We start from the raw sequence: 62135 nt of genomic DNA, 5'->3' as shown, positions 1-62135 counted from the left end.
AAGGCATGAACAAAAATGACACAAGATGAAAAGTCATGAAAAATGCAATTTGTACTAGTGGAAGAAGCAGCCCCACCAATAAAATCAAGGATCCATTAAAGTATCCAAGCATCCCTAAAAGGCCAACCAAACTTTCTCCTGGGGGTTCAGTGTGCATGCTATTTACCTGGTCTCTAACCTGAGTTTGACTATGGAAAAGTTTTTCTGCTTAAAATAATGTCTAGTCCAGGATGAGAATCAGGCAACTAAAGAACACTTAGAGATCTGTACACATTAGCACAAACTGTAATATTTTGTCTAAACTGTTTTGAGATAATTGCAAGAGTCAAATTCCAGGGAAGCTATTAACAATTTATCATTTGCACTTTGCTGTGAGAATGTGGATTCCACTTACTGAAAAACAATATGGGAATGCTTGCTATAAACTCAAAGTACTGAATCAGAGGGGTTGGGCTGTTCAGCTGTATTTCCCTCGACTCTGTTAGATACCAAACTTAAATATAGATATGAGAGGGCAAGCATGATTCTCAATATGCTTCCTGTGCAGATGGTGGCCATTTTGAGTCATTAACAGCATAAAAGGTATTGGGAGAAAACAGAGGTGGTATGGGGAAAAGACAAGAGCATCCCAAACTAACCCTAGTTCACACAGGAAATTTTATTCTATGCTTTTGGAAATCTTGAATACCTTAGAGCAGTTGTATTTGGAAGAATGATCTTATACCTCCCCACTCCCATTTTCTCACCACTTATTTTTAACTCCTTGAAATCTTATTTGCATCTCTTCCTTTACCAGTGATCTCCTAATTACCAAATCCAATTATTGTTTATCTGAGTCCCAAATCTATATTCCTAGACCTGACTTTACTCCTGAGCTCCAGTCCCAAATTTACAACCACCTGCTGGACTTTTCCACTTAATTGTTCCACTTACACCTCAAACTCAATATGTCAAAATTGAAATCATCCCCAAAAAGCTGTTTCCTCTTCCTATTTCTGTTCATCCCCCCTCCATAAGCACAGTTTAAAGCCTGTGATCTCAGTCTTATTCTGTTTACTTATTCTAGCCCTGTCCTTTCATCATGAGATCCTCCAAATTCATCCTCCTATTAATGTGTCTCATAGACATCCTAGCTGCACTAACTATCATCCTAATGAAAATTCTTACTACCACATGCTTAGATTTTCAAATTCCTCCTAAATTTCACTGATGGCTAGATGAGGTCTCAATTTTCTCCTATCCATTCTTCATACCTCCACCTAATTAATGCTCAAGTATTACTTCCCTGACACTCCCACTACATTCCCCGCTCCCTATACAAAAACTTTTAGTGGCTCCCCATTGTCTTCCAATAAATTCCAAACTCATTAGCCTGAAATTAAAGGAGCCTAAATAACATTGCTCCAACCTTCCTTTCCAGCATTATTCCCTATCAGAACACTAAACTCAAGCAAAGCAATTATTCACCATTCTACGATTCAAATCAATTCAACAAACCTTTATTAAGCATCAGTTATGTGCAAAACATTCTAGAGATAGGGTCTAGAGATTTGAAAATTAAATATTCCCAGCCCTCAAAGGCACAGTACTTTCCTGACTCTGTGCTCGAGCTATTCCTTCCAACTAAATGTCTTCTCCACCCCCAATCCCTCTTATTATCATCTGAACTACCCAACTTTAATCCCACCTCTTCCATGAAGCATTCCCTATCACTCCAATGACCTCACCTATACCTTAACTCCCACAGCACTTTGGCTGTGACATTTGCCATGTGGAGCCTTTTATTATTTTAGCTAGTTGTATTCATTTTCTAATATAAGCTTCTATAGGGCAGGGACTAAACTTTTCATATTTGTGTATTCCCCACAAAGCTGAGCAGGAGCTAAATAAATATTTGTTTAATAAACGTGTTGAACAAATGATTGAACAGATAATTAGGTGATAGCTAAAGTCCCTTCTAGTTACAGGATTCTAATTCTTGAATTGAGTTTCTAGAAGTAACTAGAGATCTCAAAGAGATCTGACCCTATGAGAGACTTCCTTTCAGTAGTGCAGGATCACCATCTAGTGGTTACTGAGCAGCTTGACCTGTTGGTCTCTGCCTCCCTCTTAGCCCCCCGCCCAAAAAGAAAAAGCTACTGATGGGGGACCATGTTCGTCAGAACCGTTCACAAAATCTTTACAACTTTTTCCCTGACCTTACCAAGACTGAAGGGTTGATTCCGTAGGGCTTTCTAGGACCTGTGTGTTCATCCCCTGAAAACAAACTGAACAAGGTCTGGTGCCTGAAAGTGAAAACTTCCTGTCGATTCTTTCCCAGATTCTTTGTGACTTCATAGAGCCTTGCACGCCTCAATTAGTTCCATCACAAAGTCATAAAGTATTTTAGCACAGGTTGGGCTGGAACAACTTCAGAATCATTTAGCCAAATCATCTGATTTTTGAAACACAAGCTTTTTTTCCACTAAGAACAAGGCAACTCCCAAGAGAAACAAATTTAAGTGCAGACACCCTTCCCACAGGACTCTCCACTGATCAAACCCTACTTCAAATGTTAATGCTACCTCAAAACTAAAGATGAGGTGAAGAATGTCTGGACACATTCCCAATCTTCATCTATACTGTAGGACCAATTAGATTTCCAATACTGGGAAACAAGGTCAGTAAACTAGAGTTCAAACAAAGTAATCGATTCGTTGCAGATATCCTTGAGCAGCAAAAGTCATACAGGGGACTGGGGTTCAGGTAGATAGTGACTACAATCACACTGAGTCACCCAAGCTTCTTGGCTACTTGAGTACTTAGAGAGAGCTGAGACCATTTGACAGACCTCTTGTAATCCTGGTCTTTAAGGCTTTATTTTCCTGGTCCTAAGGCAGCCTACTTGTCTCGCTGGTTCTTAACTCTTTGTGGTGAGGACACGGCAGTTAGTGACAGTTACCTTGTCCCTTTTCTCAGAACACTGGGGGCATATTCCCCATCCAGAAGGTTGGGGGAGGGGCATGCTGAGGTCTTCAGTAAATCCTCCTCCTCCTGTCCTCCTAAATCACCTAAGTTCCAGTACCAGAAGGGCAGCCTTGGGAGTATATCAGGAAAATTGCCCACATAGAACTTCATTTTCCCAATCCATGAATATTCAATTAAATGCAGTTGATTCTTTAATAGAGTTGAAAAGTGGCACAAATAATGAAAAATCCTTTTGGTATGGCTTTGGAATGTAGTGACAAGTGCAGGCAGGGAGAAAAGAAGCCATAGAAGTAACTTCCTATTTCCTATTTGTTTTAGGCTGAAGAATTATCATTCCAATTAGGACATATACCAGTTAATGGCAGGGAAGGCCACTCATAAGTAGAGATGGGATAAGAAGAGCAGCCCAGTTGGAAGGAAGCCAAGCTGAGATAAAAACATCACTGAGTAGAAATACCGCTGGCATAGATAGTCAGGCAGACCTGGGCCCTGTGGTACAGCAGAAAGGGCACTGAACTTGGAGGACAGGCCATGAGTTCAATTACTGGCTCAGCCACTTACTACCTGTGTAACTCTGAACAAGCCCCTCCTCTGAGGATCAGTCTTCTCATCTGCAACCTAGAAAGTGGAGTCCCAAAAGCTATAACTAGGATCTTAGGGTCCCTAGCTGTGCCATCAACCTCTATGGGCCTGATAGATCATCTCACAGATAAGGGGTCAAGGAGCAGAGAGCCTAGATGATCTCTCAAACTCTGACTTCATGCTTTTGGAGAAGAATACAGGGAAGTGCATCTTCTCCACCCTCCAGCTTTGAAACAAAATTCATCCTGAATGTTATAGTAGAGTCTCTAACATTCCCCCGAAACTCAATTTGAAACTCAATTTTTTCCTGTAAGTTCAAGCATACCAGAAACTAGAGTTCTTTCAATCATTATCACTAATACCATTTGTCTTAATTGCCCTTCTGAAGCTTGCAAAGTGCTTTATACATACCATCTCATCTGGGCCTCACAATAATCCTGTGAAGTAGCTACTACCTGTGTTATTATCCCCATTTTACAGAATAAAAAAATAAGGCTCAGACAGGTTAAATAAATGACTTGCCCACAATCACACAGCTAGTGTCAAAAGTAAGATTTGAACTCCTGTCTTCCCAACTCTAGTTCAATGCTCTTTCTATTCTATCATGATACTATCTAGTATCAAGAAATAGGGACCTTTAGTATTACTTGACAATGATCCCACTCCCACTAGGGAGCATGTCCAGAAGATTAGTGGGGAAGTTACCCTGGTGGACAAGCTCAAAAATCAAATCCCCACTCTGTGCTCCCTACTTGTGAAACATTCTAAATCTCCAACAAGGAAAGCAGGAGTGACTTTACTCAACTCCGAAGGATTTATGTGGAAGAGAAAAAAAGAAATAAAATGGTATTTCTACAGGAAACATTTTACTTATACTCCTATTTGTCTCCCACTCCCACGCCAAACTGCTCCACCACCAGGACACGTGAATCTTCTGACCAAAAGATGGCTATTTTAATCATTTAAGTCAGAACCACTGGAGAACAACAATCCAGATTTGATTTACACAACCTTCCTAGGCTTAGAGAAGCCTATTCTCAATTCCCTGTCCTTTTCTTAACATTCGGCCACCTACCAGAAACAAGTGGAAGGAAAAGAAGGTAAGTAGTCACAGCACAGGACCGCATAAGGGCTCCAGAGAAAAGAGAAACTAACTCCTTTCCCCACAGGAAAGTGGAGGAGTCAATGTGATCCCAAGAGGTCTGGCTACTCCTTTGGATGGAGCTGACAAGCATGACTGACATCTTCAATATCCTAGTCTCACTCTCGGCTAGATGGTGGGGCAGGTGGCACCTCCTCTTGCTCAGGAGAAGCCTGAGGCATCTGTAAGAGCTCTGGAGGTTCCTCCTTCAACTTCTTTTCTTCAACAGCCATGGGGCCCTCAGTAGTTTCCTCTGGCTCCACTTTCTGAGCTTCAAGCTCCGGCAGCTGTGTCTTATCCATAATGGCTGACACAGTACCTGAAAGAAAGATCAAGCCTCCACTGGCACTTTTTGTCTTTTCCTAAATCCCCATAAGCAGGAGAGGGGCAGGAAAGGAAGGGCAGCGCACAGGGTTCAGGGAAATTCCACCTGCAGGAGGGAGGCCCCATGCTAGTACCCCACCCTCTGCCACTTACAGTCTCATCCCAACCAGCCACTTACTGTCTTTTTGAGGCAGGAAGTTGCCATTGATGGAAACATGATTTAAGTCCAAAAGCTCCCTGCTTTTCTTTGATTCCTCTTTGAGCTCCTGAAATCCATATGATTCAATGAGTCGATAATGTGTGTGATTGTGTGTCTGTATGTGATATGAAAATGAGAGAGAAAAGAAACCTAAAAGACTCCTGGATACTAAAATGACTTCTCAAATCAACTCAGCATCTAAGATGACAGGAGACGCTTAGAGACTGGAGCATCTTATCATGCTGTGCTCACTCCATGATTCAATATCCTGAGTACTTAAGAATATCCACCTTCACTTGATACTCTGGCTGTCTGGAACAAGGACAGAAGCTTGGTAGAGACACCTAGGAACCATCCTTGTCCCTAGGACACCTTCCCTGGCACTCACCTTCTCTGAAGTCTGTTGTATCTCGCTCTTTGGAGGGCTTGGCTTTCTCTCAGCTTTGTCAATTTTCTGCTCTGGCATCTTGACACCTAAAGAGAAGAAAGTCAAACTACTCTTCTTCTGTCAGCTTTTGTTTCATCCCTAAGCCCCCATTTTGCCCCTGGGCTTCCCTCCCCTCAGTGCAGAACATAACCAAGATGGCAGCCTGATAGAGGGTAGCAGGGAGTCCTATTCAAAACTCATCATGACTATTCATGGAAGACTATTAACCTTCCCTGCCCAGCCCCCCTCCCCCCATCTATACTACAGGACAGGGACCAGGACAATGTATGGGAAGTGACTCCGGACAATTCTGCAGGGCCAAAGTGACCCATCCCTACATCTGAGGGCAGCCCCTCTAGCTCTACCTTTTCTCTTCAGTCTTGGAGTTGTTTTGACCACTCTGGAATGTAATTCTGTTATATTTGCTGGATATCTCAATACTGGACTCTGAAGAAACGTAAGAAAAGCTCCAATTTGAATGAGAATTTTGGCTTCAATCCTTATACCTTATACTTATAATTCAATCCTTACATCCTCTTCCCAAATCATTTCCTTTAAGAAACATGTACTGAGGGGCAGCTAGGTAGTACAATGAATAGAGCACAGCCCTGGACTCAGGATCTGGCCTGGAGTTCAAATCTGGCCTCAGACACTTGACACACTTACTAGCTGTGTGACCTTGGGCAAATCACTTAACCCCAAATGCCTTGCATTCCCCCCTCCAAAATTAAAAAAAAAAAGGAAATGAAAAGAAACATGTACTGAGGCTCTAGGACCCATACTTCAATACCATATGGTGCTCCCCTGTACAAACACAGAATTTAATCCTGCTGTGCCATAGGAAACAAGTTTTAGGGAAATGTCCAATCTGATGATGAGTAAGCCTCTCCAAACTTCACCAGGACCAACCATATTGGTCCTCAGTAAAAAAGACATCCAGCTGTCATATAGCCCAAAGCCAAAACCTTTCTAGCCTGGTAGTACCTGCCAGAATTTGACTAGATTCTAGAACCCAGAGTCACCTCCTCACCAGTATGAGACCTCAGAGGAGAACTGTGCACTGCACTGTACTACTGGTGTTATTATGGAAGAGTGGCAGAAAATATGCAGAAGAAATACAAGACATTGTCCCTACTGTGAAGGAATACAATCATAGAGTAAGAACTTTTTAGTTGCTTTTCTCAAGACTCCCACCTAGAATTTTGTTGATTCACTTTTCCTTCTTCTTCTATATCATTCCACCATGGAGAAGTTAAACTTTGGAGGAGGGGAAAGGGTGCTAGTTATACCTTTTCCTTATCTGAGATCAGTGACATTTAAATATCACTCACCTTACAGGTCATTCCTCTTACCCCCTCTCAGAAGTCCTTAGTTACTATTGGTGCCTTGGACTGAAAGTGCATAGCCTAAAATTATAGCAGCTTAGGTGAGGGCCATCTCCCACATACTCCTTGAGTTTTCTTAATGACCCTGGCTAAACAAGTGTTCAGGATACATTCCCTGCTATTAGTAACTAGGCTACTCCAGACAGAACAGGTCCCACTCACTGCCATGAGTAAGAGAACTTAAGGAGCTTCCCAGTCTCAGGAGTAAGATGCCCCCTTGCTAGTCAGAATGGTACAACACAAAAGAGCTGGGCTGGGAGTTATGGCTCTAGTCTAAGTTAAGGCACTAACTAGCTGTGTGCCTCTAACCAAATAACTTCTCTCTGGGCTGTAGTTCCCTTCCCTTTAAATGAAGAATTTGTGATATGTAATCTATAAAGTCTCTTTGAGCTCAAAGAGTCTAAATCTTTAGTAGTAGTAAGTGTTAAATGCTGTAAGAAAGGCAGGAAACTGTGTAACAATGAACACTTGAAAAACTTCAGGCAAAAAAAAAAGGAAAATTCTATTAAAATTCTAATGTCAGAGAATGAGGGCAGCTACAACATTATAGATTTTCCATGCTACAATGACAAGAAAAACTGCTATCTGCTCTCAAGTTATATACAAGGCACATGACATGCAACCAAGAGCATGACTCCTAAACTTCTAAGTCATTTTATGTGCGTGTTTTGTCTACAAAACTGGATTCCAAGCTTCTTCAGGACAAACACCTTACAAGGACTCTGAACACTGCAGATCATCAACAAACACTTACAGCCTGTTTAAAAAGCATATAGCCGTCCTCCTCTGTTAGCACTCCCCCAAGTAGATAGCTCCCAAGACCAGCCCTGACAATAAGGTTGGCAGTCTTTGCTCTTACCTGAAGGCTTATTCTGTGCACAGCCAGAATCATCTTGGTCTTAGATGATGTAAATAGATGCCCCTTCTGGAAAAGGGTCTCTTCACTTATTCTGTCCAGTTGGTCCATTCTTGAAATTGTTTTCTCTTCATCAGACAAAGGACTAAGGGGAAAACAGATAACAGAGAGTAAACAGTAGTTCTATTCTGAAAGAATATGAATAAGGGGTCGAAAATGGCTAAAGGGTCAGTGAAATTTCCCTATCTAGACCATGAAAGAGGTCTGCACAAATTAGTGCTCTGTCTGCAAAACCATCTAGAGATACTTATCTAGAGATACAACTGCCCATCTGTGCCCAGTTGAGAACCTAAGGCAAAAGTAGAAACAGATTAGGAGGGGATGTGCATTATATTTATCCTTCTTGACTCAGAAAGAAGTAGGTTCATCTTTTGGTCTTAACAGAGAAGAGGAAGGAGGAGGAGGAGAAAAGAAGGAAGATGGGTTGGGGGAGGAGGAAGGAAGGAAGAAGAGGAAGGTAAGAAGGAGTGGGAGGGAAGAGGAAAGAGGAAGAGGAGAATAACTCAACATTTATGTCATGCTTTAGGGCTTGCAAAGTGCTTTACATACATTATCTCATTCAATTCTGCCAATAATCACATGAGGTAGGTGCAATTGTTATGCTCATTTTACAGAGAAAAAACAAAGGCCAGACAGAGGCTGTGATCCTATGGTCAAACCGCTAATAACTGTCAGAAGGAGGATTCAAACCCAAGTCTTGACTGCAAGTGCATCATTACACCATGCTATGCTCTAAGGAATGCTCACCTCATTAATGAACGCTTGGGGAATGTGCAGCCCCAGGAAGACAAGGATTCCAGATATGAAAGTGGGGTGACTGGAGATGGTGGAGGCACCCTTAGCCATCGATGCTTCAACTGGGTAGAACAGGGCTGCCCACCAGTAGGGACTTCTGTTGATTTCTTTTTCTTGAAGAGAAACAAATAGTGAAAACAACCTCATTTTCCTATCACCTAGGGTTCATACTTCTTCCAATCAACATACTAGCTTTATAACACTAATCCTAACTTGTCCCTTACTTCCTTCCAAGCACAATTCCTTCTTTATTTTGCACAACTTCTCACTTCCCATACAACATCGTTCTTGTCCCATTTGCCTTTCAAAAGGTCCCTGATACCACTCTGGTAGCCAGCTAACCCTATGTCATCTCCCCTGGCACTCAGTTAAGGGTGTCTCCTCTAGAAAGATCTATCAAGAAAGCTTTTCTACCCAAATGGATAAACGTAAGTACATAAGGGAAGAGACTTTTGGAATGGAGAGAAGTTTGGAGACTACAACTAGAGGATGTCTCCTGGATGCTTTCCTTAACTAGGAGCTGAGGAAAACTGGCAGGAAAAAAAAAATCTGAACTAATAGAGCAAAAGCATCAACACTTTGATCAGTGAGACTAAACAAAGAGTTTACAACCTTCTGAGCTGCTCTCTTGCTGCTCCACTCCTGGCATGGCGTAATTTTGCTGATCTTCAAGGGTACAAACGATTTTTTATCTGGGCTCAGACTAAGTAAATGAAAGCATGAAGAGGCCTATGAATTAGAAGCTGTCCAGGGACTTCTCTACTACCCACTCCCAGACACCTTCAATACAAGAAACAATGATTAGTCAGAAAATGATGAGGCCTCCTCCATAATGCTAGTTGAGAATGGTGTCAATTTCTTTCTCTCACATCAGCTATCCAAGTGAGCTGAATTCAATACTAAGGTCTTCAAAAAAGCTGCTAAGTAAAAGTATGTGTCAAAGTAACAGGGTCTGGTCTGTTGGGTCACTTCTTCACTGTTTAGCTTGATCAGAGCTTGAGATCCCCAACAGACACCAGAGTTATCATTTTCCTGTTTCAGGTGTGGAGGTCAACAAGTCCTTTTACTCTCTGCTACATGGAACTCTTGCACACTTTGTATGGTACAAAAGTACTATTCAGGAGTTGTTCTATGCAAGTACAATTAGGTTTTAGGGTTGAGGTGAAAAGCCTAAGAAAGGATATGCCTAAAGGAAGTAGAGCTTTGATTATTCCTGACAAGTGTGGGGGGGAAGGGGAAAGGGAGAGGGCAATTCTAATTTCTGTTCTAAAAAAATCTTAACCAGAGAGAAATCTAGAGGTAGAAATTCTCTAAGAGTTTCATACAAGTATAAGATCTAAGGAATCCCAAGGCTAGGAACAGTGCTTACTCTGTCCTATGTTTCTGGTCAGGTTTCTTAGGTATCACTTGTTTATTTGGGATCCATACCATAACCAAATTCCTACCATCCAAACATTTTGGAAGATGTGTTGCATTCAAATTCAGCACTGGGAGCTATAACAAAAAAAAGAAAAGATATGAGCAATTTGCCCTCTGGTCTTATAAGGCCCAGGTACTCAGCTGCAAATATGTATCCAAATGGCGCAGGAGTAAGTTAGGGAGCAGCTGACATTTATAAAGTGTTTTATGGTTTATAGAGCAACATATATGTATATATGCACATATCATAAATAAATATATATTCATTAGAACCTTATAACATATGCATATGTATGTATGTGTGTGTGTGTGTGTATATATATCTGATTAGAACCTCACAACAAATCTATGATGTAGACAAAGCATTATCATTTTTATAGATTAGAAAACTGAGGTTACATAACTCGATATAGGTTACATCCAAATTAAGTGATGGATCCAGGATTTAAAATGAGGTCTAAATCTCATGGTCCATTAAGTGAATAATACTTCTCCCTTACAGTGTCTAACACCAAATACTGTTTTGTTCAACATACTTACACATCTGAGTCAGTTTCTGTGGACAAGATTATCTGCTCCCTTCCATGAACACCAATTATAGTGCCCATCCTTCCCAGGAGCAGGGATTGAGACAGCTCTAGAGCTGGGCAGACAATTAGGAAAGCAAATGCGATGTACCTTTCTATGTTCTCTTTGTAGCCTGTCCACCACTCCTGGGATCTGACACCCTATTTCACTTCACCATATGCCCCTATGTTGTGTGTGTGTATGTGTGTGTCTAATGCACGTATATGTGTGTGCATGTATGGGTATATATGTGTGTATACATACATATGTATACACACATATATATGTACTATAGTATCCTATTGGATACTATCCTAAAGAAGCTATAAGTCCTTTTGTTTGACTATACAATTGGAGAGGCATTTCCATTTTCTTGCTCCCAAACCATCAAGTCCTCTATCAGCACATGGCAACTGCCCTGGGACTTATTTAACAATAATTTAACAATTTCTATATATATAGGTCTTCTTATCAATGATCTCCCCAAATTGATTCTGTATACTTCAGGGGTTAGGGCTTTCTCTCGTCATAAAACAAGAGACATTACCCACAAATGTTGTTCAGTTGTTTCAGTCATAATTAACTCTTCATGAACCCATTTGGAGTTTTCTTGGCAAAGATACTGGAGTAATTTGCCATTTCTTTCTCCAGCTCATTTCACAGATGAGGAAACTGAGGCAAACAGGGTTAAGCGACTTGCCCTGGATCCCACAGCTAGTTAAGTATACAAATTTGAACTCAGGAAAATGAGTTTTCCTGACTTCTGGTCCAACACTCTATGCACTATGGCGCCACCTAGCAACCCACACAAGAATATAGGATGTTAAATAAAGGCAACACATTTTATTCCGTGCTATGCAGCTCAGCTGGAGGGACATACTATATATACTACATCTGTGGATTATTTTTCTTTGTGACTTACTTTGGCAGGTTTTTGAGGCTTCTGGTAAAAACCCTGATCACGAAAACCTCTCAGAGATCTGAGCCCTAATAAATGTGGTTCTTCCAAACTGAAACAGAGACATAAAAGTTATTAAAGAAAGTGAGGAAGATAAAGGCTAGATAAAGGAAGATCTTGGAAGAACCCTTCCTCGTGCTTATAGCAGTAACACTTCTACATAAAACCTCACTGTTTCCCTTTTTAATCTCTGCTTCCTAATCCAGTGACAAAGAAATGCAATGTGATCAACAGACAGGTGTGGGTGTGGAATATTTAAAATACCTCCCTCATAGGTTTGACATAAAGGGCTTTGTAAGTCTCAAAGCAATAAATAAATATAATTTTTAATTGTAGCTGTTAAAAAGGATAGGAAACAAGATGAGAAGTCTAGAAGGACATGCCAAGTGGTATAAACATTATAATTGAAGGCACCAAGGTGAAAATCAGAATTGAGTGATCAGAGAACAATAGGTAGACTAGCTGAGTTAAAGGATAAGGTTCAGGCAGGAAAAGAGTGGAAGATAAAATGTAGATGGAGGGAAGAGCCTGGAATAACAAACCTAAGTCTTGGTTTTATTCTATAAGCAATAAAAAGGCTGTGAATATTTTTGAGTTGGGGGGAAGACAAGCTAATTAGTGTTTTAAGAAAATCAATCTGATCTAGGTGTACAAGATGGACTACAAAAAAGAGGCAGAGACCAGTTAAGAAGTTATTGCCAGGGGCTGCTAGGTGGTGCAATGAATAGAGCACCGGCCCTGGAGTCAGGAGGACCTGAATTCAAATCCAGCCTCAGAAACTTAACACAAAACTAGTCATGTGACCTTGGGCAAATCACTTAACCCCAATTGCCCTGCCTTCCCTCTTCCAAAAAGCAAAAAAAGAAAGGAAGGAAAAAAGGAAGGAAGGAAGGAAGGAAGGAAGGAAGGAAGGAAGGAAGGAAGGAAGGAAGGAAGGAAGGAAGGAAGGAAGGAAGGAAAGAGGGAAGGAAGGAGGGAACGAAGGAAGGAGGGAACGAAGGAAGGGAGGAAGGAAGGAGGGAGAGAGGGAGGGAAGGAAGGAAGGAAAGGAAGGAAGGAAGGAAGGAAGGAAGGAAGGAAGGAAGGAAGGAAGGAAGGAAGGAAGGAAGGAGAGAGGGAGGGAAGGAAGGAAGGAAGGAAGGAAGGAAGGAAGGAAGGAAGGAAGAAAAGGGATTAACTCACAAAAAAAAAAAAGTTATTGCCACAGTCTAGGCATGAGTTGGTACCCTGTAGGGCTGAACTAATATAGCAGCTACAGAAATGGAAAGCAAGGGATAGATAAGACATACATTAATATAGTTGAACTGACAAGATTGGCTTAATGTAGCATTTCCCTGTCAACTCTGCACTATAGCTTCAGTCCAAGAGAAAAGTGTGAATGAATGCTAACCACATGTCTACCTTCACACAGTGGGAGAAGCAGTGTCCCATTCTTTTCTCCAAAGCTCAAGTCTTAGAGAACCTGAAACTGCCCTTATCCTTTCCTCAATGTTACCCTATCCACCAGGCACCACTGTACAGGAAAAACTAATCACTATAAAGTATATTAAAGGGCCCAACACACCTGTACTTTGACTCCAAAGAGATCTACTTTCAAGTATTTATTGTGCACCTACTTAACTATGTGCCAGTTACTAAGATACAAACAAGAAAGCAAAAACTACCTGTCTCCCAGAGCTTACAATATAGTTTCAAGCATAACATGATTAATCCAAGAAATTAACATCTTGAAAATTCTTAATCTATTTGCAGCAATTGTCCAGATACACTTCAGTTAAGCATTTCTACTGGAACCCGAAAAGGGAATATTTCTTTCCCTTGTCTCAATATCAACTCACCACTTTATTTCAATAGTGAGAAATAACTCTTTCTTCCCATGGCAGGCCCACTGTGACAAGGCAATTGTTCCTTAACCTAGCATATCAAATTCTGGGGCATAGCTCTAAAAAATAACCACCTGGATACATGGTTTCTGGTGTTTTGATGATGATTCACCTGCATGGTAAATCCGAATCAAATTTAGAGTCTCCAGTCAAAGAAGAAGGATGCTTGAAGAGTGGGACTGAATCAGTGATTCTCTTGGCCAAAATGGAAGAATCAGGTAAAGATATGTCTATTACCTTTAGAGTTGGCAGTTCATCTAGAAATGCAGAGCAGAATAAAAACCAGTCATAAAGGAGTCAAACATACCAAGTATATGAGTCTTAGGACAAATATGAAAGGGCCTTGTCAGTTCACCTTCACTTTTCTTAGGAGCTCTGGAAATTGGTTGAAGAATTCGAGGATGGCCCCTCTGAAGCCTTCGGACTGTTTCCCAACATTGTGGGTGCTGGCACACAAGTTGTGGGCAGGTGGTCTCATCCAGTTGACTGACATCTGGCAAGCTGGTACTTATCACAGATTTATAACAGAAACCAACCTCAAGATCATTAGCCATCTAGGGAAACAAGAATTAAATAAACTAGGGAATATTACAGTATCGATAGTTATATCTGCATGGCAACATGTAGCATATATCTTGATTTGATAGTGAATACCTGCCACCTCAAAAAAGATGCATTAGAATGGAGACCAAAGGGGTTGATAATTTAGAAAACTTTAGTGGAAATTAAAGAGAAGTGTCAACTCCCTACTGTAAACAGCCACTAAACTAATACAATACTGATACAGTAGCAAATAAGCAAGGTGTAGTGAAAAGCACACTGATTTTGAGTCAGAAGACTCAAAGTTTGAAAGATTCTGCTATTTATTAATTCTGTGACCTTGGACAAATAATTTCTCCTCTTTCCACCTCCTTTCCTCACATGTAAAATGAAGGGGTCAAAGGGTGATCTATAAATTCCCTTCTGATTCTAAATCCTAATATATCATTATTTTGCATTTATATGGTGTTCTATTTTTCAACATACATGTATGTTGAATAAAATATGTATTATTTTATTTTTCCTCACAACATGAGTTTGTTAGTATACTATCTAATAAATAAAAGTGGGTGCTACTAATAACTGTGTATTACTCAAAACATCTAAAAAAGTAAATGTCTCCAATGGAAAGTTTCTGAAGCCAAAGAAAGCAGAAGCCTCGTCCTGAGATTCTTATAAGAAAGGAGCAAAATCTGGAAGTCAAACAAAGATAAAACGGATTCAAGAATTTTGGGAAGATCAGAGAAAAGGAGAGCAGCAAAGAAGGGCAAGGAACAAATAGAAAGGAGGCTTAAGAGTCACTACCACCAGGATTCAAATCCTGCCTCCAACACACGGAGGCTGCAGGGCAGAAATCACAGTTCTGCACTGGGAGAGGAGGTTCCTCACCGGGAGCTCCCTACACCAATGAAATCACAGGTATGGTCCCGAAAAGGCCAGTGGGACAGGTCACAGTGAAACGCACAGAAGACAGACTGGAGTAAGAAGTGCAGGGCATGAGGGGCATGGGGTGCTATGGAGGGGTGGGGATGAAAGCAGAGGAGAGGATGAGGGAGTTCAGGGCAGGCTTCAAAGGAGCACGGGGCGCGGGCAGGGCACAGGAGAGGGGGGATGGCACAGGGCTGGGACAGGGCTGCGGGGGGAGTGAGCAGAGCGCGGTAAGGATCACGCGCGGCATAGGGAGGAACAGAACCGCGGGGAGGCAGGTCGGGGCAGGTCACGAAGGCAGAGACCGGGAATCGGGACTTGAGGGTCAGGATGAAGCAACACCCTAGGGTCAGCGAGCACCGCCAAGAGCGAAGGTTGGCGGGGAGACGTGGAGGACGCCCCGCAAGGGGGCACGCGGCAGCGCGTCTCAGAGGGGATCCCTGCCCCCGCCCGACTGAGACATACATGTTAACTCAGACTACACTACGTCTGCGCGACACTGAGGATTAAAGGAGTCTCTAGGCAACCGCGCGCTGCACCCTGGGGGACCACCGGGAAGGGCGGGGCTTTTAGGTTTCCCGGCCGGGCCAAGCGGGCCTTGGATTGGCCGAAATCCATCGGGGGAAGTCGCGAGGCGTGAGCGCACGAGGCCGGCTGCGCTCCCCGAGAGCGTGGAACGCGCTGGGGCGGGGAGGTGGGTGTACGAACGGAAGCCCAGGCAGGACACGCGGTCGGGGGCGGGAAGTACGGACGCCCGAGCGGCTCCCTGGGTGAGAACCGCGGCCGGCGTAGGTCCGGGGCGCAACTACCGCCCTGTCTCGGAGGCCGGCGGCAGCGGCGTTGTTGCGGCTCTCCCGGGGGAGACGAGGAGCGAGGTGGCCATGGCGGAACGGCCAGAGGACCTGAACCTTCCCAACGCCGTCATCACCAGGATCATCAAGGAGGCGGTGAGCGGAATCGGGCCGGGGCCGGGGCCGGGGCCGGGGCTGGAGCCGGAGCCGGGGCGCCCCCCACTAAACCCGGTGCCGTCTCCTCTTGCAGCTCCCCGACGGCGTCAACATATCCAAAGAGGCCCGGAGTGCCATCTCTCGGGCTGCCAGCGTGTTCGTGCTGTACGCCACGTCCTGGTGAGAGGCTCGGGGCCCAGGAGATCCCCGGGCGGGTCGCTCGTCAGAGCCCAGCGGGGCTGCTTGCCCTTCCTTACCCGGGGCTGCCGGACCTCTCCTGCCCGCAGCCCCCGTACCCTGGTGCCCGCAGTGCACCTCCTCTAAATCCTCAGCTCTCCTCAAGACTCGCCACCTCCTCCAAGAAGCTTTCCCTAGTTACCCCTTATCAGTTTGCTTTTTGTAATTGATGTATTTGTTCGCATTTAATATTTCCACTATAGAAACGTAAGCTCTGAGCCCTGGGACAGTTTTCTGTTGGATTTTGTATCCCCAAAAGCTGCTTGGCTTATACACGGGGAGAGGACCGGAAACCAGGAAGATCTGGGGTCAGATCCAGCTTCTGACCCTTAACTTAGCAGTGTGACTCTTGACAAGTCACTTAATCTCTCCCAGTGCCCTAGACAGCTCTCTAAAACAAGTTTCAGAGAAGGGGTGGACTTTCTTTCTAGAGGAAGTTTTCCTCAACTTAGAGTACCCTGTACCAATGAAATCATAATAGGTCCAGTGACAACCTCTCAAGCACCTAGCTCAGTCTTAGACATTTCACTTAAATGTTGGTTAACTTGAGCTTGGAGATAATCAAGTACAGCTTCCTCATTCTTAGTGATGAAAAGATTCCCAAACCAATTAACAGAATTTGGACTTGAACCCAGCTCTGTTCCTCCTTCCGCTATGCCATGCTGCCACCCCCAGTCCTCCGTAGGAGCAGAATATAGCTCTCAAGTTTACTGTATTAGAAATTTAAGTGTTGTAGTATTGTGAAAATAGTGTTGACCTCATGGACCCTCTAAATTGATTTAGGGAAGAACCACTAGTCTGATCTCAAAGGTCAGCTTCTCTTTAGGCTTCAGTTTATATTTTTTTATTAGTAAAATAAGGAGTTGAAAAGATGATCAGTAATAATAAGAGCAAACATTTATGATATGCTCCCTACAACATCCTCTTTGAAGTAGGTAGCCCTTAAAGCTCCACATGGCTTCAGACTGCTGTACCTGGTATCTTTCACACTTTATTTCCTTCCTTTACCAGACTAGAGTAATTGTGAGTTATAATTACAGGTTAAAATTTGAGGGTACAGGTATTCTCCCTAGATGTGGGCTTGGTCAGGCAATCAGATTTGCGTATACATTCCACGTTAATTGTCTTTAAATGTCTTAAAATAGAAGTTGGCTAAGATAATTCATCTCTCTTTTTTTTTTCCTAAGTGCAAACAACTTTGCAATGAAAGGAAAACGGAAGACTCTAAATGCTGGTGATGTGCTATCAGCAATGGAAGAGATGGAATTTCAACGATTCATTTCCCCTTTGAAAGAAGCACTAGATGGTAACAATTCCTGCATTTTGTTGGGCTGGTTGACATAACTCCTTCATAAAGTGATGGTCATGTGATTTAACCAGATGGACTGAATGTAGTATTGAGTATTGAATGTGTCTTCATTTGAACCTGTCTCTGATCCCATAGCCTCTTTACTTTTGAAATGAAATAAGCTGTCAGAATGAGATCATTTGGTTCTGTTCATTTAGCTTGCCTTATGGTAGCTTTCTTCTATTTTGTAGCATATAGGCGTGAACAGAAAGGTAAGAAGGAAGCTTCAGAACAGAAAAAGAAGGATAAAGACAAAAGAATAGATTCTGAGGAGCAAGACAAAAGCAGGGAAGAAGATAATGATGAGGATGATGAAAGAATGGAAGAGGAAGAGCAGAATGATGAAGAAGTTGACAATTGAGCTTACTTGGAGTTCAACACTGTTGTCTCTATCAGTTTGACAGAATTCCATGGCCTTTTCCTCCATTTGCTAAGAATGCTTATATATGAGGACCTGAGAATACTTCTTGAACAATTCCCAAACCAGAGTTTTTCTGAATGAGATCTTTCCGATTTCATTTTATATAATCCATAAATTGTGACCTTTTGACAAGGTAGGTTATGAACTTCCATTTAATCAAATTTTTATGGGAAAAAATGTAGAAAATTCATATATTTCACTTCTGTTTTATGACCCAAATTTCATACTATCTATTATTTAGGGGCTGTAGAGACAGCTTAAAATTGGAGAGGTCTGAACTCTGAGCATGAGTAGCCTGTGATAAATTGAGTTATAGCTCATTGAAAGAGTAGTCGAGGCACTCTGGATTTGGGGGACAACCAAAAAGTCTGGGGTAAAGAATGCAACTCTCATCCCTTTAAAAGTCACTTTCAGCAAGGTTCTGCTTTCTTTGGTTTGTAATCTCTTCCTGAGTCTTCCCTTCACCTAGTCTCTTGCTGAGTTTGGAGCTTGGTCCCTATTTGCCACACCCTACTTAGCACTTTGTATATGTTTTGAAGTTGGCACTTCACTCTATTAGTGGAGTGTTGGGTCTAATGTAAAGTAGGTATTTCACCTCAGACTTCACTCCCCCTTCCCCTGTCTACTGAACCAAAGTTTGAAACAGACTTTTTTGTATACGTAGTCCTTTTATTTTTGGTTTTGTAGTGAACCTCACAGGTGTCTCATCATTTTAGTGCTTGTCTTTTTTATTTAACAAATGACAAACTCCAAAATTTATTGCCTCTAGGTACTACGCAAGTCACTGTCTCCAGACTGTTCTTTGCTTTGCTAACTTGTGGCCAACTTAATTTAAGAAATGTAAGGTTTTCTTCCAGTCCCAGAGTATTGACTCTTGTCTTTTAAAGACAACTTGATAGAATAACTGTTAAGTAAATATAATAATGTTTAGGAATATAATTCTAGTAAAACACCTTTCTAAAGTGGTTTCCATGGGGCCTTCATCTTTTGTTAGGCTCCCCTTCCATTCATTCCCAAGTACTTTGTTTTCAAGTTAAGTGGTTATTTTTGAAAGTTGGAAGCTCCTAGAAGAACTTTGTCCCCATGGCAAAAAAAACCCATAAAACTGTTCAGCTAAAGGGGGCTCCCACAGTGACCACATTCAGGCCCCCTGTTAAGAACTACCTTGAGAATTGAGAGTAAAGGTTCTTGCCAACTTCACCACCTAGTCAGCCTTAATTTTTTTTGGTCTATGGAGTATGACCGCTGAACATATGTAGTCTGTTATATTTACTCATTAATGGATTACAGGGACAAGTTTGTTGATAAATGAGGGAAGAATCTCATTTTATTCTACATTTGGGGGAAGGTTTGTATAAATAAAGAATGTTGTTAAAATTGTTACCTTTGGCTGTTCTGCTTCTGTTCATGGAGATTCTTTGGAAAGAACTGACCTCTTCATTGAGTCTTCCATATTTTATAATGTGGGAACCATAGAAAATGAGTTTTGCAGCACCCCGGATGGCCAGCAGGTGTTCCTCAAGTACCAGAAGTAACTTGGCAGTTCTCTTCATGACACTGCTTTCATTGATTAAATATTTTCAAATCTTGAAAATTATTTAAAATTATTACCTCAAGATTTTCCCACAATCATTCAGCCTTGTTAATTCTTCTTTCACAATATGTTCTTTGCTTTTTGGATCATATCATGAATGAATATTTGTTGAATGTTGAAAGAACTTGGAGGAAGGAAGGATTGTGTTGTGCCTAACCATGAAAAGAATAAAAGGGAGGTAAAGATAGGATTGCTGATCTTTTTTGGGGGGTGGGGGGATGGAGGGGGGAAGATAGGGCAACTGGGGTTAAGTGACTTGCCCAAGGTCACATGGCTAGATTTTTGTTTTAAATGTCTGAGGCTGGATTTGAACTCAGGTCACCCTGACTCCAGGGCTGGTGCTCTATTCACTGCCCCACCTAGCCACTCCTGATTGCTGATCTTTAAAATACCATAAGGGCTATTGTGGAAAGCGAACTGGCTTATTGGCTCCAGAGGGGAGAAGTAGAACCCCATAAATATTACAGGAAAGCAAGTAGCAGTTCATCATACAAAGGAAGCTCCTTATAGCAACTAGTTGTCTAATAGATGAGGTTACTTTGCAGGAAAGTACCAAAAATATTCAAGAGCCTGGGTGACCACCTAAAACTGTGAAGAAGGAATTGGCTTTTGAGTTTATGTTGTTTTGTAGTTAAAAGATATTTTCTCTTCCCAATTTGAAAGAAAAACTTTTAAAATATTTTAATATATTAATATTAAAATATTAATAAAGATTTTAAAGCTTTGTTTAAAATATATATTCATAGTACCTACCTCCCATGGCTGTGAGAATTAAATGAAAGAATATTTGGGGGGGTTGTTGGGTTTGTTTTGGTTTTGTTTTTTTATTAATTCATTTTTAGCTTTCAGCATTCACTTCCAGGTTTTGAGTTCCAAATTTTCTCCTCACCTCTCCCCCCTACCACCCCAAGAAGGTGTGCATTCTGATTACCCCTTTCCCCAATCTGCCCTCCCTTCTATCACCCTCCACCCCTTTTCTTAACCCCTTCTCTTCTATTTTCCTGTGTGGCAAGATAGGTTTCTATACCCCATTACCTGTATATCTTATTTCCCAGTTGCATATGAAAATAATTTTTAACATTCATTTTTCAAACTTGAGTTCCATATTCTCTCCCTCCCCACCCACCCAAGCAGTTCCATATAGGTTATACATGTATAGTCATGCAAAACACTTCCATAATAGTCATGTTGTGACAGACTAACTATATTTCCCTCCATCCTATCCCACTTCCCATTTATTCTGAGAGAATATTTGTAAAGTGGTATGTAAATGCTAACTGTTATTAATTGTTGTTATTTATAATCAAGCAAAACAAATTCCCATGTTGCCTACATCCAAAAACTGTGTACCTCATTAGGAATCTTGAGTCTGTCAGCTCAGGTGGTAGGTTCATCATCACTCCTCTTGATGATGAGTTGGTCATTGAATTAATACATACACAGTTGGTCATTGAATTAATCAGAATTAAGTCTTTCAAAATTGTTTTATCTTTACAGTGTTGTTATTGTACAAATTTTGTACTCCTGGTTTTGTTCATTTGCATCTATTTATACAAGTCTCCTGGAATTTCTCCAACACCCATCTCTTTAGTATTTCTTATGGTACTGTAGTAACTCTATTGAATTTCTCTACCATAATTTGTTAAGTCATTCCCCAACTGATTGGCCTCCTCTTTGTTTCCACTACAGAAAGAAGTGGTCCAAATATTTTAGTATGTATGAGTCCTTTTCCTCTGATCTCTTAGGGTATAGGCCTAGCAAAGGTTATTGCTGGGTCAAATGATGGGTATGCAGTTCAGAACCTTTTGGGGGCAGAGTTCCAAATTGCTTTCCAGAATGGAAGTACTAATTGACAAGTCCACTAACAGTGCATTATTGTGTCTGTTTTACCACAGCCCCTCCCAACATTTGTTGTTTTTGCCTATGTGGTGGGTGTGAGGTGGAACCAAAGAACTACTTTGATTTGCATTTCTCTGTTAGTGACCTGAAGCATTTTTTTTAAGATAGCTTGGATGTAAGAGGTTTCCTCAATTTGCTAAGAGGTTGGACTAGCTAACTTATATGCTCTTTGATGGAGTGTCACACCTGAGTTATTGCACTTGCCTCTTCTAGTCTTCAATCTGTACAAAAACCATTTTCAATGTGAGTTTGATGGTTGTGTTGCCTTTTTAGCTAGCCCGAATTCCATTCAGGTAATCAAGGCCTTCCATAAGCGTGTCCCCAACTTTAGTATCCAGCCGTAACTACACACAACCCCGCCCCGTTCAGAGGTCTCCCTAAAACCCTCGTGGGCCGTTTTCCAGCGCGCTTTCAGCTCCTCCCTTGTAAGTGCAGCCTCAAGGACTCCACCCCACTTGGTGCTGGCTCCTCTCTGAACACCCCCTGCGTGTTTTCTAGTTCACACACTTGAGCATCAGGTCCTTCCTCCTACAGCACTGGAAGCGGGCATGGAACGTCTTTGTCATCTTTTATCCTCGGCGTCGCCACACATGGAAGCTCCGTAGCTGCTTGCTCCCTGCGCGTCCTCCTTCCTGGCTGGAGTGGTGGAGTCGTGCACTGCAGCCCTGCAGTCTCACCAGTCACTCACTCGTGACCCGGCGGCCGGTTGCGCCTAGAACTCATCTCAGCGGGGCTGAGGATCCCCTGCTCGGGGACAGTGTCCCCACCCCCATGGGGTACTCGGGCTTACTCTATGTAACGGGGCTGGCCCGGGGCGGGGACAGCTGCGGACCCTAGGGGGCGGGGCCTGGCCCGGAGGAGCTGCTTCCGGGTGAGCCCGCCCCACCCCCACGTGGGCTTACTTAGAACCGCGGCGGCGAGCTCCAGTGGCAAACGGGCTCTCGGCATCTCCGCAGCGCCTTCTGGTAAGCGGGGGACTTGGGTTACGGGCTGGCACCGAGTGACTGGGCCGGGAGGAAGGAGGCTGGGGAGCCTCCCGGGGAGAGCGTGCCCAGCCGCCTCCCTCTCATGGGGGCCAGACTGGGCAACGCTCGCTGGAGGGTCTCCTCCCTACGGACAATCACAGCCCCGAGTGTTCCCCCCACCCCCCGGCTGCGGCCTCTCCCCGTGGGGCGCGGGGCGGGAGCGGGAGGCGTGAACTAGACGTCCGAGTTCATAAACTCCGGGATGTTACAGCAGCAAAAGATCAGCCGGTCTCTCGTACCTGGTTTGGCAGAGAAAATAGACTGAGAGGGATATTGACTTGTCCAAGGTCACGCTGTCAGTGAGCGGCAGAGTTTGGTATCCTGTCTCCCTAGACTCATTTTTGCCCCTTGCTTCCTCCGCCGACTTCAGTAGAGCTGTCCTTCCCCCAGTTGCAATCTCTGGGATGCAAGTTCCCCGCGGGTCCATGCTAACCCAGGCATGAACCCCCCTAGCCTCTCTCCCTTTACAGATCTCTGACATGGGCTAGGGAGCCCGCGTTTCCTGCCGCTCCGTGCCGCTTTACAAGGTTCCCGGGGTTTTTTAATGTCTCTGGTTCATACGGTGTTCCTTTACTTTGACTGCATTAATTGCACATCTCTGCTGCCCCTGCGGATATGGAAAGCAGAGTCAGGGCCCAAAGCCAGGGCTGGGGTCACATGGCCTGCCCTTGGGTGTATACCTTGGAAGCTGGACCCAAACTAACCAGCAAGCCTGAGCCTTTGCCCTCCAAGAGTTGACCCTAGGACTTTTACCTTCTCTCCCAACTCCCAGGACCAGTACCTCCTAATACTAAGATACAAAAAGCTCTCAACATCTTCAAGGCTACCAGAGGGAACACACCAGTCTAGGGTAGTGAGAGTTTAAGGCCCCTTTTCTGACCCAGTAGTTTGATTTCTCCATCCAGACAGTACCCACCCCCAACTACTTGGCAAGGAGACTGTATTTTCCAGCCTGTAAGCTTGGGGAATTTTTTCTGCTTCTGCCTGGCTGGCTGTGTCATTATCTGCTCCTTTAATGTCCCTCTGGGCTTTAGTTGTCTAATGTGATGGTATTTACAGTGGCTTCCTCCTCCCTTATACCTCTTAAAAACCAACTGCACCTTTGTAGTGTCTGCTGAGTTTGTTGCCCACCCTTTGCTGACCAAGGGAGAGTTCTTCTCTCACCCTTTAAAAAAAAAAGTACAAGTTTCATGATGTTAGATGTGTTCTAGTAGAAAGAACATTTGAACAGGGAATGGAAGATCTGGGTTCTAGTTCTGGCATTACTACTAATTGTGTGACTTTGGGCAAGTCATTTTCCTGCCCTGGGACTCAGTCTCCTCTGAAAAATTAAGGAGTTGGTTTCTTCTAGCTTTAATATTCTAGGATGCCATAATAACTTCTCCATAGCACCTGGATCTTTTTGTCTAGTTCACTGAACCTGGTTGCTGCTGGTGGTAAACTGATCTCAAACTCCTTCATTGAATCACTGATGAAATGACAAGATAGAATAGTATTTGACAAGTATACTCGTTTTTGAAAGGTTTGTCCAACCTTTTCACCAGCCAAAGCTCCCAAAATCTAGAACAACTCTTCCTAGGTCTGTAACCCTGCCTAGCACCTGACAGTGAAGAGAAGCCAGACCTTGTGAAACATTAGCAGCTTTGGCTGAAGGTGTGGTAGAAGAGAATGGAGTGGTTGACTCAAGTGAGGTGATTGAATTATCTGGGATTTGATGGATCCAAGTCTAGCCATATCTCCATATAGTGATATAATGGTATTCAAAAACTAGTTGTTCTTTGCGATTGCTTAAGGAACTTTCCTATTACATGCTAACCTTAAACCTGCTGAGGACAAGGAAAGGGATAGATAGGGTGACATTGGTATAGAATACCCAGCAGAAAGCTCTCTCACAAGATTTGACTTTCAGAAGCCAAAGAATTGGGACCAATGTTAGTTATCTGCTCCCCATATCATACTGTGGGTTCCCTTGCCCGTCAGAAGTATAAAAAACCATATAAGATATCAGAGCTGGAAGGGACCTTCAGGATCTTCGAAATCCAATCTCTTCATTTTACAGATAAGGAACCTGGGGAGGTCTATGGGATGTGGGCATTTGGGCATCTGCTTCACACACACACAAAATTTGTAAGCCAGTAGCTCATTTCTATCCAAGTTAGGGCCAACCACGAAGTGTCTGTGGCCCCAAGATATGCTTTTGGAGAGAAATAGAGGGCTGAGTGTATGTACCAGGGAAGGTGTCTGTTTCTGAGGGGGAAGGGTCCTGGGGTTGTAGGGAAGGGGCAGAACATGTTGGGGGTGAGGAAGAGAGGTAGTGTGTTAGCCCCGGGGTGTGGCAAGAGCCTGAGGTCTTGTGTTTCTAATGATAACACAACCACCAAACAGGCACTGGGCCTTGAAAATTAAGATAGGACCTCTAGGTTGACTGGGAAAGGAGCCAGAAACTGCCAGGTGCCCAGAGTTCATCAGTAGTAGATTAAACAGCAGCAACACCAACCTACTGGCCATATTGGGGTTGTAGGAAACCCAGCTGGGATAAACCAGCCTAGAAAACTCAGTTGCCCCTATATCAGTCACCTCTCACATCTCTACCTGCCTGCTTGCTGGAATTCTTGTTATCACCTCAAAATTGACATGTTTAAAACTGAACTCATATCTCTACTACTCTAGCCCAAAATTGTTACACCAGTCTCTTAATTCATGACTGCCTTCAGTTTCTTCCCTTTTCTAGTCTATACTGTATCTGCTGCCAGGTTCAGCTTCCTAAGACATGGCTCTGATCACCACATAACCTTTGCTTCCCTATTACCTGCCAGACAAAAAGTTTGAGCTTCCCAGCCTGGTCATCAAGACCTTCCTACAGTATTGCCCCTACTTGTCTTTTCATGTTTTATTTATATATATGTATATGCATATACATTTGCATCTTTTTTTTCTTTGATGAGACTGTAAGATCCTTGAGAGAGGAACTATCTCTTGAGCCTTCTTTTGCCTTGTTAGAGCCCCTAGCACAGGGCTAGGTATGGAGTGGTCAGTAAATACTTCTTTGCTTGTCTCCAGATCTCCTGCTGAGCTCTAGTCATGCAGCCAGAGTCCTTGCTTCACAGTGGCTACTTCCACCCCCTGTTGCGAAACTGGCAAACAGCAGCCAGCACCTTTGATGCCTCCAATCTCATCTACCCCATCTTTGTCACGTAAGTTCTTGGGAATATGTCCAACTTCAGTCCTACTTATGGGGTTTGGGAGTGGGAAGAGAGGTCCACGGAGGTCAGCTTATACCACACTGACCTGTTAAGGGCATCTGGCTGTTGAAATAGGCTGTTGAAATCTGCCTGCCTCATCTCTCCATGGGGAAACAATAAGCAATCTTTAGGAATTACCTGCTCCTGACTCTCCCTGTTTTACGAACTTGAGCAAATAACTTTTCCTCCCTGAGCTTGTGACATATGTGTAAAATTAGTATAATAATCTTTCTCTTGCCCAGCTCACAAATATAATGATTAGCAAATCAAATAGTTAGCAAATTAGCAAGTACAGTAGTTATCAAAGTACTTTGAAAATCATAAAGCTTTCACAAAGTCATAAAATCTAATTGTGGGGAATTCTTATTATTGTGATTGTTGTTGCAATTAAGAGAGAATGAGAAAGAGGCCAGGTGACTGTTCAGGCTGGCCCTCATGGACTACTTGAACCCTGGTATGAGTACCATAAGATGAGCATCTGTTCATCAATTTTGCTGTGGTTCAGAAAGTCTATTTTGTTGTTTCACCCAGAGGTAACCAAGCTATGGAGAGTCCTTTCATACCACTAAGACACAGAAGTAAAACAGAAAGCAGAAGTATTAATTGACAGTGTGAGCTGTGGCTGACCCCAGTATAGGTTACTGGTCTTCTGTCCAGGATACATCCCTACACCCTGATAGGTAGGTCTACCTAGGGCACCAACTTCTAGATCATAGGTTTGTTCCAAGACACTCCATTCTCCATTTTTTATATCTACTCAGTCCCCCCAGTCATCTTTCCCCCTTATCCCTTACCCCATCCCCTCACCCCTTACCACCTCTGCTTCCTCCAGGGACATACCTGATGCTGTGCAACCAGTCAACAGCCTTCCTGGCGTTGCCAGGTAAGAGATGCTCCTGGAAGATCTCTAGGAGAAGGGAAAAATGGCTTTGGTAGAAAGAATTCTGGGTTAGAAATCAGGAGATCTGGGTTCTAATCTAGGCTCACCCAGTAACCAGCTGTGTGACCGCCAAGGTAAGTCACTTTAAACTCCCTTGGCCTTCATTACCAGATGAGAATAATTCAATCTACCCTACCTATTTCCTGGAGTTTGGGGAAGGATTAAATGAGATAATGGATGTGAAACTACTTTGGGAAGTACAAAACATAATGTAAACACCCCCCCCCCATAATATCCCAATCCCCTGCCCCTTCCCCTCCTGCCTTGATCAGACTTTCATTAAATACCTATGCATGCAGTGCAGGAGAATGACACAGATAGGCCCAAACTCTCTTGCCTGCCCAGCTTCAATCTGAAACCCTAAAATGAGGTCTCAAGAAGAAGGAGCAGGCTGTCTTCCCAAAGTTCATACTGGTCTGCCTCCTTCTGCAGGTATGGTGTGAATAAACTGGAAGAGGTACTTCAGCCCTTGGTAGCCAAGGGCCTTCGAAGTGTCCTGATATTTGGGGTACCCAGCAAAGTCACCAAGGTAAGAGCATGGGTAGCAAGGTAGCAAGGCTGAAGGAAGGACAGGGGAAGAGAAGGACAAGGGGGAGATTGTACTGTGGGAGTGAGGACCTGCCTGTTGAGAGCAGGCCTGGATAAAATGATAGAACTGCCCTCCCTCCCCCAGGATGAATTGGGCTCAGGAGCAGACACAGAAGACTCCCCAGCTATTCAGGCAATCCGTCTGCTACGCAAGGTGTTTCCCAGTCTCCTGGTGGCCTGTGACGTTTGCCTGTGTCCCTATACCTCACATGGTCACTGTGGTGAGTCCTGAACTCCCCAGAGCCCACTTCCACTACCCACTCCTCTCCCCTCCAATCCCATCTCTTTCCTCCTGATCTGCCAACAAGGCTAAGTCCTAGAGGTGTAACAAGGGAGTTTCCCTGGGTTAAAAGGCAGGGGAGAGGGGAGGGAGGAGCCCAGAGCCTTTCCTAAGTCCTAGCTGGGTGTCCTACAGGGCTCCTGAGGGAAGATGGCTCATTCCGGGCTGAGGACAGCAGCAGAAGGTTGGCAGAAATTGCTCTAGCCTATGCCAAGGCAGGTAAGTACCAAATGGTCCTTGATGGAAGGGGAAGAGAAAGAGAACATGTTCTGGGTATTTAAAGGCCTGGTTAGTTCTGGGAAACAAAAAACAGAATCAGACTACATTGTCTACAGAATCAGACATGATTAGAATTGATAGAAACCTTGGAGAATGTGAGAATGTCTAGTTCAATCTTCCATCTTCTAACCTCTCCCCCAGGCTGCCAGGTGGTGGCTCCATCAGACATGATGGATGGGCGAATTGCTGCCATCAAAGAGGCATTGATTACCCATGGACTTGGTAACAAGGTAAGGGGTTGAGGTAGTGCCCTGGAAGGGGTGGGGAATAAGAGGGAGGTGGCTGCCAAGGACTGAAAGCCAAGCCTCTCCCCAGTCTCTGCCTAGAATCCATGGGCTTATCAGCTCATAGGATGTAGAACTAGAAAGTCCTCCTACCTCATTTTACAGATGAGGAAAGTGACTCCAAAAGGGTAGGTGATTTATTCAGAGTTGCAAGGGCAGTAATTAGAGCTGGGACCTCCTGGGGCTCCTGACTCCCAAATTAGAACTCTTTTGGCAGAATATTCAGCCCAAACTATCTTCCAACAGGTATCAGTGATGAGCTACAGTGCCAAGTTTGCTTCTTGTTTCTATGGTCCTTTCCGGTGAGTGAAAATTGGAGGGAATGAGAGGAATTGGCACCAAACAGCCCTGGTATTTCCAATATGAGTCCCCAGGAGCCAGAAGCCCTGTTAGCCCCATCCTGATGACCTGACTTTTTTCCTGCTCCACAGGGATGCAGCACATTCCAGCCCAGCTTTTGGTGACCGACGCTGTTATCAGTTGCCTCCTGGGGCTCGGGGCCTGGCACTTCGAGCAGTGGTGTGTAAAGGGGCACCAGCCCCTTCCCTGCCCTGCCCCAACTATTCCTGTGTGATGACTCCTTTCTACCCTCCCCTCCTTCCCTAAGAACCCTGCTGCGTCTTCCTCCTTCCCCCTGACCTCAAAATTTTCTACTCTCTTCTTAGGAAGTGGGTTTGAGGGAGGAGCTTGAGAGGTCATATTCTCTATCCCATGTGCCTTAGGATCGAGATGTCCGGGAGGGAGCAGATATCCTGATGGTCAAGCCAGGGTTGCCATACTTGGACATTGTAAGAGAAGTGAAGAACAAGGTAAGTCAAGGACAAAATCAAAAACAGAACTGAGAGAGAAGAGAGGATTCTGCAAAATTTCTGAATCATAGAATGAGTGGGAAAGTCACATTTAGTCCAGTATCAGACCTAGTATCAGAGTCTACTCCTATATCATCTCTGACAGAGGATCATTCAACTTCTTCTTGGATACTTCTAATAAAAGGGAACTCACCACTCACTAAAGTTCGACAGATAAAAAAAATGAGTTTGCTCAGGCTTGATCAAAACAAGGCGGGCCACAGTTTGGAGGAGATGGGAACATGTTTCCTTAAGGGCACCATCTGCCACTCCCTGTAACTTAGCTCATTCCCCTCTCCAGCACACTCTCCTGCCCCTTGCTGTGTATCACGTTTCTGGGGAGTTTGCCATGCTGTGGCACGGGGCCAAAGCCGGGGCCTTCGACCTCAAGACTGCTGTGATGGAGGCCATGACAGCCTTCCGGAGATCAGGTACATAAGGCAGGGATGGGGAAGGGAATGGAGGGAGTGGGGAGGACCCTCCTCCACTACTTCTGTTCCTTTGCCCCAATGGGATACTGAAATAGGGAGTTAATATTATGTGTCTTCGAACTCTGGGTTGGAGGCTTTGGCTTCAGTTGAGTAAACAGGCCCACAGTGAGGATATGAATAATGATAGTCACTTAAAACCAAGACTTTTAAGGTTCACCAAATGATTTCCTCCCAACAGTGTTTTAAGGTAAATAGTACAAATAATACCCCCATCTTACAGATGAGGAACTGAGGTTCTACAAGACAGAGGCTTTGCCTAACTTGGATGTGTTGGAGGGAGGGTCAGTAGGCAGGCAGGCCATGAGCACCAGGCACTGTGCTAAGGGCTGGGTATGAGCCATTCTGTGCCCTCACCCTTTTCAGCATGTTGCCCCTCTAGCCTCTAAAACACACTCTGCATCTCTGATGGCTGCAGATACTGCAGAAAGGTCCCAGGCAGTGCCCTTTGCTCCTGAGGGTGGGCAGGGCACACAGGCCAGCGGGATCCTTCCATGCCAGCTATGATACTCCCACCCCCTTTTCTTTTCCTCTGAATATAGGTGCCGATATCATCATCACCTACTACACACCTCAGCTCTTACAATGGCTAAAGGAGCCATGATGGACAGATAGAGAGTACAAGAACTAAGAATTTTTTTTAAATGAAGAAAAAAAAAAAAGAGGATAACCCAGAGGCCTTAGAGAAGTGAAAGCCAGAATAAAAGATGATTCAGAACTGTCCCTTCTTCCTTCTTCCCACCCCTGAGTTCCAGGTTCCTGGCACCCACTTCCTTCACTGCTGGGAGCCCATGGGAAGGCTTGGTTAGCGTGCAAAGCCTGGGAGCCCTCAGCACCTCCGCTGCCTCCTCCCAACAGCTCTGCTTTTCATTGCCTCCTGCTTTCTGCGGTCCTGTGGAGCAAATCCTGTCACTCCTCCAGCTGCTCCAGACCCCTCACCTCGACCCTCTCACCTGGATGCTTCTCCCCTCTTGGTGTTACTGTCACACTTCCTCTTAGAAAACCTCCAGACTTTATTTAGCTCCTCGAATGTCCTGACCTGCTGAGACCAAGGAGATCCTACCTTCTACTAGAATCATTTCAAGCCAACAGAAACCATCCAGCAATGAGTAAACAAGGAGCAAAGCCTTGGAATAGTGACATTAGCATAGCAAAATCTCCGAGAGTAAGGTGACAATGGCAAATGGGCACCAGACGTGGGGAGAGGACGCCAGCAAAGTGCTCCGTGATACCAAGTAGCGGAAAGAGCATTAGATTTGGAGTCTGAAGACCTGGATTCATCACTACCCGTCTCAGAACCTCAGTTTTCCTCATCTGTGAAATGGGGGAGTCTTAATACTTGTACGGCTTGGCTCCCAGGATCTTTGTGACAAAAACACTTTCTAAATGCTATGAAATGTGAATCATCGTTATTACCGTTATCTCCGGGGCTGAAGCTCAAGTCTAAAGCGAAGGTCTTGGTCTGTTGTTGTTGCTTTATGTAAAGGGTAGATTCTGTGATTCTCTTACAGCCCAGGGCTGTTCTCTGTGCCTGGTATCATTGGTTTGACTGTCCCCTGCCTGTAAAGATAAAATGCTAGGAAGCAGAATCACGTTGGAAACTAGAGTGAGTTGGTCCTGGTGAGTTGAGGAGGGAAAACCAAATACTACCACCACCCTTGTGTGTCAAATTAGTCTAGTGTCCCAGTTTCATCTGTCTGGCTGTAGCTCTGCTACTTATCTGAGTTAAAATGTGAAAGTTTTCTCCTGTGTAAAAAGAAGGAATTAGACTAGATAATCTCTGAGGCTGGAGTCTGAGGACCTGAGTTCATATCCTTCTGCTGATACTTACCGTCTCTCTGAGTAAATCACTTAGCCTCTTTGGACCTCAGTTTCCTCATCTGTAAAATTAAGGGAATTACATGAGCTCTGAGGTCCTTTCCAGCTCCAAAGTACAGTAGTCCACAAGTTGGCAGATAAGAGCTTTTGCTGAAGGACAGAAACAGATTCAATTCAGTAACATCTTCTGAATTTTGAAAACTAAAGAGACCTTAGGATGTTAAAATGTAATAAAGTTATATTTTTTAAATCCAGCTTTATTCAGTTCAAGGACAAGTTTGTGTTTCTCAGTTCAAATTTGTTTCAGTTTAATTACATTTTCTGCCCTGAATCAAGCTTCCCATGATCAGCAGATTGGGGGTGGGGGGGAATAGGCCTGCATCCAGATGGGTCCCTTTCTGTATGGTTACATAGTACTGTAGCTGTGCTGTCTGCCTCACAGCAGACTTGTGGAGCAGTTAGTACAGATGCTATATTATACCCATTTTAGAGGAGAAAACGAAGGCTGAGGGAAAGTAACTTTCTTTCCTCTTGTTACAGAGCCAGCCAGCATTGGAGCTGGGTCACAAACCTTAGGCTCTTGTCTCTAACTGTGCATAAGCATTATCACATGACACCTGGAGTTGGTTGTTTGGGTTTTTTTTTCTGTTAGTGGGGTGGATTGTTCTAAGTATCCAGCTCACCATCCCACTTATTCCAGGAAGTGACTGGCTGAAGTCTAGTATGGTCTGTAGTGGAGAGAGAGAGGAGTGCGTTGGAGGCTCTGACCCCTAGTCTTGGCTATAGAATGTTCTATCCAAGTGTTTTAACCAGACCAGATATTTAAACTGGGGGAGGTGGGACATCAGCATAAAAAGATAGCCAGCAGCCCCAGGGATTGTAGGCTGACAGCCCAGTGAAGAGGATCCAGAGAGTGCTTCAGCCTGGGGAGCTTAGGGAAGGCTTCATCAAGAAAATGGGCAAACCAGCTGAGCCTTAAAGGACAGGCAGGATTTAGCTGAACAAAGAGAGAAAGCTTTCAACTCTACAGTGGTGTGAGCAAAGACATGGAGGGGGAAAGGAGTGAGGCCTGAACAGGGAGGGAATGTGAGTTCATGAAGGGGGTGGGGAGATTAATGGAGAGAAGAGTGGTTGGATTCAATGGAATGAGATCATAGACAGCCTTCAGTGTTTGGCTGAGGAGTTTGGACTTTATCCTTTAAGTAATGGGGAACCATGGAAGGTTCATGAGCCAAGGATGCTACATGAGATAATGTCTGTAAAGTGCTTTGCCAACTTTAAAGCCCCTTGTGTCAGCTATTTAAGGTTTAGGGAAAAGTGGCAATGGAAGGGTGCAGGAATCCTACCCCTGCAGGGTTGTTCTGAGGGTGTACTGAGAGCATGAATAGAAAACTGTTTTGTAAATATTAATAAGTGACATAAATGCAAACTTGTCATCATTATTGGACAGAAGAGAGTCCAGTCAATCAATAAATACTTATCCAGTGCTAACTTTGTGCCAGGCACTTGCTAAGTGCTGCCGATACAAAAAGAGACAAAAGACAGTTGCTGCCCTCAAAGAGCTTACAATCTAATGGGGGAGGCTACCAGCAAACAAATTATATAAAGCAAGCTGTGTACATGATAAGTAGGAAGTAATTAAATGTGAGAAGGCTTCCTGTGAAAAGTGGGATTTTAGTTTAGTTAAAGAAAGCCAGGGAGATGAGTAGTTGGAGCAAAAGACAAAGAGCGTTCCAGGTGTTGAGGACAGCCAGAGAAGATGCCCAGAGCTGAGAGATGGAGTGTCTTGTTTGTGGAATGTCCAGGAGGCCAATGTCACTGGATCCAAGAGTTACACATTGGGGAGTGAGGTATAAGAACACTGCAAAGGTAGGAGGGGACTGGGTTGTGGAGGGCTTTGAATGCCAAACAACACTTTGTATTTGATCCTGGAGGTGATAGGAAGCCACTGGAGTTTTTACTGAGGGGAGAGGGAGTGGTGCATGACATGATAAGACCTGTGCTTTTGGAAAATCGCTACTGGCTGACTGCAGGATGGATTGGAGTGGGGAGAGAATCGAGGCAGGCAGACCTCTCTGCTGGTAATCCAGGTATGAGGCCCTTCTTGGGAGCTTTGACTAACAACACTAGCATTTCTTGCTAGCATTCCCTCCCTAGACCTCCCCACCCTCAGGCCTCTCAGGGGTCTGACTCACTCTCAGGATCTTAAATCATCTATCTCAACCTCTTCCTGACACCTCCCCATCACCCCAGGGAAAGGAAGAATTAGGGCAGGCCCCCCAGAAGGTGCCCCCTCCCCACCACCCTGCCCCCACTCCCAGGTTGGAGATGAGTCTTCATCACTTTTGCCAGATCTTGCATTTCCCAACACATTTTGGTGAATATTCTACAATGGTGTTTTAACTCATTCCTGTTTTGTAGACTAGGACACAAAAAACAAAGGAGTTGAGTGACCTAAACACCCAGCTCTCTAATAACAGGTAGGACTGACTGGAGCTTGAGCTTCAAGGCTTCCAGTCCATTCGAACCCTTTCCATTGGCCATCACTTTCTCATGTAAGGGGTGATGAATCTTTATCAAGGAGTATCCATTGATGCTACACATCTGGATACACAGAACCATTCATGCTCTTTCTTCAGGTGGTTCCTCAGTGGAGGAGCCATCACCTGGATCCTTGGTGTCCATGCAACAGTGAATGTAAGCTCCCTGAGGGTGGAGCATCTCACTTTTATCCTTGTGTTCTCAGCCTCTAGCACAACTTCTGATGCACAGGTGCTTGTTGAATTGGATGAGGTCAAACGTCATCTGTGGCCACTTGAGGGAGGAACAAGAATTAATTTAGGCCCAAGTGAGACTGATACCTCTCTGACCATGGACGAATTTATCCTTTTTCTCTAGAATAGTCATTGCAGTGGGTAAAGAACCTGAGATAAAAGCAGAATTGGGGAAAATCCACTTTCTTTGCTCACCTTTCCCATGTTTGCCTTCCCTCCATGAACACTCTTCCCCTGGACATCCCTGTCACTGCAGGTTGGAGGTCAGGTTCAATCTTCCTGTGCCTTCCTCCATGACCCATAGGAGTTAGGACCCACCCAAGAGTCTTCCTTAACATTTTATCCAGCCGACCCAAAGGATCAAATCACTGAACCAAAAACTTCCCACTTTCTCCATGCTTTAGAGAAAAAGCTTTAATCAGTATTTATACTCCTTCCAAAAATGTAAACAGCCCCGACCCTTTGTCCTATGATCCAGCCATAGGCTGTCATCCCATTCAATGTGTTAAGGCCTACCTTCAGGTTGGATTTGACCATGGTATGGGTACCAATGGAGAGCACAGGCTATCTCTTAGCCTACCTACCGTGTTTCCCCGATAATAAGACCTATCCCGAAAATAAGCCCTCCCCTTTATGTGTAAGATTTCTCTAAAATAAGCCCTCCCCCGAAAATAAGCCCTATTGAGATTGCTACTGTAGTGAATGAAGGTGATCCCCTGTGCTACACGCTACATTACGGTACTCTCTATGCACCGTTTCCCCCCCGCCCCGGGTGAAACGCACGCCGTGCTCCGAGCTGCATCCAATCAGAGCTGCAGCAGTGAGCGCGTCATCCTGTTCTTCCCCAGTGATTTGCTTGCTGGCGCCATTGAGAGCAGTGCCGTGGAGGAGACCTGAGGCAGGACAACATAAGCCCTCCCCTGAAAATAAGCCCTCTGGTGTTTTTCTTTCCAAAAAATTAATAAGACAGTGTCTTATTATCGGGGAAACATGCAGTACTGACTGTGTGACCAATATATAGTTTTGCTGCTGTCATTCAGCTCTCTGGTATCTTTGCTTTTCCTGTGCTTCTCCTCGTTTGTAACATATTGTCTGCTCTAGCCCACCCTGTATTGTCTCCATTTTCTTGACTGTAAATCTTTAGAGACTATTATTCCAAGACTTGCAGCTGTATATCACCAGAATATTTTTAAATGAAAAAATTATACTTCAATCTGCACTTAGAGTTTATCAATTCTCTCTCCAGAGAGGGATAACATTTTTCCATCATGAGTCTTTAGGAATTGTTTTGGATCATTGTATTGAACAGAATAGCTAAATCATTCACAGTCGTTCATCATTACAGTATTGCTGTCACTGTACAGAGATCTGGTTCTGTTCACTTAAGTCTTCATCAATTCATATAGATCTTCCCAGGCTTTTCTAAAACCAATCTGCTAATCATTTCTTTTAGCACAGGAGTGTTCCATCACAATCATATGCCATAACTTGTTCAGCCATTCCTCAATTGATGGACATCCCCCCCAGTTTCCAGTTCTTTGCCACCACAAAAAACTGCTATAAATTTTTTTTTTATATGCATAGATCCTTTTCCTTTGATCTCTTTGGGTTGCAGACCTAGTAATGGTTTTGTTGGGTCAAGGGGTATGCAAAGTTTTATAGCTCTCTGGGCATAGTTCCAAATTGTTCTCCAGAATGGTTGAACCAGTTCACAATTCCACCAAAGGTACATGACTAATATTGGCGTTAAAATGTTAAATAGGGGGGCAGCTAGGTGGCACAGTGAAAAGAGCACCAGTCCTTGGAGTCAGGAGGACCTGAGTTCAAATATGACCTCAGACACTAAACACTTACTAGCTGTGTGACCTTGGGCAAGTCACTGAACCCCAATTGCCCTGCCTTCCCCCCCTCCAAAAAAAAAAGGTTAAATAGGCAAGTTAACTTCTCAGGACCTCAGTTTCCACGTCTCTAAAATGAGGGTCTGACTTGACCTCTAAATCTATAATCTTATGATCCTAACCTTGTTTTCAGGAAGAAGTTTGAGGATGGTAATTTCCCACAGTCAATCCAACCTCTCCACTTCAGCTCTGGGTCCAGCTCATCGTCTTCAGGTGCCCCATTAGACCTTTGGAAACACAAAGGAAGGCTAGTGCTTCCAGGGCAGGCAATCTTTGGTGTCATTTAGGGGTTCACCTTTACTTCCCAGCTCTAATAACTAAAGTTGGGGTGGGGCATATCTGGGAGAGAAAGGTAATCTAGGAAAAGCTAGTGAGTCATTATCACCCTAATCAATTCTCACTTCATCCTAAAAATCTAAGCCACAGACCTAGTCAATGTACATTTAGGCAGCTGGGTGGCACAGAGTGGATAAAAGGCAGGAAGACCTGAGTTCAAATACCACATCAACCCCTTACTAACTGGGTGACCCTGGGCAAGTTGTCTGACCTCTCTCAGTCTCAGTTTCTTCATCCATAAAATGGGGATAATTAAAGCGCCTCTTTCAGGGTTGTTAGGAGGATGGAGTGAAATAACATTTAGTAAAGCACTCTGCAAACTTTAAAACCCTATGTAAATGGGAGTTCTTATTCCATTTACCATTCCTACCACATCACGCTAACCCAAAGAGACTTTTTCCACTTATTGCCTATAGATCTAGAGTTGGAAGAGACTTTTGAGGCCATTTAGGCCTTGTTTTATGGATGAGAAAACAGGCCCAAGTAGTAAGCGAGCATTGGAGACACAGTAACAACCCCAAATCCTCTGACTCCAGAGTTAAAGTTCTTTCCAACATCCCATGTTTTAAAACTTCCAATTTCTGTGTTAAACTTCAGAGAACAAACTTATGCCTCAGCTGGTTAAGAGTTTTTGCAGAAGGATGGCACATTAGACAGAGGAATTGGAATCAGGAACACCTGAGTTCAAATCCTGCCTCAAACTCTTGCTAGCTATGTGACGCTCAGGAACGTCACTTTTTAGACTGATTTTCCTTATCTGTAAAATGAGACATTTGGACTTGATGACCTCTAATATCCCTTCTATCTCTAAATCTATGATTCAAATATATCTGCTGTCACAATAGAAATTAACAAGAATTTATTAAACCTCTTCTGTGTGGCAGGTACTGTGCCAAGCACGGGGGACACAAAGGCAAAAACAGTCCCTACTCCCAAGGGGCTCACATTCTAATGGGGCAACAACATGCAAACAACTACGCATGTGCAGGACATAGACAGCACAGATAGTAAGCAATCTCAGAGGACCATCTTGGCAGTGAGCCTCCTATCTTGAACCCCAATGTAGACCACAGAGACATATGACCTTCCACACCTTCCCCTGGGAGCCTGACACCTGAACCACCAGGGCCTGGCCTTGCAGGAGTATCCTCCAAATCAATCACTGGTTTCAAAGCCTAGAAGAGTAGAATCAGTTAGTCAACATACACTGAGCCCCTACTAGCTGCAAGTCACCATGCTAAGGGTAATACAATTATGTATAAGCTATGCCCCCTCCCCTCCTAGGGCTTCAAGTCTAGTAGAAGAGCCCAGATATATGAAAAGATAATAACAGGAAATCTCAGGGTTGCAAGAACTGGGAAGAAGGAGACATATATATTTTGGGAATCAGCCAAGAAATACTGAGTATTTAGTATCCAGCTCCATGTTGTGAGGACACAAAAGTATAACAGTCCCTGACCTCAAGGAGCTTACAATCTAACTTGGGTGAAGGTCACATGCACACAAATAATTAAAGAACGAAGACAATGTGTTAAGTTGTGAGCAGCACATTAAGGATCATGGGAGATCAATGAGCCAGAGCTGGAGTAGAAATAGTCTAGGAAGATTTAATGGAGTCAGTAACATTTAAGCTGAATCCTGGAGGATATGTAAGATTCAGAGAGGAAAGGAGTTTCTGGGTAAAAGGGACAGCAATTTAAGTTGGTAAAGTAGAGGACTGTGAAAGAGTTAGGGTGGGATCAGATCATGGAAAATCTTGAAAAGGCCAATAGAATTTGTCCCAAGTGACACAGGGCAAGGAAAGTCACTGGAAGCCTTTGAGCAGAAGAGAGGTTGACAAGAAAGCTAGTCTGGCAGCAGGTGTGTTAAGAGGCTAATAAGGAGGGGAGGTAGAGTAAGACAGGTTGAGGTTCTATTGAGAACATTACATGCAAATAAAATCCGTGCCCTCAGGGACCAAAAACTAATTTTGGTACCATCCACCAGTCACAAACCTTATAATTAGAAGTTCTGAATTTTCTTCAAGGTCATCAAGTGAAAGATAAAATTAACTATGATGAAAAGTGAACCTTGTTAGTGAACTGACTTCCTCCCCAAATGATCGTCTTCTGCATATGTGTCTATATTTACATGTGTTACACACACTAACACATACGTGCACCCCATACATCACTCCTTAAGGTCAAGGGACTATTTTTGTTTTGTCTTTGTACCCCCCGTGCCTGGCCCAGGACCTAGCACTAAATAACAGGACAAGAACAACTAGCATTTATGTAATGCTTTAAGATTCTCAGAACACTTTACAGGAATTATGCCATTTGATCCTCACAACAACCCTGGGAGCTAAGTGACACAGTTATCCATTTTACATCTGACACATGTATAGGCTGTTTATGGTTAGGTAGCTCATCTTATACCTAGAACCTTGCAGAATATAAGCAGCCCACACCAAATTGTTTACCACCTTCTGTGAGCCTACAGAAAAGGCATAGTTATCATTCCATTATTTAAGCAGTAAGAGAATATAACATGTATTTTTCCCAACATATGACTTTCTACTCAAGCCACCAGACCAGTGGTCTCATCAAGGTCTCTCTGACACATAAGTAGAGATAGTCTCCATTTCTCATGTAAAGAACTCACTCAACCATGCCAAAAGGCTTCAATCAGGTGGGCAAGAAAAAAAAAAAAACCTCAATCATAGGCTTCTGAACTAAAATAGCATTCAGGATTATGAAGTAAAAAATCTACATAACTCTAAAAACCCTAGCTCATAGTTGGTAAATGTCCTGACTGGACCCTTTATATTACACAGGCAATAAATTTTCTGTAGTCACATATTTTATTTGACATAAAGATGTAAGGAGAAAAGTTTCAGAGCTATAGATGCATTTTTTCCCACATTCATGTTTATTAAAAATCGACAACAAAACCTGTACAAGAAAATATTCTGACTTTCATGTAAATGCATAACAGTATTCATGGAAGAAGTTATTATCTGAGAACCCCCTCTTCCTCTGCCACGACCACCTTGTCCTCTACCCCGACCTCGGCCTCTTCCTGCAACAGCTTCCCTTTTCTTAGATTTCACCTTTGGTTCAACATCCACAAGTAAAGCATCCATAGGTAAGCCGTCTAGAAGGATGAAGCACTGTTATTTCCTCGTATAATTAGTGTTTCCAGTTATACAGGTTCTCTGTTCTTCATAGTCATTTTCACAGCTTTAAGATGTGTATTCCATGGGGCGGCCAGGTGGCTCAGTGAGTAAGAGCACCAGCTCCAGTGTCAGGATGACCTGGGGATCAAATCTGGGCTCAAACACTTAGCACCACACCCAGAAATAACTGGCCGTGTAACCTTGAGCAAGTTACTTAACCCCGATTACTTAAAATAAAAAAAAAAATTAAAAAAAAGATATGTATTCCTGTTGACATCCATACCTGTTATTGTTCCATGTACTTGTGTTCCATTCTTCAATTCAGTGGTTACAGTTTCATGACTCAACTTCATCAAAAATCTCACAAGCTTCATCCTTCATGGCACCGTCAACTTTTCGGTCCTATAGGTCTCAAAATCACGACCCTTAGGGCTCTAACATGGACTGGGGGAATGAAGGGCTGGAAACACTTCTACCAAGAGCTCTATAGATGCATTTTGTCCAACCATATCCCAGCCTTTCTTCCCACACTGGAAACTCATGGAAAGTAAAGGGATTGGTGTTGGTGTCTAGGGCTCAGGTCCAAATTCTTGACTAGAACACTAAAAGGAAGGGAGAAACTGATCAAGGGGTGGGGAAAAGTTGCAGAAAGTGGGTCTATGTCCCAGATTTCTCTTTATGATGACGTTTTTGGAAGCTGTATGTATCAGTGCCCTAGTACAAAGTCACTCCTCCTCACTAGTTACCAACTGGTGGCTCTTTGGGCCCACAGGTCCCTACTCTAGCTCCTAGTACAAATTCAACTCTCCCACCACCACCCCCAGCTTGAATCCCAGGAGAAGTCATTCATGGCCACCACAACTGCTCTCCCTTTCTCCCCACCCCAACCCTTTACCAAATTCTCTGTCTTATAGGCAAAATGACAAGAAATCTAGCAGCATCTGTCTCTGCTGCATTTACTGAAATGAATGGCCAATAGGAAGTCTACCTCAAGGTCAAAGGGAGGAAGAGGGGATCTCATTCCCCCCCCCCTACAGTTTAGCTTCATGCTTTTTATCAGCATGCCATCCTGGGGAGGAAGAAGGACATGGCAAGCTCCAGTGGTCTGTCAGTCCTTCCCTCTGTGTTCTCAAATCATCCTCACCCTGGGCTCTGAGATAAAATAATGCAGAAGTAATAAAGGAGCCCAAGTCTGAGCACCAGTAACACAAATGAGCAAAGTGAAGTTGCAGGGAATGCAGGTCACACAGCTGCTAAGCATCTAAGGTAAAATTTGAACACAGATCTTCCCCAGTAGGTGATAAAAGACTATTTGTGGATTGGATTGGATTGAATTCTGATACTGTCAAACCACAAAAGCTGATCTTTTTTATCACAAATGGAAAAGAAGGGCTATCTTTTCTACTCCCTGAAAAATCAGGATTAATCAAGAACAGGGGGAAGGCCCTGAAATTAAGGAAAACTACATGCAGAAGGAGAGGCAGGAAGGGAACTAATCCTCTATTCAACATGACAACATACTAGACATTTTCCAGAGGAACTTAACTCATCACCTCCCTAATCAGAGACCACTGGGGCAGAGAATGCCCAGGTCCAGAAGTCCAAGAGGGTTTATTTACTTATTGCATTTACTCTGAGTCTGAGTTAAAATATTTATGCAAGAATGTGCCTATTTGACAGTCACTGCCCTGGGCTCTATTGCTTACTTACCTTTGTGACCTGGAGCCAAGTCATGTCCTCACTTGGAACCTGTTTCTTCATTTCTAAAATGAAGGAGTTGGACTACGTGACTTCTAAGTTGCTTCTCTGATTACCTCTTTTTTCTTCCTTCCTTCCTTCCTTCCTTCCTTCCTTCCTTCCTTCCTTCCTTCCTTCCTTCCTTCCTTCCTTCCTTCCTTCCTTCCTTTCTTTCTTTCTTTCTTTCTTTCTTTCTTTCTTTCTTTCTTTCTTTCTTTCTTTCTTTCTTTCTTTCTTTCTCTATGGTTTCATCAGTGTAGGGAATTTCTTGTGAGAAAACTCCCATCACCAATGCAAATCAGTAGCAATTGTGAAATTTGTAAGCTCAGATTCTGGGACATTGGGAAATTAAATGGCCTACTCAGGGTCACACAGCCAGTGTGTCAGAAATAGAATTTGAACCCAGGTCTCCCCACTCCAAGGCTAGCTCTTCATCCACTATACCTCACTGCCTGTTTTATTTAGGTCAATTTATTTATTATTTCATTGCTTTTCAAAAAGTCATATTGACTTTCTGTGTCAGGGTGAGGAAAACTGATGGGGCCTATGGAAAATAAACAGCCTTGAACACATTTAATTTAATACAATTCCATTAAACATTTATTAAAACCCTACCATGTATAAGGCACTAAATAGTCTCTGCCTTCAAGTCCTTATGCAACTTCAGGAAGGAGGAATACAACATACATAAAACTAAATATAGTATAAAGAAAATTGAAAGGAAGAGAATTATAGCAACTGCAGAAATCAGAACTGAACTTCAATGGAAGACAAAGTTTCCTAGAGGTAGAGATGAGGAGGGGGCACTTTACAGGAATGGGTTATGCAAATAATGCATGGAGGAAGAATGTGAGTATTGAATTTGGTGATGTTTCATTTTTCAGCAGAGTTCAATTCTTCATGACACCATCTTGGGGCTTGGCAAAGATCCTGGAGTGGTTTTCCATTGCCTTCTCCTTTTACAGGTAAAGAAACTGAGGCAAACAGGGTTAAGTGACTTGCCCAGGGTCACACAGCTAGTATCTGAGGCCAGATTTTAATTTGGGGAGAGGAATCTTCCTGCCTCCAGGGCCTGCACTCTATCCACTGTGCCACCTAGCTGTCCCTAGCTGTATTGAGTTCAGGAAACAGTTCATAGTGTAGTTTAGTTTAACTGGAACACAGAATTTATGAAGAGAAACAATATAAAATAAGTAAAAAGAGAGAAGTGAGAACCAGAGTGAGAAGAGACCAAAATGCCAGTCCAAGTTTATGTTTAATCCTCAAGGCAATGGATTTGGCTTAGTCTAGGTTTATTTTGGTTTGTTTTTTTTAACCTCGGGATGGTATGTTAAGACTCAATAGTGTTAGGGGTGGCCAGGTGGCTCAGCGAGTAAGAGCACCGGCTCCAGTGTTGGGATGACCTGGATCAAATCCGGGCTCAGATACTCAGCACCACACCCAGTAATAATAACTGGCCGTGTAACCTTGAGCAAGTTACTTAACCCCGATTGATTAAAAAAAAAAGACTCACTGGTGCAGTAGATAGCACACAAAATCTGGAGTCAGGAATACCTGAGTTCAAATCTGGTATCTGACCCTTATTAGCTATGTAACCTAAGGCAAGTTACTTAACCCCTATTTGCCTCAGTTTCCTCATATGTAAAATGGCAGTTACCTCTCAGAGTTGTTACAGACAGCTAGGTGGGGCAGTGGATAAAGCACCAGGCCTGAAGTCAGGAAGACTTATCTTCCTGAATTCAAATCCAGCCTCATATACATACTAACTGTGTGACCCTGGACAAGTCATTTAACTGCCACCTGCCTCAGTTTCCTTATCTATAAAATGGCTATAGTAATAGCACCTGCTCCCTAAGGGTGGTTGCAAGGGTCAGATGAGATCATATTTGTAAATGTTTTGCAAACCTTAAAGCACCATATAAACACTAGCTATTATTATTAACAGAAATAGAAAAATTAAGATAAGGAGCTTATCAGGATTGAATTATCAGGCTTTAGAAGAACAAGAAAATTCAATTAGTGGTACTTTCTTGTGTTTTTTTTTTCTCACTAGAAAGTGAAAATGAAAAGAAAGTGGAATCCATGATGTTGTAAATAGCAGGATGACCTTGACCAAGGTCCAGGAGCCACTATGGCACATGAGGAAAAACACTGACCCTAGTCTCAGCAAGTCCAGGTTTATTCTGTTTAACATCTGTATGAGCTGAGTCATGTCATTCTCTCTCTGGGCCTCAGTTTCCTGCTTTGTAAAATGGGGAGGCTTGAGTCAGTTGCCTCAGAGGTCTACTGTAGATCTAGGATCCTTTCTCTCTGTTGCGGCCCCCCTTTCTTCCTCTGTAGTGTGAAGGGGGCTGAACCAGATCATCTCTGACATTCTATCAAATGCTTATCTTTCGTGTGCTTCTGGATTATCTTCTCCATACATTTGCAGCCCCCACCCCCAGTCCTTCCCACACCCACTTTCTGAGAAATTGACATTCTTACACAAAACCTGTTCTACAGGGTTGCCTTTTCCAAGTTCTTGTGATCGCATTACCTCCTCTTAATACCCTTGTGACTTAGCAGTTTTCTAATCTTCTAAATTTGGGGAGACAGTGGGGACTATGTTTGGAAAAACCAAGAATAAACCGGTCCTCGAAGCTTCTAAGGAGTCGTTCTCGGCAATTATTTTCTTAACACGTCAGAACTGAGGGACCTTGGAGGGCAGCCAGCCTTTCCATTTGACAGACAGTCCAATCGGGATCAAAAAGAGAGTTGTCAGTGGTCTCACAGCCAGTAAATCACGGAGACTATAACTCAAGACTTCTGAGCCCTTTATTCAAGGCTATTTGCCCAACCAGGTTCCATTCATCAGGAAATCTGCTCTTCAGGTCGTCGGTGCGCCCCATGGAATCAGAGGACCTGACTTCCAATCCCAACCCCTGTTGCTCAATGTCTATTTATTTGACTTGGGAAAAATCACATTCCCTCTTTGGGCCTCGGTTTTCTCATCTGTAAGCTGAGCTCTAAGGTCTCCTTCAGCTCCAAATATTACGCGAACTTCATTCAGCATTCGGTCTGAGCCGTCCCTGCCATTCTCCGGACCAGCCGGGAGCCCTTGCCCGCTGGCCAGTTTTCTCCCTATAGAGCAGTAGCACCTGGTTAGAGTGTAGGGAAAGTAAAAAGGAGGTACCGAGCCTGCTCAGGAAAGAAAACGGGATGCACCGGCTCCCTCCCGCGTTGCTGCCTTGGGAGCCACAGCCAGGATTGCAGCGGCGCAGGACGCGGGAGCTCTCCCGTTCCAAGGCCCGCACGCACTGAGCGCAAGGTGGAGAGAAGCACTGAGGCCCCACGCAGCCCCTAGGGAGGCTCGCAACCTAGCGAGCGCGTAATTTGCAGAGCCCGCTGCCACTCTCCAGGATGGCAAGGCGCTCCAGTCCCTGAACGAACCGTACTGCCTCTTTGTGGCCGTAGCCATAAGCGCACCCCCACTGCTCGCTCCCCGTTTCACCTCCACTTCCCCCTTCTCCCATCTGCCTGCCTGTTTTGGTGCAGAGGATCGAACCAGAGCACCAGGTCCTGAGGTACCAAGACTCACCGCTTCCAAAGGAAGCTGCTGTGTACGCTTGAGGAGGGGGTGCCCTTTTCGATAGAAAGATGCAGAAGGATGTGTTGGAAACCATACAACTTCAATTCACTATCAAGGAACCTAGGTTACATTGTCTGGGGAATATCTGGTTCTGTTACCAAAAGTTTGGTTGTTTGGGGTGATGTCCCCGAACTCCTATTTGGTACAATTCTAAATTGTAGGGCAATTAAAGGGTGATTAAGAATTGTTCTCTCTACCCTCCTCTTTTGCCTTCTATTAAATCTTATCATAACCACTACCCCTTATGCTAGAGTCAGTAGAGAGCCCCCGAAACCTTTTGAACAAGGTCAAACATGCTATAGAAAGATTGCTTTGATAGTAATATCATAGCTCTAGAACTGGAAAGGACTTTGGACCTTCATTTTACACATGCCCAGGGAAGTTGTTACTTGCAGAAGAAATCCAGATATTCTCAATGCAGTTAGTGCTTTTCTCCACTTGGCCAGAGTATGTGGATTTAAGAGGGAAAAGGTTGGAATCAGGATTTTATCATAATAGTCCAGGCAAGAGGAAGGCCGAGATAGATACCATATAATAATGGCTAGCATTACTCTAGTACTTTTAGGTTTGCAAAACACTTTCCAAATATTATTTTATTTGCTCCTTGCCACCAACCTGTAAAGTAGAAGTTATTATTATACCCATTTTGCAGAATCACAGAGCTGGTAAGTATGATTGAATTGGGACTTGAACTCAGGATTTATTCCAAGTCTAGCAGGCTATCCACCATTCCATCTAGATGCTATGCTTACTTTGCTCTTCACATACAGCAATAGGTTCTGAGTCTAAGAGTCCTACAAACTCAATCCCTGAGTAGGTCTAGGATTAAGCCACACTTCACAGGCCCAATAAGGAGTAGGTCCCAGGAGTAGACACACTGGGGCAAGAGCTTTAGTGTTTATGTGCTTCATGTTCATGGAAATCAGAGGTATTTTTTTTCCAGATGACTTTGTAAAAGGCAGTAACACAGAGCCAGAGATGAGGTAGATTCAGATGAGTGATGCCTGCTCTCTCTGGGGCATTCCTTGTATCAGCTGATTCTTCTCTATTCTTGGGATAGGGAGGGTGTGGAAATAGAAAAGATGACACACTTCTTCTGTGGATAGAAGGAAATTCTTCTACATTACATTCGGAAGGGAAAAGCCCAGATTTTACCCATACCAACACCTTCCCCGGGCTCCCGCCTCTCTAGCGAAACCTATAACTGACCTGTTTAGCCAGGGTCAGGCCCTACCCAGATCCTGACTCAGTGATGAATCGTGCTCCCATCTCTCAGAGGAAAGCTCCTTCTCAGCCCCTCAACCTTCCTGCAAATCTTTTTGCCCTTGGCCCTACCCATGAGGCCTTCTAGCTTACTTGCTGGGGGTGAGGCATGGGGAGGGCCATAGAGCAAACAAAAGTCAACCTGGGTGAGCCATGGCAATCTAGAAAAGGTAATAATTAAACAAATAATACTGACTCACAAAACTATTACATTAATAACTCCTGAAAAAAATGGGAGTTGATTATTTCTATCTCTCAAATCCAAAATAGCAAACAATCCCTTGAAGTCTCTTAAGGAATCTGTATTCCATGGGAGTGAATCTGATATACTTTAGCCTGCTTCTGATGATGTTATCTAGGAATGTTATGGGGGAAGAGAGTATTTTCTTACAAATATAAAGAGCATCTCCTTGATCAGGGTCTTGGGAGCAAGTCAGAACCAGAGGAAGAGAGATAAGTAGTTTTTTTTAGAACTATTAACCTTCCCTACCTTATCCTGTTTACATTTTAAGGCTTCTAGGACATCACCAGGAGAATGTGGGTGTGAATATTAGGAGGGGGAAGGGGAAGAGAACAAGTATTTATTTATTTTTCATATTTAGTATTTTATTTTCCTCCAGTTACATGTAAAAACAATTTTTAATATTTATTTTTAAAACTTTGAGTTCCAAATTCTCTTTCTCTTCCTCCTTCCCAATACACCCTCATCAAGAAGGCAAACAATTCAATATAGGTGCAAAACATTTCCATAATGGTCATGTTGTAAAAGAAAACATATACCAAAAAAAACCTAAAGAAAGTTTTAAAAGTATGTTTCAAACTATATTGAGACACCATCAGTTCATTGTCTGGGAATGGAGAGCATTTTTCATCATAAGTCCTCCAGGGTTGTCTTGAATCATTGTATTTCTGAGTATAGCTAAGTCATTCAAAGCTGATCATCATGCAATATTGCTGTTACTTTGTATACAAGTACAAGCATTTACTAAGTGCCTACTATGTGCATGTACTATTCTAAGCACTTTACAAATATTATCCTATTTATCCTCACAACAGCCCTGTGAGGTAAGTGCTATTATTATCCCCCATTCTACCATTGAGGAAACTGAGGTACACAGAGGTTAAATTATGTGCCCAGTAAGTGTCTGAGGCTGGATTTGAATTCAGATCTCTTTGACTCCAGGTCCACCATTTCTCCAGTATCTACAAAGTCATGGGTGACCCAAAGAGCCATGGAGAACCACAACACATGATGGGCCCAGAGAAGCTGCATCATATTTCTATCAATGAAATGCAACCAAGAAATTCACTTCAACAAACATTTATTAAGCACCTACTGTTCAAGACACTGGGGACATGAATATAAAAATGAAACTGTCTATGCCCACCCCCACCCCCTGCCCAAGGAGCTCACATTCTGTTGGAGAGACATGACAATAATATAAATATCAAACAAAAAAATCTGAGAAGGAAGAGAGTGTTCCTACCTAAGCAGGTCAAGGAGGGGAGACTTCATAGAGGAGGTGGCACCTAGCAGAGCAGGGAGACGCTATCTCATTTGAAATGGAAGTGAGTCAGTCATGTAGCAAAAGGGAGGGACAGACAGCCCAAGAGCTGGACCAGCACTCACAAAATGTGTTACAACCTAAAAAGAGACCTTTAGCATGTGGGGTAGCTCTTCTGTGAAGGATTTGCAGAAGAACAGGAACATGTATCATGTGGGCTGAGCAAGGATACATGGATCTCAGTCCAGCTCATGGAGGCAATACCAATATGGATGAGATCACAGAACTAGGTATAATAGTTATAATAATGACATGTTACAACATATTATATTAAATGTATATTTCATACAAATAAGAACTACAATAATTAAAACTGCTCTTTGCTCAATTCTGTATTCCACTTTGAAAATGGGTTATGTGTTGGGGCAGACAGTGGCGCAGTGAATAGAGCACTGGCCCTGCAGTCAGGAGGACCTGAGTTTAAATCTGGCCTCAGACACTTAACACAAAACTATTTGGGTGACCTTGGGCAAGTCATTTAACCCCAATTGCCCTACCTTCCCCCCTCCAAAAAGAAAAAAAAAAGGTTATACAACTATTAAAACAATAAACTAAACATGAGTGGCAACTAGGTGGGGCTGTGGACAGAGCCCTCCAGAAGACCGGAGTTCAAATGCAGCCTCAGATACTTACTGTGTGACCCTGAGCAAGTTACTTAACCTCTATCTCAGTTTCCTCACTGGTAAAATGGGGATAATATTAACACTTTCTTCTCAGGGTTGTTATAAGGATCAAATGAAATAATATTTATAAAGCACTTTGTATACCTCAAAGCACTATATAAACAAGAGCTATTATTATATTATTATTATTTTAGTTCAGAGATGGGAAATACTTCCTTGGGCTATTTTTAAGTAATTTGGCTTTTCACTGAAGAAGCACACTGCCCTTTGCTCCCTCTGAAAGTCACCTTGATCAGTATTCCTTTTTGCCTTGAGATGTTGTCTAATGGGTCTGGCTTTTAGGTGTTTGGCCCTAATGGTATTTTCAATGTTTGCTGTGCAATGAAAAAGTGGTGATCATAGCATTCTTATTATTTGACTTCAAAGAAAATGAGAAATTAAAATCATTAAATGAATTGATCCATAAAGTATCTGTACTAAGTTCTGGGAGAAAGTAAGGAGGAAAAATACACACACATATGTGTATATATGTACATATACATACATATATGTGTGTATATACACATACACACATACATATATAGTACCTTTATGTGCCAGGCACTTTTTACAAATATTATTTCATTTGATCCTCACAACACTCCTTTGAGGTAGCTGCTGTTATTATCTCCATTTACAGTTGAGGAAACTGGCAAAGTCTAAGTGATTTGCCCCAAGATGCTAAAAATGTTTCTGAAGAACACAAATAAAGAACTGAATAGGGAAAAACATATATTTTTTTTGTTTTTAAGTGACTAGTCCCAGGTTACACAACTGGTAAATGTCTAAGGTTGGATTTTAATTCAGGTCTTCCTGATTCTCAGACCATCACTAGATCCACTGCTGGTCACCCAGGGGATACAGATATAAAAGAAAGAGATCCTTGTCCTCAAGAATTACAATTTCTAGTGGGGCAGGAGTTCTTAACTTGAGACTATGAACTTATAAAAAAAATTTTTGGTAACTATATTTAACATAATGATTTCCTTTGTAATCCTATGTATCTTTTTTTATGCATTTAAAGACACCATTCTGAAGAGGGGTCCTCCATATCCCTTGGACACACACACACTATACACACACACAGACACACAAAGATTATAATTTGTAATTTTGTATACATAAGAAAAAAACAAATCAAGAACTCCTGGACTGGGGGCATTCAACAGGTTCATAGATGAGTAAATAGAAAGGATTCATGAACATACATACATATACACATAGTGATGGTAAGGGAGATGCTGACAACAGAAGGAATAAAGAAAGGCTTTTAAACAAGTTCTGTAACAAATTGCTCTCCTACTGAAGTTTTCTTCTTTCTGTAAAGTCTTTGTAAGCAGGTAACCTTGGAAGGGCGGAGAGGAAATTGGGGGGGGGGGAAGAAAAGGTTGTCAAAACTGGGGCTGGTGGACCTCTTGGACTCTGGTGTTCTGAGCTGCAGTGGGTTAAGTCAATTTGGGGTCTGCTCATCATTATGGAGAGAAGAGGGACCATCATGTTGCCTGAGGAGGTGAAAAACAATTCAGGTTGGAATCAGAACAGGCCAAAGCTCCCATACTGATCCATAGTGGGATCTGGTAATGATTAACTATTATACTTCTAGCCTGGGAAAGAAAGGGAGAGCCAGTCTTTGAAAATAAATAAATAAAGCCAAAATTTTAAAAGAAACTTGAGATAAGCAAATTTAGAGACATTTCCATTCCAAATGGAATATTTGTACCCAATCATTGTAGAACCTTCCAAGCTCATATTGGTCTGATCAGCTACAGTCAAACACACTATACCTTAATCCTGACAGAGTGTTGTCATTTTGGTCTTCTTAAAGCACAAAAGACAACAAATAACCACTACTGGGTCCATACCCCAGAGTTACTTTGATTTTAAAAAAAGACCCCCCCCCCAAAAAAAAACTACCCAAATGTGTAAACATACTTATAGCAGCTTTTTTGGTGGTAGCAAAGAATTGGAAACTGAGGGGGTGCCCTTCATTTGGGGAATGACTGAACAAGTTATGGTTTGTGAATGTGATGGGATATTATTTGTTTTAAAAAATAATGAAGGGGATGGTTTTAGGGAAACCTGAGAAGACTTATGTGAACTGATACAAAGTGAAATGAGCAGAACCAGGAGAATTAATTTCTGCCCTCTATACAATAACAGTAATATTGTAAATACAAATAACTCTGAAAGACTTAGAAACTCTATCAATATACACATATAAGCAACTACAATTCCAAAGGACTCGTGATGTTACATACTACCCACTTCCCGACAGACTCAGAGTGCAATGACTTTTTTTTGACATGACGAATACAGGAATTTGTTTTGCTTGACTATACTTATTTGTAGTGAGTTTTATTTTTCTTCTTTTCTCAATGAGGAGTGGGGGATTGGGGTAGGAAAGAGAGAATTCAGATCATAAAATAAAATTGAATTAAAAAAAAAAGAAAGTACATTTAGAATTAGAGATCCGAGATTCAAATCCCAACTCAAGTACTTATTAAATAGGTGACTATAGACCCCTTTAACTTTTTGGACTTCACAGTTTCCTCATCTACAAATTAAGGGGTGAAGATGTTAGACTAGATGACTTCTAAGGTCCCTTCCAGCTATAAATATACTTTTAAGAACTTGTTGTTATGAAGGAAAAGGTTTTTTAGTTAGCAGACTGGAACAGAAATAGTTCTTAAAGGGCCCTGAAGAGATAAAGTTCAGAAATTGGCAAGGTGAATTGCTAGCAGAGGCCATAAACACTATATACATTTCAGCTATTATTATCAAAATAAGATTTTAGGAAAAAATGTAACTCTTGACACAGGCCCCCCCACTCTTCCCACCCCCCGCCTCAAATATGGTCTGATCCCAGAGACTTATCCAAGATTATATGATCTTTTTTAGTTTTTTGACCTGGCTTGGAGTTTATTCCAGGAAAATGTAGGCATGTGGATCTGCAGAATACTTGAAACCTGGGACTAGTTATACCTCTAAAGGTCCATCCTATAAACCTGTGCACAGTAAAGGATATTGCCTAAAGGGGGGTGCTGCTCCAGGAATAGTTCCTTTTTAAATAAATTTTTTCAGTTCCAAATTCTTTCCCTCTTCCCTACTCATTGAGAAGGCAAGAAAAACAAAACCCATTACAAAGACACATGGGTAAGTTTCCCCAAATGTTGGCAAAAGGAGCCCCCAGCTCCTATATAAGCACTCAAAGTAATAAATATAAATCAGGTATGGGGCAGGCTTTTACTTCATCCCACAGAAAATGCAAAAGCTGCAAAGGACTCAAAGGAGAACATAAGTGGATAAAAAAAAACCACAAATCACTTAAATGGGCTGTAAACACCCTCCTATGCCCGTCCCAACCCCTATGCAAGGCAATCATATTTGGGAGCTGCTAAACAAACAATATTTCTTTTCAGTGGATCTATACCATCCAAATCACTCACTGTAATACAAGGAATGACAAGATCCAGAACCTTTACTTCCTCAACTTATAGGTCCCCTTTACCAATTTCCCAGCTGCACGAGTCATGTCAGTTAGCATTTTCTTTCTTGAAGAGTGAATGATACTAAGGAGAATTTCTTCTCTCTCTTTCTAGAAGCTCTGATCCCTGAATTCCAGAACTTGGGAACTCTTAAGCAATAATCATCAGAGGTAATATTTGAGCCTGGGTCTTCTGACTCCAGAGGAACCTGTGCTCTAAAGCATGAATTCAATCAAAATCCTTAGAAACTATTCCCAAAACTTACAGGAACCGCTGCAAAGTGAGGTGAACAGAACCAAGAGAACAATTTATACAATAACAATTTTCTAAAGATAATCAACTATGAGACACTTAGTATCTGATCAACACAATGGTCAACCACAAGTCCAGAGGACTTATGGTGAAACATGCTCTCTCTCTCCAGATCGAGAAGTTGATGGACTTATAAGACAGATCAAAGCATATTCTCTTTTCTTTCCTACTTCCTTCCTTCCTTTCTTTGTGTCAAGATTAATGCAGGGATTTGTTTTGCATGACTATATACTTTTATACTGTGTTTTTTTCTTGCCTTCTCAGTGGGTGAGGGATATAGGAGAGAAAGAGAATTTTCGACTGAAAATAATTTTTAATTAAAAAAATAAACTATTCTCCTCCAGTCTGTATTTGGCATCATTTTAAAGATTGAGTCCCGAGGGGATAACTAGTCCCAGATTCCAAGGTAGACTGCAGATTCACACCTACAATTCACCTCCCCCACTGGAAACTTACCTTTTAAAAATAGTCAGCCACTAGACATAATTAGTTCAAAAACATCATTCCCCTCACAAATCTGGGACACACTCTCCCACAAAAGCAGTCAGAAGAGCAGAGTAAGAAGAGTGCACTGCTAGTGAAACTCACAAGCAAAGAACTCATGCGTCCAAAGCATCTTACTCCTCCATGAACCCAGGGTCCCAGTGTTCTTTTTCTTCTTGTGGTAGCCTCAGCCTCGTACTATTCCTCCCTAGGTTCAAAGATTCTGTCGAGCTTACCTGGGTTCCCTAAGCCTGCTTCTCGCAGAAGTTCAATTCCCCACTGCAAAGGTTAACTCTTCTTCCGAGGTTCTTTTCTCTGCCTCCAGGGATTATACTCCTTGGAGCTGGTTCCTTTCATTCAATCTTTCTTTCTGTGTCTGTGAGTATCTCTGTCTGTCTCTCTTGCTGTCTTTGTTGCTCTCCTCCCTGTATCAGCAATGCCATATTCACAATGCCTATAGAGATTACAAATATGCTGATATAATTATCCATCACAAAATACGTCAGGTTTGCCATTTGGGGAAATAAACTAGAAAATTTATTAAGATACCAAAAGACTGAGTCCCAAAACCAGAAAGTGAAAGCCATCAGAGTAGTTATGATATTGGCACAGGTAGATAAAGTAGAAAGCACCCACATTTTCAAGCCTTTAAAACAGAACAGGCTACCTCAGGCAAAGGTCCTCCTCTCCCCACTCACAGCAACCACCCAGCGTCCTGGAAGAGCGCTCCCAGCAGCTCCGGCCCCTGGCAGTCCTCAGCAGGAGTCCTTAGCAGAAAAAAAAAAAAGGCAACCGCCGCCAACTGCCAACCGCAGGACCGTTAGCTCGGCTTTTCACTTTCTCTTGCTCTGCTATGTCAGCACGTCCATGGGGCATAGGAGATCTTTAAATCCCATAACCCTTACACTCCCCCACCTCCCAGGCAGTGTCTCCTACTAGGTAAATGGGTCTGCTGCAAAATACTATGGCCAATAGAGGTGGGGGGAAAGGAGAGAGAAAAATCCTCTCTCCCTCTGCATTCTTCAAAGAGTAGACTTGACTCTCTGTGTCTCGGGTCTTCTTTTTGAAACCACCAAGGATATGGCCTATTCTTGGCAGGCCATTAGCTAGCTATTCCCCTAAATTCATCAAAGAGAACTTCATACACCTTATAAAGGAGTTACAATTTAACCCCCCCTAAAAATTAATTAATTTAATTTTAAAAACAAATTAATACTTCGTTACCTGCTCTTTTTTTTCCCTTTATTTTCAAAGACTGGGCTAGGGTGTGAGGAAGGAATTCCTATCCAATGCATTAGAATTTACCATTGATAAAGAGATATTCTAAAGAACTATAATAAGTATGAACCCAGATTCAGCTTACATTTTGTCATTAATCTACCACCATTTATATTATTCCTGTCCTGTTTATTTTAAAACTTATTACAGTTTGCCATTGCCAACTGAACTTTTTAAATCACTTCTTAGTATTTTTTTCAAGAAAGGGGAAGTCAAGGCAATTGGAGTTAAATGACTTGCCCAAGGTCACACAGCTAGTGAGTGTGTCAAGTGTCTGAGGTTAGATTTGAACTCAGGTCCTCCTGACTCCAGGGCCTATGCTCTATTCACTGCACCACCTAGCTGCCCCTCTTCATAGTATTTTGTAGGTTCAGAAAAAATTCTCTGAGAAAAATGAATATAGCTTCCCTACTCCCCTAGCATAGAAAAAAAATTTCCAAGATTCTATTTCAAGTCATTGTTTGTCAATTCTATTTTTAACAGAAGGTACAAAACATCTTTGGATCATAGAATAAATATGGAAAACTAATTACTTTTGAGCAAGTTGTCAGTTCTCTATTTTTGGTTCTCATGTTCTATTAGAATCTTCCCTTAGCTTTTCTCCCATTACTACCTGTAGATGCCTCTCAGAATAACCTAAAGGAGACAAGACAAAGATTTCCCCCAATGGCACCAACTTTTCTATGAACAGAAGATACCACCACTTTAGCAATAACACACAAAAGACTTTCCACATGCACTTTTGTGATGTATTAAGAGTATCCAAGATATTTACTTTTATGACATCAAAATGTTGTTGGTGTGATGGAGGTTTGGGGGGGAAAGGGGGGATGAGGAGGTGCAAAGAAAATGTGATTCTTTCCAAACAGACCAGTCATTCTGTCTAAATGACTCTTCCATAAAGTGTCTCTCTCCCTTTTCTTCTAGGGCTACTTGCCCCCCACCCACCTTCCCACCCCTTAACATAGATGGAAGCTTTAAAAGTTACATGAGAGGATTAAATGAGTTAACATATGTAAAATGTTTAACCAACCTCAAAATGTTATAAATGCTAGCTGCTACTACTACTACTTTTTTGTCCTACATTTTCAAAGAAGATCAATGATACCACAGGATGATATCTTGACTCATGGGGGAACTGGATTTAAGTGAGGCAGAATTGCACAAAGTTGTCAGTCCCACTCTTTCTTCCAGAGTCTTTGAAATGCAGTGGCAAGACAAAAATAAAGAAGACTGGTGATGTCCCAAGATGCTGCAGATGACCTTGGCATCTTCAATGCCTGACCAAGCTCTAAGAGCCTGCTTCAGCTGCCTTCATGGCTGTTGGAACAAATTATTCTCATCTCCCATACCACCAGGGTAAGTCTTTATATGCTTGGGGTAGACACCTCTCTAACTCACAAGCTGAAGAGGGTATCATTCAAACTGGTAGAGGGCAGAACAGCTGTTGCTGTTGCTGCTACTACTACTACCACCACTACTATGTAACCCCTACATTGGGAAATTGGCTTGGCCTCCATCTTCACCATTCTCCTCTCCCCTCCCCTCAAAAAAGACTGTCTTGTTAAAGGAGCTTTTCTTTTTTAATCTCATTCTTTCCCTCCATTCACTTACATCAATGAAAGCAAAAATACACTATAGCTATGGATCTTTATCAATACCAGTCTTCAAACTAAGGGATATTTTTCAATGTACATAAGCAAATGAGAGAGATTAGACAACTTCAAGAATTTTCCTTTATACTTGGGGCTGACTGAGAAAGAGATAAGGCATAAAAATTACTGGAAAATTCATGGCATATGAAAGTAATGTATTATTATTGTACAGTAAAAAATGACAACTATGAGTGTTCTCCATGGTCTGGGGGGGGGGGGCACCCTCTCCCACAAGAAGCCCTGACCCTGGGCTCATACAGTTCGGTCCTAGGGGAGTCTGACTTCTTAAAGAGAAAGGATCAGACTTTTCTCCAACTCCTACTCATTATTCCCTTACCCCAGAGTCTCAGGGAAAATCTCCCAAGGATAAGGTATAAATTATGTCTAAGGTCTCCCCAAAGAAACTAGCAGGGTCCCTCCTAGAAAGATATATCCTGTACAAAGTAGATAAAGGCAAAAGCCAGCTATTTATTTCTTTCACCGTAAAATAAATGCTTAAAACAAAAGGCTCATAAACTCGTATTAGCATCCTGAAGGCATGAAATAATCCATCAGTCTTAGGATACTCTCTGGGGATGGGGCAGGAAGTAAAAACTCCTGGGAGATTTATGGGACCGCTGAACAGATATTTCAGATTCATGTCAGATCTATCCTCCCTGAGCAGCAACTCAAGGCCCGTATCTTCTGGTCAGTCAGGCATGGCTCATCTTCCTATTGGTGGTCATCAATCAATCAGTAAACATTTATTAAGCATCTACTATGTGCCAGGCTCTGTGCTCAGTGCTGGGGGTACACTCAAGAAGTTTGCAATCTAATGGGAAAGACAACAAGCCAAAAAACATATACAAACAACCTAAATAGGAAAAAATTAACAAAGGAAAGGCACAGGAATTAAGAAAGTTCAGGGAAAGGGTTCCTATCCAAGCTGGGAATTTACTTGGGACTTAAAGGTTAGCAGTCAGAGTTGAGGAGGGAGGACATTTCAGGCATGGTCATCTTCTTGTCCGAGAAGGATGTAGTGGAAGGAAGCGCCTACCAGCACCCAATTCAAGGATACTAGACCCTCAAATTCTGGCACAAGACTGATACCAAGTCTAGAAATATCCATCTCTCAAGACTACTCTTCATTGATCCATGCTCAAGGAAACAAACACAAGGCAGAAACATCTGGGACATCAGATCCAGTTTGAGGTTCATCTAGGGAAGTATAAAACCTCATTGTCGTGTGTGTGTGTGTGTGTGTGTGTGCGCGTGTGTGTGTGACAAACGTACAGGCAGACAGAGAGACAGGGAGAGGGAGAAAGAGAAGGGGAGAGAAAGCGGGAAGGGGGAGGAAGAGTCCCAAATGACATGTTCCAATGAAAGACAGAGGCAGAGACTTTGGTTTCTCCTAAAACCTTTTAAAGGGCTTTTAAGACCCACTCCATAGTCTGGTCACTACCTTTGCTTCACATTTCTCCCCTTCACAACTTCCTTCTACACTCTCCAATCCTTTTTGGTCCAGTGTCCCCTTGTCATGGGGACCAAGGGACAGACAAGAAGTCTCTTCATGACCCCATTTGGGGTTTTCTTGGCAAAGATACTGGAGTGGTTTGCCATTTCCTTCTCCAGCTCATTTTAGAGATAAGGAAACTGAGGCAAACAGGTTTAAATGACTTGCCCAGGGTCACACAGCTAGTCAGCATATGAGTGTTCCTGGTTCCCGGCCCAGTTCTCCATCCACTGTGTCACTTAGCTGTCACTCAGGTTAGCCTCAACTATCTTTTGAGTCTTCTTACACTTTATTCCAAACTAGTACTTTTCAGTCCAGTGACACTGCCTCCTGGCTGTCCCCCATGCCTGCCACACTCTGCCTCCTCCTCTCCAACTATCAACCTCCCTGGTCTCCCTTAAGTCCCAGCTACAATCCTACCTTCTGCAGGAAGACTTCCTCAGCTTCTCTTAATTAGTTCCCCCTGCTAACCATGTCCTATTTATCCTGTATAGAGTTTTATTTAACATATTTGCTCACTGTTTCCCCTCGGAGCTTGCAAGCTCCTTAGGAGGCAGGCAATGTGTTTTGCCTCTTTTTGTATCCTTGGCACTTAGAGCAGTGCCTGGTGCATAGCAAGCATTTAATAAATGTGTACTGATTGACTGATCTCCTATCCATGTTGTATCAATTCCCTGAAGATAGGGAAGAGTTTCTTTATCCCCAATACCTAGTAAGGTGACTTGAATATAAAAGGCTTGTAAATGTTTTTTGAATTGTTTAATAGAGGCCTACTTCAACTCACACTTCTTAAAGATGAGGAAATTAAGGAAGAAGGAAGGGAGCAAACAAGCACCTACTATGTGCCGCGCACTTTGCTAAGCATTTTACAAATATTAGCTCATTTTATCTTTGCAACAGTTTTGGGAGGTAGGTGCTGTTGTTACCATCCCCATTTCACAGTTGAGGACACTGAGGCAGTTATAAGTTGAGTGCCTTGTCCAGGGTCACGTAACTAGTAAATGTCTGAGGCTGGATTTGAACTCAGGTCTTCCTGATTCTAGATCCAGTGTTCTTTCCACTCCCAGCTGCCTTTCATTCCTTCATTTCCAGGAGAAGCCACGGCTCCTGACTAGGGTCACATAAGTAATAAGTGGCAGAGAGGAGCTTTAAATCCAGGTCTTTTGGTGGCATTGGGAAAGGAGTTCTGCACTGGGAGCCAGGAAAACCTGAGGTCAAATCCTTCTTCAGACTCTTACTAGCTATATGACCCTGAACAAGTCAATTAGCTTCTCTCAGCCTTAGTTTTCTCATTTGTAAAATGAGGATAATCATAGTACCTACTTCATAGGGTTGGGGTATCAAATGAAATCATTTATATAAAGTACTTTGCAAACCTCAAAGGCATGCTGGTTATTATTAGCTAGTGCTGTTGCCATTAGATCTTTCAAGATGTGCATGAGAAAACCATGACCTGGAGTATTCCTGTCTCCATGGTCTGATTTTCCCTATAAATCTTCTCCTTCATTTGCCCTCCAAGGTCATAAAAAGAAATAGTTCCAACAGATGCAAAATTGAGTCAGTTTGGGAGTGGCTAGGTGGTGCAGTGTGAATAGAGCACTGGCTCTGGAGTCAGAAGGACGTGAGTTCAAATCCGGCCTCACAAACTTAACACAAAACTAGCTGTGTGACCTTGGGCAAGTAACTTAGCCCCAATTGCCCTACCTTCCCCCCTCCAAAAAGCAAAAAAGAAAAAAATAATAAAAAATAAAATAAAGAATTTTTTTTAATTGAGTCAGTTTGCATATTTATGCGATCATAAAACTGACTGCTTCCTAACAGTCTCTGAACACAAAGCTGCTCGCAAATCGGTTCTACCTGAATCCTTCAACAAGCATCTATTAAGTGTTTACTGTGTCAGGAATTATGATACAAAAAAAGAGAATAAAGAGGCTAGGTGGTGCAGTGAATAGAGCATTGGCCCCGGAGTCAGGAAGACCTGAGTTCATACCCGGCCTCACACACTTAACACAAAACTAGCCGTGTGACCCTGGGCAAGTCACTTAACCCCAACTGCCCTCAAAAAAAAAAGGGAAGAGGGAGGAAAAGTAATTCCTGACTTCAAGGAGCTTACAATCTAATTGGGGAGACAACACATAAATGTGCCAAGGGCTGTCCCCCAATTGCAGCCTGGGGGCATCATTGTATGGCTTGAAAGGAGGCAGAACAGACATCTCTTGCCTCTTCTTTTCCCCCTTCCCCCTTTTCCAAGGGCAACTTTAATTCCTGCCAGAAGAGGAAGCAGGTGGTTGGGACTGGAGGCCCTTCTGTTCTGTCCAGAGAGAGGGGGTACCAGGCTGGAATTATATCTATCTGATCCCTTAAATATTGTTAGTCTAGAGCAGGGGTGGGGAACCTTCCACTTTGAGGTCACATGTGACCTTCTAGGTCCTCGGGTATGGCCTTTTGACTGAATTTGAGTTTTACAGAACAAATTATTTTATTAAGGGGATTTGTTCTGTGAAGTTTGAATTCAGTCAAAGGACTGCACTTAAGGATCTAGAGGGTCACATGTGGCCTTGAGGCCACAGTTTCCCCACCCCTGATCTAGGGGAAGTGATTTTCAAGTTCAAGCTAACTTCTCATCACTATTTCATTAAGGGAGGAAGCAAGACCACAAGCTTGTGGTGGATATAAGATGAAATGACAGAGGAAAACAAAGATTGGATCTTATTAAGCAACTTGTGCCAGTTGCCTAATAAAGCAAGACCAAACTCCTCAGCTTAGGCCTGAACCCCAAATACAGGGAGAGATAGATCTTTATACATTGAAAATTTTAATCAAATAAGGCCAATTAGTTAAAAGGAAACAATACAATATTAGGTAACCTGATTTCTAATTTGGAGAGATTAGAGACTTTCCAAGTTGGGAAAAGGAGAGTGAATAGGTACAATTCCCTGAATTCAGAAAAGGAGGTATCCTATTTCCCAAAGTGTCTGTAAATAATTAAAGGAACATGGAAACAATAACTGATTGATCAGTATGAGGTCAGTTTTTAGATAAGACATATGGATTGCTTGAGATGTACAATTGTGAGAAAACTCCTTGCATCAGTCTTTGAATGACTGAGTTTATCTGGTCAACATAACCTACATCCTTGGTTGAGTCTCTAATCGACAGGAAGGTGGTCCAGTTTTCTAGCTAATCAGGGCTAGCTTCAAACAATGCAATAAGGTTTTCTTCCAATTCCCACAACTGAATAAACAGACAAGATAAAATTTGGAATAGACACATAATTGAATAGAAATGGAACTGAGCTATCTCTAGAATTGAGTCACAAAAGGGAGTCAGTGTGGTTCACTCCATTCCCACAATTAACAACTTACCATCCTAATCCCCTCAATTCCCTCAATTTTCCTCAAGCTTTATATCCAAGGCTTGACTCCCTTTCTATTACATACTACAATGAACACACATGGAAACTGTCAAAGAAACCCATTTATCCAATTCAATAGCAAAACAGAAATCAAAGAAAGTGCACATAGGAGAATATATACCAGAAAATATAGAATGAAGCAGGTCTTCCTTTGTGAGCCACATAATTCAGCTCAACCAAGAGATCCTAGATCATTCTAGATCTCACATAAGTTCTCCAAAGTCTCTAGTGTAACAAACTGGGGACAGGGACATGGTGGAGATTGCTGGCTCCTCTCCTGTTGGCTTCTCCCCAAAGTTCTTTTCTTCAAGAAACTGGAGTGGGATTGGCATTGTCCATCTTCCCTCTTGAAGCCAGAATGCAGGAGCAGCTAGGTGGTGCAGTGAATAGAGCACTGGCCCTGGACTCAGGAGGACCTGAGTTCAAATCCTGCCTTAGACACTTAACACTTACTAGCAATGTAACCTTGGGCAAGTCACTTAACTCCAACTGCCCTGCCTTCCCCCTCCAAAAAGAAAAAAAAAATGAGCTAGAGAAGGAAACAACAAACCACTCTAACTTCTTTGCCCAAAAAACCCCAAATGGGGTCAGGAAGAGTCAGACACAACTAATCAACTAAACAAGAACAGCAACATGAGCCAGGTTAGGGACTACAAAGACTAAAGCAGAAACAGAGTCCCTACACTCAAGTAATGGGTGAGATAACATGTACATGAATGAGGACATACAAAATAAATACACAATAAATTTGGTAGGGGAGGGTACTAGCAGCTAGAGACATCTGGAAAGGTTTCATGTAGATGGTGCTTGAGCAGAGTTTTGAAAGAACTGAGGAAGTGGGAGGGCATCCCACACCTAGGAAACAGCCAGTACAAAGGCACTGGGAGGAAGATGGAGTGTTGTGCGTAAGCAACAAGAGGATCACTTTGACTGGAGCGCTGAGTGCAGGAAGGGGAATTAAAGAAGCTAAAAATGAGGAACTAATATGGTTAAAGTGGCAGATTAGGGCCAGCATGAAAGGGTTGGGTTTTTTCTTTTGTTTGTTTTTTTAGCTAAAAAAGTATTTTGATTTTGCTTCATGTAGCACTTTTTCCATGAAAATGTTTAGGCATCTATGGTTTTTATTTTTTATTGATTTTTTTTTTAGTTTAGTATTTTATTTTTCCCAATTATAATTTTAATATATTATATATAATTAATATAAAGTAATTTTAACATTCTTTTTTTTTATTTTGAGTTCCAAATTCTCTCCTTTCTTCCCTTTCCCCTTTCATTTCAAAGGCAAGCAATTTGACATAGGTTATACATGTGTAGTTATGCAAAACACATTTCCATGTAAGTCATGGTATGAAAGAAAACACAGACAAAAAGAAATCAAGAAAAATAAAGGACAAATATGCTTCAGTCTGCATTCAGACTCCACCAGCTCATAAAGGGTTTTAAAAACTAAAAAAGAGGTGCTTATATTTGATCTTTATAGAAACAGGAAGCCAGTGGGGTTTATTGATGCCTGACTGCCATAGTTACTTCCTTTATTCTGAGTTTCTCTGGAAATACCTCCAGAATGGTAAACTTGAGCTGCATTCAGTAGGGGAGGGAAGCACATAGACCTGCACTTCAGGGAAATCTCTTAGAAGTTGTGTAGAGAGAGAAGAAACTTGATAAAGGCAGATGAGAGAGAGAGAGAGAGAGAGAGAGAGAGAGAGAGAGAGAGAGAGAGAGAGAGA

The 62135-nt window shown here is 42.7% G+C and overlaps 3 protein-coding genes and 1 long non-coding RNA gene across 4 annotated transcripts; 2 read left to right on the top strand and 2 right to left on the bottom strand.

Moving 5' to 3' along the window:
* Window positions 1-4481: 4481 nt before the first annotated feature.
* Window positions 4482-15567, bottom strand: CUNH9orf43 (chromosome unknown C9orf43 homolog). Its single transcript, XM_069069589.1, has 12 exons — window positions 15336-15567; window positions 13919-14117; window positions 13676-13820; window positions 11645-11732; window positions 10106-10230; window positions 9349-9439; window positions 8689-8849; window positions 7885-8026; window positions 6006-6087; window positions 5602-5687; window positions 5193-5280; window positions 4482-5009 (listed from the first exon to the last, which is right to left on the bottom strand). The coding sequence occupies exons 1-12, from the start codon at window positions 15495-15497 to the stop codon at window positions 4810-4812; spliced, it is 1569 nt and encodes a 522-aa protein (XP_068925690.1). The 5' UTR covers window positions 15498-15567; the 3' UTR covers window positions 4482-4809.
* Window positions 15568-15735: 168 nt separating this feature from the next.
* On the top strand, window positions 15736-19366 carry POLE3 (DNA polymerase epsilon 3, accessory subunit). The gene is made up of 4 exons (XM_069069590.1): window positions 15736-15977; window positions 16072-16157; window positions 17402-17520; window positions 17754-19366. The coding sequence occupies exons 1-4, from the start codon at window positions 15912-15914 to the stop codon at window positions 17921-17923; spliced, it is 441 nt and encodes a 146-aa protein (XP_068925691.1). The 5' UTR covers window positions 15736-15911; the 3' UTR covers window positions 17924-19366.
* Window positions 19367-21870: 2504 nt separating this feature from the next.
* On the top strand, window positions 21871-31522 carry ALAD (aminolevulinate dehydratase). The gene is made up of 12 exons (XM_069069587.1): window positions 21871-22441; window positions 25562-25695; window positions 26576-26626; window positions 27116-27212; window positions 27357-27492; window positions 27687-27770; window positions 27972-28060; window positions 28361-28416; window positions 28546-28633; window positions 28837-28923; window positions 29264-29393; window positions 29993-31522. Exons 2-12 carry the CDS (start codon window positions 25583-25585, stop codon window positions 30052-30054), a joined length of 993 nt encoding a protein of 330 aa, XP_068925688.1. The 5' UTR covers window positions 21871-22441; window positions 25562-25582; the 3' UTR covers window positions 30055-31522.
* Window positions 31523-47387: 15865 nt separating this feature from the next.
* LOC138147211 (uncharacterized) lies at window positions 47388-53347 on the bottom strand. Its single transcript, XR_011164728.1, has 3 exons — window positions 53267-53347; window positions 52805-53022; window positions 47388-49790 (listed from the first exon to the last, which is right to left on the bottom strand). It is a non-coding gene; the product is annotated as an uncharacterized lncRNA (long non-coding RNA).
* Between the last annotated feature and the right edge of the window lie 8788 nt (window positions 53348-62135).

This window comes from Petaurus breviceps, unplaced genomic scaffold (assembly GCF_028583685.1).
Source record: "Petaurus breviceps papuanus isolate PSGF00001 unplaced genomic scaffold, PetGlider_PUasm1.0 90779, whole genome shotgun sequence".
NCBI classification, from domain to species: domain Eukaryota; kingdom Metazoa; phylum Chordata; class Mammalia; order Diprotodontia; family Petauridae; genus Petaurus; species Petaurus breviceps.
The sequence above is the reverse complement of the archived record's forward strand: the minus strand, read 5'-3'. Positions and strand labels throughout refer to the sequence as shown.

What these genes read in the sequence shown, in the direction of transcription:
- CUNH9orf43 (XM_069069589.1), bottom strand. Translation starts at nt 15,497, where the DNA reads ATGTATGTCTCAGTCGGGCGGGGGCAGGGATCCCCTCTGAGACGCGCT. An exon ending in GACCAGAAACATAGGACAGA is followed by an intron (nt 9,440 to 10,105) that starts GTAAGCACTGTT and finishes TCATTTACTTAG; the next exon opens with TCTGAGCCCAGATAAAAAAT. An exon ending in CTTCCTGCCTCAAAAAGACA is followed by an intron (nt 5,010 to 5,192) that starts GTAAGTGGCTGG and finishes TCTTTCTTTCAG; the next exon opens with GTACTGTGTCAGCCATTATG.
- POLE3 (XM_069069590.1), top strand. Translation starts at nt 15,912, where the DNA reads ATGGCGGAACGGCCAGAGGACCTGAACCTTCCCAACGCCGTCATCACC. An exon ending in GTGCTGTACGCCACGTCCTG is followed by an intron (nt 16,158 to 17,401) that starts GTGAGAGGCTCG and finishes TTTTTTCCTAAG; the next exon opens with TGCAAACAACTTTGCAATGA. An exon ending in TTTGAAAGAAGCACTAGATG is followed by an intron (nt 17,521 to 17,753) that starts GTAACAATTCCT and finishes TCTATTTTGTAG; the next exon opens with CATATAGGCGTGAACAGAAA.
- ALAD (XM_069069587.1), top strand. Translation starts at nt 25,583, where the DNA reads ATGCAGCCAGAGTCCTTGCTTCACAGTGGCTACTTCCACCCCCTGTTG. An exon ending in GCCTGGCACTTCGAGCAGTG is followed by an intron (nt 28,634 to 28,836) that starts GTGTGTAAAGGG and finishes CATGTGCCTTAG; the next exon opens with GATCGAGATGTCCGGGAGGG. An exon ending in TAAGAGAAGTGAAGAACAAG is followed by an intron (nt 28,924 to 29,263) that starts GTAAGTCAAGGA and finishes TCCCCTCTCCAG; the next exon opens with CACACTCTCCTGCCCCTTGC.